This window comes from Mirounga angustirostris, unplaced genomic scaffold (assembly GCF_029215605.1).
Source record: "Mirounga angustirostris isolate CCGP_5_RB_7025 unplaced genomic scaffold, mMirAng1.0.hap1 SCAF_13, whole genome shotgun sequence".
NCBI classification, from domain to species: Eukaryota; Metazoa; Chordata; class Mammalia; order Carnivora; family Phocidae; genus Mirounga; species Mirounga angustirostris.
The window spans coordinates 10,414,405-10,481,995 of record NW_026991721.1 but is presented as its reverse complement, the minus strand read 5'-3'; the positions used below and the strand labels follow the sequence as shown (position 1 = coordinate 10,481,995).

The 67,591-nt window shown below is 53.5% G+C and overlaps 5 protein-coding genes across 8 annotated transcripts in view; 3 read left to right on the top strand and 2 right to left on the bottom strand.

Annotated features, from left to right (window-relative positions):
• Window positions 1-1,319, top strand: part of ZP1 (zona pellucida glycoprotein 1) — a 12,459-nt gene extending 11,140 nt beyond the window's left edge. Inside the window, 1 exon segment of the mRNA XM_064576359.1 lies at window positions 169-1,319. Within this exon segment, the coding sequence (XP_064432429.1) occupies window positions 169-374 (206 nt within the window). The 3' untranslated portion in view covers window positions 375-1,319.
• A 17,027-nt stretch (window positions 1,320-18,346) lies between these two features.
• On the bottom strand, window positions 18,347-28,803 carry PRPF19 (pre-mRNA processing factor 19). The gene is made up of 16 exons (XM_045893582.2): window positions 28,605-28,803; window positions 26,805-26,954; window positions 26,544-26,620; window positions 25,638-25,779; window positions 25,481-25,554; window positions 25,294-25,356; window positions 24,394-24,435; window positions 24,185-24,259; window positions 23,752-23,827; window positions 23,484-23,593; window positions 21,877-22,032; window positions 21,584-21,653; window positions 21,271-21,356; window positions 20,792-20,962; window positions 20,548-20,653; window positions 18,347-18,860 (listed from the first exon to the last, which is right to left on the bottom strand). Exons 1-16 carry the CDS (start codon window positions 28,621-28,623, stop codon window positions 18,763-18,765), a joined length of 1,515 nt encoding a protein of 504 aa, XP_045749538.1. The 5' UTR covers window positions 28,624-28,803; the 3' UTR covers window positions 18,347-18,762.
• A 4,181-nt stretch (window positions 28,804-32,984) lies between these two features.
• TMEM109 (transmembrane protein 109) lies at window positions 32,985-40,989 on the top strand. Its single transcript, XM_045893580.3, has 4 exons — window positions 32,985-33,139; window positions 37,689-37,933; window positions 38,802-38,904; window positions 39,361-40,989. The coding sequence occupies exons 2-4, from the start codon at window positions 37,697-37,699 to the stop codon at window positions 39,750-39,752; spliced, it is 732 nt and encodes a 243-aa protein (XP_045749536.1). The 5' UTR covers window positions 32,985-33,139; window positions 37,689-37,696; the 3' UTR covers window positions 39,753-40,989.
• A 1,088-nt stretch (window positions 40,990-42,077) lies between these two features.
• Window positions 42,078-55,192, top strand: TMEM132A (transmembrane protein 132A). 3 transcript variants are annotated; one of them, XM_045893578.3, is made up of 11 exons: window positions 42,078-42,341; window positions 44,776-44,990; window positions 45,232-45,450; window positions 46,212-46,543; window positions 47,856-48,005; window positions 49,283-49,478; window positions 49,568-49,711; window positions 51,712-51,914; window positions 52,659-52,938; window positions 53,298-53,489; window positions 53,910-55,192. In XM_045893578.3, exons 1-11 carry the CDS (start codon window positions 42,242-42,244, stop codon window positions 54,951-54,953), a joined length of 3,075 nt encoding a protein of 1,024 aa, XP_045749534.1. In that variant the 5' UTR covers window positions 42,078-42,241; the 3' UTR covers window positions 54,954-55,192. The 3 variants fall into 3 exon arrangements, with proteins under 3 accessions (XP_045749534.1, XP_045749533.1, XP_045749535.1); XM_045893577.3 differs by having other exon boundaries at window positions 49,280-49,478; XM_045893579.3 differs by lacking the exon at window positions 53,298-53,489 and having other exon boundaries at window positions 49,280-49,478.
• SLC15A3 (solute carrier family 15 member 3) lies at window positions 55,112-67,220 on the bottom strand. Of its 2 annotated transcripts, XM_045895234.3 has the most exons (8): window positions 66,586-67,219; window positions 63,521-63,810; window positions 61,241-61,388; window positions 59,804-59,914; window positions 58,956-59,124; window positions 57,395-57,553; window positions 55,879-56,034; window positions 55,112-55,423 (listed from the first exon to the last, which is right to left on the bottom strand). In XM_045895234.3, exons 1-8 carry the CDS (start codon window positions 67,123-67,125, stop codon window positions 55,269-55,271), a joined length of 1,728 nt encoding a protein of 575 aa, XP_045751190.1. In that variant the 5' UTR covers window positions 67,126-67,219; the 3' UTR covers window positions 55,112-55,268. The 2 variants fall into 2 exon arrangements, with proteins under 2 accessions (XP_045751190.1, XP_054367866.1); XM_054511891.2 differs by lacking the exon at window positions 58,956-59,124 and having other exon boundaries at window positions 66,586-67,220.
• Between the last annotated feature and the right edge of the window lie 371 nt (window positions 67,221-67,591).

Sequence of the window (67,591 nt, the reverse complement as noted above, 5' to 3'; positions counted from 1 at the left end):
GCAGGAGATGGTGTAACAGCAGTCAGCAGGGAACTAAGCAAAGAGAGGCAGTCCACCTTCTGTGTGGACAGGCAGCTCTGCTGGGCGTGTTCACAAAGGTCCGGGGGACGGAGACCGTTTGGAGGGGCCGCGTTCAGCCCTGCAAGGCTTCAAACCTCTTTCCGGCAGGCTCCCCCGGGAACGCCAACCCGGGGCCTCTCCTCTGGGTGGTCCTGCTGGTGGCTGTTGCCCTGGTCCTGGGGGTCGGTGTTTTCATGCGCCTGAGCCGAGCCCAGCGCAGGAGTTCCAGTGAAGGCAACGGAGGGTGACGGGGCTCAATAAACCGCCGTCTCAGGCCTACTGAGCATGGGTGGAAAGCTGTTTGTGGCGACTAGAATGATTTCATCTTCGAAGGGTTTTCCTTAGCCTCGTCCTGTCCTTTGAGAAGCGTGGCCTCTTCTACGGGTAGTACGTGCCGCACTCTGGGTAGAGTCCGGTGTCTCCCAAGACTGAACTTGGGAGACTTTGCCTCTCAGCAAGGAGAGCTGGCATTCCAGAGAAAACCAGGCAAGCTGTTCAGCTGCCCTCGTGGCTCAGGGGAGCCCAGATTTCCTGAGGCCAAAAGAGCTCTTCAGTCCTGCTCTGAGCCTCCCAGCTTCCCGCTAAAGGATGCTGGGCTACTGCTCTCAGCACCAGTCCCCCCTTCCCCTCCCTCGCACCCCAGGACTAGGCCCTGCCCTGGTGGGCAGAGCAGCCCGTTGGCCCTGATGCTGGCTGCCACAGTGGGCACGGCCACCAGACAGGTCAATTGATGGGCTGCTGACCTTCGTTTGCCCGTGTAGGACCTGGGCCTTCACCTCGGACTTGGCAGCAAAGACCTTTCCAGACTGACATGTAGATCTAGCAGTTGGAAGGGGTGAGAGGTGGGAGTAGGGTTCAGCTTCTGATGAAGAGATAGAATAATCTGGTAGGGGGGTCAAAATCTGGCCTTCGACTTTTTCTGAAGGTCTTTGGTAGGCATGAGCTGCGAGAGGAAGCAGAGGCGCTCAAGTCAGGCCAGTGGCCTTGACACTGGGCAGGGACTCCTCTGCTCTGGCCTACTCCCTCTTTTCCGTCTTTAGGATACCAGTCATCCCCTGAGAGTCCCAAGCCAGGCTGCTTCGTTACAACCCTGCTTCTGGCTCTTAACTAGCTGTGTGATGTTGAGTTACTCAACTTCCCTAGGCCTGTTTCCTCATCTGTAAAATGGGGAGAATACCCATCCCCACAGGGGTGTTAGAGAAAATTAACAGCTAAGAATCTTGGGGCCGCTGGGTGGCTCAGTCGTTAAGCGTCTGCCTTCAGCTCAGGTCATGATCCCAGGGTCCTGGATCGAGCCCCACATCAGGCTCCCTGCTCCGCGGGAAGCCTGCTTCTCCCTCTTCCACTCCCCCTGCTTGTGTTCCCTCTCTCGCTGTGTCTCTCTGTCAAATAAATAAAATCTTAAAAAAAAAAAAGATAAGAATCCTTAGAATGGTACCTAGCTAGCACTCAGTAAATGTTGACTGTTATTAGAAATTTTTTCTCCTGCCCCAAACTTAATGCTTACTTTTTTTTTTTTTTTAATATGAAGGCCAGTTTATAGCCCAGATGAGGAGGGGTAGGGGGAAACGCCACCCCTCAGGCTTTTGCAGCTGGAGGTGGCAGAAGAGAACACTCTGGCCAGAAGATCCAGACACTTGCTATGGAAGTTAGCTGCGTAGCTTCCCTTATCTGGGCCCATCTTCCCATCTGTGACTGGGGATGGCCAGTCCTGTCCACCTTCCTGGCCTGTGCAGGGGGCAACAGGATGTATTCCTCAGGGCTGGTGCGAAAGCATGAGGATTCTTAGCTTGGTGTTGGCTGGAGGAGCCAGGCTGACTTGCTCTTAAAGGGGTCAGGGAGCTGGTGGTTGTACCCGCCCCCCCACCTCTGACTTCCTCTTCTCACCACTGCCTTCAGCATCGAAGCTCATGTAAGCACTTCAAACTACGTGGAAGGGTGGTTCTGTGAATCACACCAACGCTGTGTTTAAAAGCATGATTCTGTAGATACCAAATGGAATCACATTATGTAACGGATTTATCTCTCTGGGGTATTTTTTACCACAAAGGTAGACATCTTGTATTATTTCCTATCACTTTTAATAGATGCCTTGTCTTCCATGTTGCGGTTAAACTGTGATATATTTTATTTCCTTTGATAGAAACCAAATCTATTACTCATGCTGAACACTGGTTATCCTCACTTAAGCATGTAATTCTTTGTATATTATTTTCTCAGAAGTTCTTAGATAGAAGGGGCACAGCTTTTGACCGGGCAGCCCTGTCAGGCTCTGTGGGGACACGGGGGTGCCGGTGCCCCCACAGAACAGCATCGTGCTAAAGCTTTGCCACCAGAGCATCCTCAGCCAAATAGCATTGCTGATCTAAACTGTACCTCTTTGGGAGCGCCTGGCTGGCTCAGTCGGTGGGGCATGTGACTAGATCTCAGGAGTGTGAGTTCGAACCCCACTTTGGGTGTAGAGATTAATTAAAATCTTAAAAAATATACTTTCTCAAAAAAAATGGTTTTTGTTTTGTTTTTAATTTTTTTATTGTTATGTTAATCCCCATACATTACATCATTAGTTTTAGATGTAGTGTTCCATGATTTATTGTTTGTGCATAACACCCAGTGCTCCATGCAGAATGTGCCCTCCTCAATACCCACCACCAGGCTAACCCATCCTCCCACCCCCCTCCCCTCTAGAACCCTCAGTTTGTTTTTCACAGTCCATCGTCTCTCATGGTTCGTTTACCCCCTCCAAGTTCCCCCCCTTCATTCTTCCCCTTCTGCTATCTTTTTTTTTTTTCTTAACATATATGCGTTATTTGTTTCAGAGGTACAGATCTGTGATTCAACAGTCTTGCAAAATTCACAGCGCTTACCAGAGCACATACCCTCCCCAGTGTCTATCACCCAGTCACCTCATCCCTCCCACCCCACCCCCCACTCCAGCAACCCTGTTTGTTTCCTGAGATTAAGAATTCCTCATATCAGTGAGGTCATATGATACATGTCTTTCTCTGTTTGACTTATTTCACTCAGCATAATACCCGTCATTGCAAATGGCAAGATCTCATTCCTTTTGATGGCTGCATAATATTCCATTGTATATATATATATATACCACTTCTTTATCCATTCATCTGTCGATGGATATCTTGGCTCTTTCCACAGTTTGGCTCTTGTGGACATTGCTGCTATAAACATCGGGGTGCACGTACCCTTTCGGATCCCTACTTTTGTATCTTTGGGGTAAATACCCAGTAGTGCAATTGCTGGATCATATGGTAGCTCTATTTTCAACTTTTTGAGGAACCTCCATACTGTTTTCCAGACTGGCTGCACCAGCTTATATTCCCGCCAACAGTGTAGGAGGGTTCCCCTTTCTCCGCACCCTGCCAACATCTGTCGTTTCCTGACTTGTTAATTTTAGCCATTCTGACTGGTGTGAGGTGGTATCTCATTGAGGTTTTGATTTGGATTTCCCTGATGCTGAGCGATATTGAGCACTTTTTCATGTGTCTGTTGGCCATTTGGATGTCTTCTTTGGAAAAATGTCTGTTCATTTCTTCTGCCCATTTCTTGATTGGATTCTTTGTTCTTTGGGTGTTGAGTTTGGTAAGTTCTTTATAGATTTTGGATACTAGCCCTTTATCTGATATGTCATTTGCAAATATTTTCTCCCATGCTGTGGTTGTCTTTTGGTTTTGTTGACTGTTTCCTTTGCTTTGCAAAAGCTTTTTATCTTGATGAAGTCCCAATAGTTCATTTTTGCCCTTGCTTCCCTTGCCTTTGGCGATGTTTCTAGGAAGAAGTTGCTTCAGCTGAGGTCGAAGAGGTTGCTGCCTGTGTTCTCCTTTAGGATTTTGATGGACTCCTATCTCACATTGAGGTCTTTCAACCATTTGGAGTCTATTTTTGTGTGTGGTGTAAGGAAGTGTTCCAGTTTCATTCTTCTGCATGTGGCTATCCAATTTTCCCAACACCATTTGTTGAAGAGACTGTCTTTTTTCCATTGAACATTCTTTCCTGCTTTGGCAAAGATTAGTTGACCATAGAGTTGAGGGTCCATTTCTGGGCTCTCTATTCTGTTCCATAGATCTGTGTGTCTGTTTTTTTGTGCCAGTACCATACTGTCTTGATGATGACAGCTTTGTAATAGAGCTGGAAGTCCGGAATTGTGATGCTGCCAGCTTTGCTTTTCTTTTTCAACATTCCTCTGGCTATGCAGGGTCTTTTCTAGTTCCATACAAATTTTAGGATTATTTGTTCCATTTCTTTGAAAAAACTGGATGGTATTTTGATGGGGATTGCATTGAATGTGTAGATTGCTCTAGGTAGCATTGACATCTTCACAATATTTGTTCTTCCAATCCATGAGCATGGAACGTTTTTCCATTTCTTTGTGTCTTCCTCAGTTTCTTTCATGAGTATTTTATAGTTTTCTGAGTACAGATCCTTTGCCTCTTTGGTTAGATTTATTCCTAGGTATCTTATGGTTTTGGGTGCAATTGTAAATGGGATCGACTCCTTAATTTCTCTTCTGTCTTGTTGTTGGTGTATAGGAATGCCACTGACTTCTGTGCATTGATTTTATATCCTGCCACTTTACTGAATTCCTCTATGAATTCTAGCAGTTTTGGGGTGGAGTCTTTTGGATTTTCCACATAAAGTATCATATCATCTGCAAAGAGTGAGAGTTTGACTTCTTCTTTGCCGATTTGGATGCCTTTCATTTCTTTTTGTTGTCTGATTGCTGTGGCTAGGACTTCTAATACTATGTTGAATAGCAGTGGTGATAGTGGACATCCCTGCCACGTTCCTGACCTTAGGGGGAAAGCTCTGTTTTTCCCCATTGAGAATGATAGTCGCTGTAGGTTTTTCATAGATGGCTTTTATGATATTGAGGTATGTACCCTCTATGCCTATACTCTGAAGAGTTTTGATCAAGAAACGATGCTGTACTTTGTCAAATGCTTTTTCTGCATCTATTGAGAGGATCATATGATTCTTGTTCTTTCTTTTGTTAATGTATCACGTTGATTAATTTGCGAATGTTGAACCAACCTTGCAGCCCAGGGATAAATCCCACTTGGTCATGGTGAATAATCCTTTTAATGTACTGTTGGATCTTATTGGCTAGTATTTTGGTGAGGATTTTTGCATCCGTGTTCATCAAGGATATTGGTCTGTAATTCTCCTTTTTGATGGGGTCTTTGTCTGGTTTTGGGATCAAGGTAATGCTGGCCTCATAAAATGAGTTTGGAAGTTTTCCTTCCATTTCTATTTTTTGGGACAGTTTCAGAAGAATTGGTATTAATTCTTCTTGAAATGTTTGGTAGAATTCCCCTGGGAAGCCATCTGGCCCTGGGCTTTTTGTTGGGAGATTTTTGATGACTGCTTCAATTTCCTTAGTGGTTATAGGTCTGTTCAGGTTTTCTATTTCTTCCTGGTTCAGTTTTGGTAGTGGATACATCTCTAGGAATGCATCCATTTCTTCCAGGTTATCTAATTTGCTGGCATAGAGTTGCTCATAATATGTTCTTATAATTGTTTGTATTTCTTTGGTGTTGGTTGTGATCTCTCCTCTTTCATTCATGATTTTGTTGATTTGGGTCATTTCTCTTCTCTTTTTGATAAGTCTGGCCAGGGGTTTATCAATCTTGTTAATTCTTTCAAAGAACCAGCTCCTAGTTTCGTTGATCTGTTCTACTGTTCTTTTAGTTCCTATTTCATTGATTTCTGCTCTGATCTTTATTATTTCTCTTCTCCTGCTGGGTTTAGGCTTTATTTGCTGTTCTTTCTCCCGCTCCTTTAGGTGTAGGGTTAGGTTGTGTATTTGAGACCTTTCTTGTTTCTTGATAAAGGCTTGTATTGCTATATGCTTTCCTCTTAGGACTGCCTTTGCTGCATCCCAAAGATTTTGAACAGTTGTGTTTTCATTTTCATTGGTTTCCATGTATTTTTTTAATTCTTCTTTAATTTCCTGGTTGACCCATTCATTCTTCAGTAGGATGCTCTTTAGCCTCCATGTATTTGAGTTCTTTCTGACTTTCCTCTTGTGATTGAGTTCTAGTTTCAAAGCATTGTGGTCTGAAAATAGGCAGGGAATGATCCCAAACTTTTGGTACCAGTTGAGACCTGATTTATGACCTAGGATGTGATCTATTCTGGAGAATGTTCCATGGGGACTAGAGAAGAATGTGTATTCCGTTGCTTTGGGATGGAATGTTCTGAATATGTCTGAGGTCCATTTGGTCCAGTGTGTCATTTAAAGTCTTTATTTCTTTGTTGATCTTTTGCTTAGATGATCTGTCCATTTCAGTGAGGGGGGTGTTAAAGTCCCCCACTATTATTGTATTGTTGTCGATGTGTTTCTTTGGTTTTGTTATTAATTGCCTTATATAATCGGCTGCTCCCATGTTAGGGGCATAGATACTTACAATTGTTAGATCTTCTTGTTGGATAGACCCTTTAAGTAGGATATAGTGTCCTTCCTCATCTCTTATTACAGTCTTTGGTTTAAAATCTAATTTGTCTGATATAAGGATTGCCACCCCAGCTTTCTTTTGGTGTCCATTAGCATGGTAAATGGTTTTCCACCCCCTCAATTTAAATCTGGGGGTGTCTTTGGGTCTAAAATGAGTCTCTTGCAGACAGCATATCGATGGGTCTTGTTTTTTAATCCAATCTGATAGCCTGTGTCTTTTGATTGGGGCATTTAGCCCATTTACATTCAGGGTAACTATTGAAAGATAGGAATTTAGTGCCATTGTATTGCCTGTAAGGTGACTGTTACTGTATATTGTCTGTGTTCCTTTCTGGTCTATGTTGCTTTTAGGCTCTCTCTTTGCTTAGAGGACCCCTTTCAAGATTTCTTGTAGGGCTGGTTTTGTGTTTGCAAATTCCTTTAGTTTGTCCTGGAAGCTTTTTATCTCTCCTTCAATTTTCAATGACAGCCTAGCTGGATAGAGTATTCTTGGCTGCATATTTTTCTCATTTAATGCTCTGAATATATCCTGCCAGTCCTTTCTGGCCTGCCAGGTCTCTGTGGATAGGTCTGTTGCCAATTTAATGTTTCTACCATTGTAGGTTACAGATCTCTTCTCCCGAGCTGCTTTCAGGATTTCCTCTTTGTCTCTGAGATTCGTAAGTTTTACTATTAGATGTCGGGGTGTTGACCTATTTTTATTGATTTTGAGAGGGGTTCTCTGTGCCTCCTGGATTTTGATGCCTGTTTCCTTCCCCAAATTAGGGAAGTTCTCTGCTATAATTTGCTCCATTATACCTTCTGCCCCTCTCTTTCTTCTTCTTCTGGGATCCCAATTATTCTAATGTTGTTTCGTCTTATGGTATCGCTAATCTCTTGAATTCTGCCCTCGTGATCCAGTAGTTGTTTATCTCTCTTTTTCTCAAATTCTTTATTTTCCATCATTTGGTCTTCTATATCACTGATTCTCTCTTCTGCCTCATTTATCCTAGCAGTTAGCACCCCCATATTTGATTGCACCTCATTAATAGCCTTTTTGATTTCTACTTGGTTAGATTTTAGTTCTTTTACTTCTCCAGAAAGGGTTTCTCTAATAACTTCCATGCTTTTTTCAAGCCCAGCTAGTATCTTTAAAGTGATGATTCTGAACTCTAGATCTGACATCGTACTAATGTCAGTATTGAGTAAGTCCCTGGCAGTCGGTACTACCTCTTGTTGTTTTTGTTGAGGTGATTTTTTCTGTCTTGTCATTTTATCCAGAGAATAGATTGAGAGAACAAAATGCTAACAGGGTAACAACGTTCCCAGAAAATATACTCTAAACAAATCAGAAAAGACCTGAAGCAGTGGGAAAAGAAAGGGAAAGAGAGAAAAAAGATAAAGATAAAAACAAAAACAGAACAAAACAAAAAACAGAATGTGATCAAATATGATCAGGCTGGTATATAGACCAGTGCCACACACTAGATTTGGGGTGTATTTTGGTCTGTTAGAAGAAAGTGCCTCCCAAAATTTTAAAGAAAAACTTATATTATGTACAAAAATAATGGTTGATATGATGAAGGGAAGGAATATGACTATAAAGATGGAAATTATAAAAAATTTTATAAAAGGAATTGATAAGTTGTTTGAAAAAAGAGGATTTAAAAAAAAAGAAAGAAAAAAAAAGGGAGAGAATGTGATCAGGCAGGGGAGTAGAAAAAAAACCATACACTAGAGATTTAGGGTATATTTTGATCTGTTAGAAGAAACTACCTTAAAATTTTAAAGAGAGAACAACTTATATATATATGCCAAAAGTAAGGGTAACTACTATGAAGGGATAGAATATGACTCTAAAAATGAAAAATAAAAATGTTTTTTAAAAAAGGGATTGATAAGATGTTGGTTGAAAAAGGGAAAAAGAAAAATTAAAAAAAAAAAAGACAGTTAAAAAAAAATTAACTTTGAAACACTAAAGAATCATGGTAAAAAAGCCATGAATTCTATGTGCATTATTCCCCTAGCGCTGGAGTTCCGTCGTTCTCATTGATCGGTAAACTTGGTCTTGGCTGGCTGTTCTCACTGATCTTCTGGGGGAGGGGCCTGTTGCCATGGTTTCCAAATGTCTTTGCCGGAGGCAGAATTGCCCCGCCCTTGCCCTGTCTGGGCTAAGTCATCTGCTCGGGTTTGCTCTCCGGAGCTTTTGTTCCCTGCGAGCTTTCCCTACAGCTTTGGAGGCGGAGAGTGAAAATGGCGGCCTCCCAATCTCCACCCCTGAGGAGCCAAGAACTCGGGTCCCGCTCCTCAGTGCGCCCCCAGAGAAAAGCCGTCAATCACTCCTGTCTCCCTGGTCTCCGGCCGCACTCCATGCTCACCCGGCCTGTGACCGTGCGTTTCTCTCTCTGGCCCCCGACCCCGTGTGGAGTCTCCAAGCCCAGTAGATCCCTACGGTGCGCTCCCGCGCTGTTCCTCCCGGGGAGGAACTGCCGCTTGTTGGGTCCCTGCTGGAGGAGCAGTGGCCCGACTGTGCCGCAGATCACAGTTTATGGCAACCCCGAGCTGAGACCCCGCACCTCGGCTCCGTCTCTGCAGCTGGCTTCCCCGCTCCGATACCTGGGAGCTCTGCCGCCCTCAGGCGCCCCCAGTCTTTCTGTGACCCCGAGGGTCCTGAGACCACACTGTCCCATGAGGGTTCCACCCCCCGCTTAGCCACCGGAGTGACGTCCCTCAGTGGAGCAGACTTCTAAAAGTTCCGATTTTGTGCTCCACGGTTCTATCACTTGCGAGAAGCAGCCGACGGAGGCCCCCTCCCCCGCCGTCTATCCTCCCAAATATCGCCTCGGATTCACTTCTCCGCACATCCTACCTTCCAGAAAGTGGTCGCTTTTCTGTTCAGAGAGTTGTTGCTATTCTTTTCTTCGATCTCCTGTTGAGTTTGTAGGTGTTCAGAATGGTTTGATCCCTATCCAGCTGAATTCCTGAGAGGAGACGAAATCCAGGTCTCCTACTCCTCCGCCATCTTGCTCCGCCCCCTCCAAAAAAAAGTTTTAAATGTACCTCTTTGATTAGAAGACAAACATCGTTAGAACCCCTTGTGTCTTATAACCTGCCGCTTCGCGTCTCTCATCTGCTCTCCTGAACTTCTCTCCCTGTCTGCAGAGACCTCTTCCAAGTCAGGGGGGCAGCATCTTCATCTTGCAGATTTCCCATGGAGTCTGCCTCTGACCTCTTCCTCTGTGGAGCAATTCCATCTTCTTGTCCCAGGGGATGATGTAACCGTAATTTTCCCCTCACATTTTCCTCTGTGAATATGGCAAACACCGCATTACCCTGTGTAATCATAAAAGTACCCACTGGCTTTTCTGTGATACTGACGAGGCAATTCAGGTGTTTCTCTCCTGTCAAGGGTACACAGGGACAAGATCTGGATACCTCTGGCAATCAGTCCTTGTACACAGATTGTGTCAATACTTCTGGGTCCGAGGGTTCTGTTGAGATCTCAAAATTTAGTCCAAATTTTGCCCAACGTAAAACTTCTCCCCGCCCACCCCCCACCCCTGCCCCGAGCCACTTCCTAGTGCGAGCAGGAACCTGAGCCTTGAGAACAGTTGGGTCAGGCCCGATGGGGGTGATAACAAGCCACTCGTGTTGACCTGCAGCAGGAAGCAGAGCTGCTCAGGGGCCTCTCAGGTTTGCTCTCTTCCTGCCCTTCTGAGGTGGAGGCATGGTAAAAGCTGTGGCTGCAGCAAGGTAAGGCCTGAAGGACTCCCCTACCTCTCCACCGACCCCCGGGCTCCCCCCACTTCTGCTACGACTGAGATCAAGTGCATGTGCTTTGCCTGCAAGGAAGGGGGAGAATAGTAAAATTTGACTCCCTAAAGTGTGGCCACATGCCCGGGCATCTCTGTAACAGTGCCACTTCCATCCCAGCAGTAGGAAGACCACATGCCTGGATTAACCTTCGGAAGTAAACAACTAAAATGCCAGATGATATACACACTTCAAAAACATGTTTAAATCCTTGCTGAGCAAACAAGAGGGGTTAAAAAAAAAAAAATGCACATAAGCCAAAAATAAACGCAAAAATTCTGAGAAGTAAAACCAGCTTCTATTCTGGGGCTTCTGTGGGACCCTGGTGATCTTGACATTCTGCTTTAATGAGGACAGGGGACTACAGGTCAAGCTCAGAGCCTGCCAAAGGTGGGGAGTCCAGATCCGGGCCCCCAACGGAAACGGGGGCTTCAGAGGGCCTCGTCCTCAGGATGAGAGCAAAGGAGAAACAAGCCCACCGTACAGAGAGGGGCAGCAAGGGGTCTTGCTGTGCTGGATAGATTGAAAAAAAAAGTACTCCCCTGAGAATTACAATTCCTCTCCTCTGGTGAGTGCAGCCCAAATTCTTAGACTGGGGCAGGGGTGGGAATGCTCAAAGTTTCAAATGGAAAAAGCTCCATGGCTGAGTTTAAAGTGATCCCTGGGCTTTGGAAAGGAGCAAATGCAAATCCTGTCTGAAAAAAAATATGATTTCGGCCAGTTTCCAAGAATTCTCATGGTCACAATAAAATGAGCACTTTCCAAACCAAAATCACAAGACACTATAGAGTGAAAAGGAAGGGCACACACTGGGAAGACAGTTGCAACACCTAGACAAAGGATTAGTATTAAAAAAAAAAAAGTGTGTGTCTGTATATATCTAAATGAATAAAACTACCAATCAGTAAGAATAAAACAAGCCAAATAGCTAAACGGGCAATTTGTAAAAGATAAATGGCCTAGATGTGGATGAAGATGCTCCACCTCATTAGTAATCATGGATGTGAAAATTAAACTTCAAGATAGCATTATATACCCACCAGACTAGCAAAAATTTTTTAAATGAGCAAATATTAAGGGTTGGTGAAGGGTATGAAGACAGAATGCTCATCCACGTGGTAAATCACAGTGCAAACTGATACAACTGTGTTGATAAAGAGCTTGTCATTACCTATAGTATTATCTATATAATAAATCCCCTCCTAAGTTAATATCCTAGGAAAAACCCTTGCTCCAGAATTTTCACAGAAATATTTTTTATAATAGAAAAATTAGAAACAATCCATGTGTCTGTTATCAACAGGACGTTATCAATGCATTGTGGCGTACTCCTATGATGGAATCCCACAATGAACGAGAGGGAAGGGTTAACCTGTTTGGGTTTATCACTGGCAGGCTGGCCTCCCGAAACAGGACTTGGCCTCATACAAGGCTCCATGGAGTCTGGCCACTGCCAAGGGCCTAAGGCACTGATCAATTACAAAGCTTGGGCCCCAGCCCCCTAATTAGGTCAGAAGGGGCTGGTGCTTCTCCAAGCAAGAATGCAATGCAGTAAATCCTGCCGCTGGCTAGCTATGTCAAACACCTGCGAGAGCACAATTTGGACCGTAGATCCAGGACTGTATCAAGGGGCAGAGTTGGTGCAGCCTCCCCAAAAGAACGATCTGGCAGATTAGGGCTGAAACCAAGGTTCAGCCACATGATACTGTATCCCTTCCCCTGGTGGCCATGGCGGGGCTGTGCCTCATGATCACGCAGCTCAATGCACCACAGCGCCATGGCAGGCACCCCATGGGGCATCCCATGGCGGGCACCCCAGAGGCACTGCCCTGCAATGAGGCCATACGGGACCTGCACGAGTGGGACAGCTCCCATCTCCGAGGAGCAGTGTTTCAGCAGTCTGGTGGGAGTTCCGTGCCCATTGCCTTTGTTTGCACAACAGTGAATGAACCATAACCACATGGGTCAACACAGGTACATCTCAAGAACAATATTGAGCAAATGAAGTCAAAGAAAGCAAGCTGAATGATTTCATGTATATAAAGTTCAAAAATAAGCAACCACCCCCCACACACACACACACACACATAACACAGTGGTAAAATTCAAAAGAGAAGCAAAGAACTGATCCACCCCGATCTCAGGGTAGTGGCTTCCTCTGCACTCATGGAAGAACACAGAGGGCCCCCCATACTATCCTTCTTAAGCTGGGTGCTGGATATAAGGAGGTTTATTATTCTTTAAACTGCAAAGGTATGTTTGAGACACATTTGAACCAATGTTTCACAATAAGAAATTTAAAAAATGTTGGGGCGCCTGGGTGGCTCAGTCGTTAAGCATCTGCCTTCAGCTCAGGTCATGATCTCAGGTTCCTGGGATTAAGCCCTGTGTCAGGCTCCCTGCTTGGCGGGGAGACTTTCTCCCTCTCCCATTCCTCCCTGCTTGTGTTCCCTCTCTTGCTGTCTCTCTGTCAAGTAAATAAATAAAATCTTTAAAAAAAAATTTTTTTTAAATATTAAAGACCTGTTTCTGCTGCTGAAAAGCTTCAGGTGAGATCTTCGACTTCACACTGCTGGTTGAGACCGGCAACCTCCTCCCCTAAATACAATCTGCTGGGCAGTTCTCCAATCTTCTTGCCCCCCGCCGTCCACACAGTCCGTTCTCCCTGCCCTGCCCTCCTCCTGCAGCCAGGCAGGGGCGCTGCAGCATCCCCTGCTTCCCCAGCCGCCCCTCCTCTGCTCCTCTGCTCTTGCTCCACCTGGTGAATTGCCATCTCTCCCCAGACCTACCTGATGCTGAACAGCAGCATACCCCCTTCCGCACACCCGCACCACGCAGAACTCATGCCGTGGTCCCAGCCATCTGTACCCTGCCACCTCCCTCACTGGCCCAGGTTCCAGAGCCTTCATCTTTGTAACACAGGCAGGTGTCCAGCGTCAAGGGCCACCGTGACCCCTAGAGTGCCACTGGATGCCAGTGCCGACAGAAGCAGGGACGACCGCAGCCAACGCTGTGTGCTCGCCGCATGTGTCCGCTCACTTAACCCCCAGCAACCCTATGAAGCAGGCACCAGCTGGTCAGGGTTTCGGATGCAGAAACCGAGACACTGACATGGTCATAGAGAGCTGCTGACTTGGGCTCCAAACTCGGCTTCTGACTCGAGAGCCCACACTGAGCCACAACTCTCAACTCCAGAAAACTGGAGCGGGTGGTCAGCTGCCCATTGTCTTCACCGAGGACGAGGTCGTCAGCTTGGTCTCTGAAGCCAGATGGCTTTAAGTCCCAGCTCCAGCACTCAGCTTGCTTCCCATCTGTAGAATGGGGATAACAGCACCTGCCTCCTGTCCACGGTACCCAGCCATCCTGGTGCCAGTGCTCCTGGAGAGACTAACGGAACCACAGTGCCCCCAGGTGGCCGCCCTGGTCAGTGCTCCAAGGCCAAGCAACCTTCAACAGTGGAAGGGACGAGGAGTTTGCACCCTTGGCCCCAGACACAAGCCCACGCGTGGACTGTCAAAGGGCTCAAGTTCATGTAGGATGCAAGAAGCACTGATGACACCACCAAACGATTTCCCTTCAGATACCCTAGAACCAACCGCTCCTGGACCCTAAATACAAACTCAGGAGCCAGACAATACGGGTCCAGAAAAGGTGAGCCCTCTGAGAACCCACCAAACTCCAATCTACCAGCTGAGACCTACGGCCAAAAGGTTCGCCTACAAGGCAGCTGAGCCCAGTGTGAGAGATGTGGCAGGGGTGGTGGCTCTCCATCCCATTTTGGCCAAAATAACCAAGTCTGTCATCCCCCTGCTTTTGTGTTCCGAGGAGAGTCAGAGACCAGGCTCCAGACTGAGCCCCACGGTTGAATCTCTCGGTCTGCCCCTTAGCAGCCACGTGACATAAGGTAAAAAGGGGAAAGACAGCACTGAGTACATGGCCTCGCCCTCGAAATGAAAATCTAGCTGAGAGACACAAATGCATGAACACCTCCAAGATCACAGAGCTGTGCCAGAGCCGGGAAGCATGGCCGAGCGAGGTCACTCACCCGCGGGGCCAGGGCTGGGCAGCAGAGGCTTCCTGGAGGGACCCCGAGCGTGGGGAGGGAGACTCCGGGGAGAGCAGACGGCAGGGGACAGAAGTCGCCGTCAGGGTAAAGCAATGCAGGAGAAGTGCCGGGAGAAACAGTCACGGCGCTGACGGAGCAGTGAACACAGTACCGCTGGCCTCGAACAGCGCAGAGGGTAGGTACCAACCCCCCGCAGTCGCAAATCTGTGCAGAACCTCTGACTTGCCCCCAACTTAACTACTCATAGCCCAGAAGCCTGTTGACCAGAAGCCTCACCGATAACATCAACAGGTGATCCAGATCTACCTGTGCATGTCCTGTCTACTACGTTCCGACCATCAAGTCACCTCCGGGCAAGAACGTGTCAGAGCAGAAAATACACGGTACGTACCGGGTTTATTGAAAAAGCCCGTGTGTAAGCGGACCCGCACTGTTCCAACCTGAGTCGTTCAAGGGTCAGCTGCAGTGGTAGGAAAGTCATAGTAGGAGCAGCGGGAGGAGGAGGGGCAGTGGGAGGAGCTGCTCACAGACACGCAGCAGCATCAGTGGTAGGAGTAGGAATGGGGGCAGGAGGTGGTCAGAGTGGGCCTGGGAGGACTGGTAAAAGTGGTAGCAGCAGGCAGAGTAGCAGTGGTGGGGGGCGGCAGTGATGGGGCGGCAGGAGCAGCAGTGAGAGGAGGGGTAGCAGTGGTGGGGCGGCGGCAGTGGGGGGGTGGCAGGAGTAGCAGCAGGAGAAGGAGTAGCAGTGGTGGGGGGCGGCAGTGATGGGGCGGCAGGAGCAGCAGCAGGAGGAGGAGTAGCAGTGGTGGGGGGCGGCAGTGGTGGGGCGGCAGGAGCAGCAGCAGGAGGAGGAGTAGCAGTGGTGGGGGGCGGCAGTGGTGGGGCGGCAGGAGCAGCAGCAGGAGGAGGAGTAGCAGTGGTGGGGGGCGGCAGTGGTGGGGGCGGCAGGAGCAGCAGTGAGAGGAGGAGCAGCAGTGGCGGGGGGCGGCAGTGGTGGGGCGGCAGGAGCAGCAGCAGGAGGAGGAGTAGCAGTGGTGGGGGGCGGCAGTGGTGGGGCGGCAGGAGCAGCAGCAGGAGGAGGAGTAGCAGTGGCGGGGGGCGGCAGTGATGGGGCGGCAGGAGCAGCAGCAGGAGGAGGAGTAGCAGTGGCGGGGGGCGGCAGTGGTGGGGCGGCAGGAGCAGCAGCAGGAGGAGGAGTAGCAGTGGCGGGGGGCGGCAGTGGTGGGGCGGCAGGAGCAGCAGCAGGAGGAGGAGTAGCAGTGGCGGGGGGCGGCAGTGGTGGGGCGGCAGGAGCAGCAGCAGGAGGAGGAGTAGCAGTGGTGGGGGGCGGCAGTGGTGGGGCGGCAGGAGCAGCAGCAGGAGGAGGAGTAGCAGTGGTGGGGGGCGGCAGTGATGGGGCGGCAGGAGCAGCAGCAGGAGGAGGAGTAGCAGTGGTGGGGGGCGGCAGTGGTGGGGCGGCAGGAGCAGCAGCAGGAGGAGGAGTAGCAGTGGTGGGGGGCGGCAGTGGTGGGGCGGCAGGAGCAGCAGCAGGAGGAGGAGTAGCAGTGGTGGGGGGCGGCAGTGATGGGGCGGCAGGAGCAGCAGCAGGAGGAGGAGTAGCAGTGGCGGGGGGCGGCAGTGGTGGGGCGGCAGGAGCAGCAGCAGGAGGAGGAGTAGCAGTGGCGGGGGGCGGCAGTGGTGGGGCGGCAGGAGCAGCAGCAGGAGGAGGAGTAGCAGTGGTGGGGGGCGGCAGTGGTGGGGCGGCAGGAGCAGCAGCAGGAGGAGGAGTAGCAGTGGTGGGGGGCGGCAGTGGTGGGGCGGCAGGAGCAGCAGCAGGAGGAGGAGCAGCAGTGGTGGGGCGGCGGCAGTGGGGGGTGGCAGGAGTAGCAGCAGGAGAAGGAGTAGCACTGATGGGGGGCGGCAGTAACGGGGGGATGGCAGCTGGACTGACAGCAGCAGGCATAATATACACAGCATGTATCCCGTGCACCGACCATTCTACAAACTTCTCTACGCTCTAATTCACTTAAGTTTTACAATATCCCTACTAAATACAATATCCCCAACTTCTGAAGAAACCGGAACCGAAAGAAGTCATATAATCTGGAGGAGGCCCCCTCCCCAAGTGCCAGAGCTGGGATCCTGCGCTCCTACCTCATACCCTGGACTGCAGAGGAGGAGGCCTGAGGCTCCACGGGGTGCAGGGAAGCTGCTCGGTTGGACAGCTAAACACCAGGTAGTTTCAAGAACAAAATGAGGGAATGTGTGTAGTGTCCAGAACACAGCTTATGTAAGGGGACAGACGGCAGGATGGAGTCGAAAGCATTTTAGGACTTCTAACCCAAACACGCGGCTCCCAAGGCCAGGAGAGCAGAGCCAGGCCCCAGTTCTAGAGCGGTGGTTTGGAAAAGGGTGGGGGTGGGACTAGAGTCCCTTTGAGATCCTCTGAGATGTATTCCAAGCCCCTCCCCTGCCAAAAAATGCATGTAAGCATGGACACAACACATGCTTCACACCACAGCGCCCCTCCTAACCCCGGAGTCCCCTGAGAACCTCCCTTTATCTCTTAAATGGTTTTCCTGGAAACAAAGCTGACCCAACGACGCATAGTCACATCCAGCCAGGAACCAACCCATGGCTTAGTGCTGGGCTGGCGGAGGTCCGGCTCCGCCCTTCCCCACCTTGACTGGTGCTACCCGACCACCTGCAAAGAGCAGCTCCATCCCGTCCTCCTTTCAAAGTGTGTCCAGCCTCAGAAGAACCACGTGACAGCTCTTTTCTGAAAAAGGGACAACCCCACACTTTTCAAACCAGGATACCCAAAACTGGCCTTTGATTGGCAAATGTTGGAAAACCTCCAGGTGTTCAAACGCCGCCTCGTCACTCCCCTCTCGGGAGTCTCCTGTGAGAACTGAACTAACAAGAGGCTGGCGCTCGGAGATGCCCACTGCAGCGCCATCTGCCAACAGCTACAACTCTGGTGTGTGTTCCAAAGGCAGGGTCCACGGACCATTACAGATACACACACACAAAGGCCGTCCTAGTCAAACATCTGTGAAAACTGGGTCAAACAGTTAAAAGGTTTTGTTGCAGTTTTCAAAGGCCTTACTAGCTAGTAAGCATTGTGAGCCTCCGAGGGGGAGAGCAGCGGGCCCGAACTTTCTGGACCATGGGACGCTGACCCAGCAGAACACGCACGAAGCTGTTGCGTGGCACGAGTGGGGACCGCCGTGCTTGGCCGCACTGCCCCCCACCCCAGCATAGTACCTCAGTCACGGCCCCCCCAAGTCTCACCTCACATTCCCTTACGGGCTCCAGCAAGCTTCCAGCCCAACACGCTGCGGGACTGCTCTTGTCCAGGGTCCTGAAGACCTCCCTGGGCCACCACCCCCACCCCTCGGCCCACCTCTGTCATTCCCCCTTAGAAACTCCCCCTGCCAGCAACACCCCTCCTCCCTTTTAGCAAATAAGCACTAAGACTTCAACTTCGTTATCACGTGCAAGAGGCCACCCCACCTTCAGTAGCCAAGGAGCCCTACTTCCACCCCCAGAAGAGGCGCTGGCGATCTCACCTTCTGTTGCTTTACTGTGCTGGCAGTCTCCCCAGGAACCAGCTCTACTTCCAATGTTCAAAAGCCAGAGTCTGGAAAATCTTCTGGATTTAAGCTGACCTGGGACAGGTTCTGCAGCACCCACAGCAGAAGACTCCTTCCTGACAGGTTCACACTTCCTCACCAGCAAAAAAAAGGCTATTTTTCCCTCACGTCCCCCTCCCTTGGCTGCTGTGGAAGGCAACCCCACAAGAAAGTGGCGGCACGCGAGCGACATCTGGCGACACAGATGAATGACTCTGGAACACAAGGTCGAGGCCTGCAGAGCCCTGAAGGGCCATGAAAGTCTTTCTGGCCAATGTGCTCCCTCCCCGACCTTCCCAGCTTGGGCTTCCTTTTATAGACACACACAGGGAGGTGCTGTTTATTGTTTTCTTTTTTTAATGAAACTAAATCACTGCTTACAAAAACCTGCAAGAACCCTCACGCCCATCCCCTTCACACTTCCCTTGGCTCAGCCTCTCCCCATCTCCCAGGAACTGAAACTCAATGAGTGCCATGAGGGGAGAGGCCCTGGGCTCCGACCCGAGCCTTCACAGGGTGACAGTTCTACCTCCCATGATCCTTCCTGTCAGGCTGGAGGTGGCATGGATGAGGGTGGTCCCCGCCGCCGTGGCTCTCAGGTCACCACCCAGACCAGAGTGAAATGATGTGAATGCCCCACCCCAGAGACCCCCCCTCCCCCAGTAGTCTCTCCCTTTCCTCCCCCCCACCCCCCTACCCTAATTCTACCCCGCTACTGAGATGAGGCCCAGCTCCCAGATCCAAAGGGCCAGGGCCTACAGACTGTAGAACTTGAGGCTCCTGTCCATGCCCGTTGAAGCGATGAACTTGGCGTGGTGCCCAAAGGCCACCCCTGTGGTCAGGCCGCTATGCTCTGAGGAGAGAGACAAGAGGCAGTGGTGAGGCTTCTTCCCCTGAGGGCTGAGCGCTGATCCAGAGGACACACTCCCAAATCCATCCAGTGCTCCCCGGGTCAGTGCTCACGTACTCTTTCCCCAGTCGCCTCTACACTCCCGAGGGCAGGGTGCTAGTCCGGCCTGCACACCACCTGTCCCTAGGGCCTTACTTGACGCCTGGCATACAGCAAGCACTTGAGTTTTTCTTGTGGGCTGAATTAACAGATGAACGTCAGCGCCCCCACCTGAGCTTTCGGAGCAACTGCAATTCTGCTCAGTTCAAGTGCTAGAAGTGACTGGGAGCCGGCGGAGGGCACAACAGACCAAGCTGACAGGGTCTCGTTCTTCCCCTTCTCACAAACTTAGTTTTACAGATTTAGCTGAGTTTTCACTTCGGTTTAAAATTTCACTGCTCAGCTGGCTGGTATATGTTTATCCTTTGTAGTTAGTTCTAACTCCTTGCTTATCACTGAGACAGTTCCTTAGCGTGTTCTAGTTCAGGGGGTTCCCATTTAGGGAACCTGGGCCCCCAAAACAGGGCAGGGCTGGGCCAAGTGCAGAAGAGGCTAGGTGACACGCCACCCTGGATTCAGGTAGTTCACGAGCAGCAAAGCAAACTCCTTCTAGGTTTAGGGTAACACCTGGCACCCCGACTAGAGAGCCCAAGCTGGGCTGCCAGCCCGCTGCTCTACCTCACTCGTCTCCAAAACCCCGGAGCCCAGTGAAGGGTCACAGCTAGGCCTGCACACCCCTGTAGCACACACACTGAGCAGGGCTCAGCGGGACGTGGGGGGCAGGAGGAGCATCCTGGGGCCCACCCACACCCTGCTGATCAGGGGGAGAATTTCATCAACAAGGACAGCAAGCAGCTGCCGTTCGCTCAGCTCCCCGGCGTGCAGCGGGCACCCTGCCACCGTGCGGGCCACTTCTGTGGCTCCAGCTGGGACATCTGCGAAGCAGTGCCAGTGTGACCTTTAAAAAAGGAAGAAGCTGCAGCTCTGAGAGAGCAAGTCATGTACCCAGAGCCACACAACTATTAGAGGAGGTTTGCAGCCCCCACTATCCACTGTGCCCGCACTACTTTTCTTCTCCAGCATCCACAACTGCAATCAAGTGATTGTGAACTCGCTCCACTTCCGCTTTCCTAAGCGGACTGGGAATTCCATTAGTGCAAGGCCTGGATCTCAGTCCCGGCTCCATCCCACAGCAGACAAAGACGCGATGGTGAGCAACGGCAAATCCTTACTATGTGCCAGACACTGTTCTATGTACGCACGTATGTGTCATACATACGGCTACTTCCTCTGTTTATACGCATGTGTACACACATACACAGATAACTTCATATACATACAGGCTCACCTAAACCTCACGACCACCCAGTGGAGTATGCACTGTTAGCATTCCCCAGAGAGACCGGGCAACTTGTCCAATGTCGCACAGCTTGAAGTGGACTTGAAGTGCTAGGGCTGGCATTTAAAGCCCAGCAGTCTGACTCCTGAGTTCATTTTCTTAGCCACTCAACTCTGTTGTCTCAGGTAGTGATGAAAAGCTGCCTAGGCAAACTCACGCCCGCCCCTAGAAATTCCTAGCCTGGTGGTATCTGCCCTCTTCATTCTGGGCCAGGGCACCCTGGGGCCTTGGGGTCCCACAGTCAGACCCTACCTGTGAAATGAAGAATCTCTGTCCACTGCTTGCAGATGTAGATCTGGACATCAGTGCCCCCGAGGGCCAGGTAGGTACCGCTCTGGTCAAAGATCAGTGACTTCACCTGCCAGAACCAGGAGAGAGGTCGCACGAGAACAGAAACTACAGGGCAGTCAGGGATAAACAGAAGTTAGATCAATTCGGTGAATAACCGACAACTGAGGAACCACAACTGACAGAGCAGGGGAGGGAGGGGGCACACCTCAAAGTTGTTATCCAGCTGCAGCGTCTTGAAGTTTTTAAGCTTGCGCAGATCCCAGAGCTTGACAGAGGAGTCATCGGCCGCCGTAGCCAGGTAGTAGCCATTCTCCGAGAAGGCAATGCTAGTGATGGGGCCCGAGTGGCCGGGGAAGTTGGCCACGTTGGTGCGCTCCTACGGTTGGAGGATGGGTAGCACAACATCACCCACTGGTCATGAGAGGGAGAAGATGGAGTTCACCAAATGCCTACCTCTGAGCCGTCCTCCTCCATCCTTCAGGGAAGGACCACTAGCAGGAACGGCAGAAGCAGATGGCCCACCCCAGGAACCCCGGACCACACCTATCACATCACACACACACACACGGCCACAGTCTCTCCACCCTTGGGACACCCCCAGGGCCAGGTGCCATCAGCACTTAATCACACCTCGTAGTCAAGAGCTCAGAACCTGGGCCTTAGATGGAGGCTGCCATGTCCCACCTTCAAGTCCCAGATCTTGATCTGCGAGTCCATGGTGCCTGTCCCAAAAATGAGCCCATCAGGGTGGAACTGCGCACAGGTGAGAGCTGTGGGAAAGGGAGATGGAGCTGTGGTCAGAGCCCACGGGAGAGACAAACACAGTGAAAGGTTCCTCGCTCTTCACACTGCTCACTATGCCCAGCACAATGCCTAGCACCTGGCAGGTGCTGGCAGCAAATGTATTTTAAGAAGAAACAAGCAAATGACTAAATAAAACATAAAAATAAAGGATAAGCAGCAAAAGACAGAGCCCAGCAACTGTGAAGTGACTTACAGCAGCCAGAGGTCTCATCTGTCACCTTGGTGAGCACACGCCCTGTCTGGATGTCAGAGAAGGCCCAGTACTGATAAAACAGAGACAATGGAGCTAGTAAGAAAGTGGGTGCCCTTCAGGAAGGCAGGGACCCTATTTCGGCAAACCCTGGCAAAGCTAGCCCCTCTGAACAGAGGAACATTCTCCTCTGGGGTTCTGGGGAACCAGCTGGTATTGGCAAGATGTTCCCTCCTCCCAGGATGTTCAAGCTCGGAAACCAGCAGGCCTCTGCAGCGTCCAGGCTGGGACCACACCTGGTCATCAGAGGAGCTCAGGAGGTAGTCCCCAGTGGCATGCAGGCTGAGGCCTGTCACAGCGCTCTCATGGGCCCGAACAACCTGCACACAGGAGGCATTCGGGACCGACCAAATCCTGATAGTAGCATCTGGAGAGGCAGAAAACACCAGCTCCTGAAAGGAAAGCGGAAGAGATGGACCATAACAATCTTACAAAAGGGGGCTGGGGACGGCCATAACCCCAACAACTGCTACTCTTTCAGCCCTGTCCTGCCTAGAGCCATCCATCCACCCAATGATGCCTAAGAGAGCCAACAGTAAATGCTATTTAAAACAGTAAATCAAACAGCAGTGGCCTAGATGAGGAAGCCTAACTATCTAGAGGTAAGAAGGACAGCTGTACCAGAGAACAATTTCCCACACCCTGTTTCTAGGACCAGAGAGAGCAACGTGGCTGGTGTGACTGAGGAACTGAGGTTTTTTTGGTTTTTTCTTTTAGTTTTATTTTACTTTGTTTAAATAGACACATGTAGCTAATGGCTACTGGCAGGGATAGCGCAGGTCTGAGCAGCACTGGGTCTAGGAGGGGCTGCAAGGGCATGTTCCACGTTCCAGTACCTCCCACGCTTCACCTCTGCAGGGGCAAGTTAATCCTCAGAAAAATTGGGGGCAGACAGAACTTACATAGTGTCAGCCACCAATTATTTAGATTAGGACATTAAAAACTGTAAGAACCAACTACACTAGTTCGTCAACACGATTTTATAAGAGACATAACATATTAACACCCAGTCAGCAAGAAAGGAGTGCTTTCCATCTGAAATACATTTAGTTTTAGGGCTCCTGGCTGGCTCAGTCAGGGGAACATGTGACCCTTGATCTCAGGGTCAGGAATTCAAGCCCCATGTTGGGCACAGAGATTACATAAATAAATAAAACTTAAAAAGAATAAATGAAAAACCAACAAATAAATACATTTAGTTCCATGAAAACTTCATGTTATTCATCTACTTCTAATTTCCTTAAGGGACAGGGAAAAGGCTGACTGTCTGGGAAGCACAGACTCAGCCACTCTCCTACAGTCTCAGGCCCAAACTGTCCCAGACCTCAAGACTCAAAACCTATAAGGTCAGTAACCTGGTCTAATGAGCTGCCTTTGCCCCCTACGCCAGCACCCATCTATTTAAGCCCACACCACTTTCAATAGTCAACATCAAGTTCCCCACCCCCAACCCCATAGGACCATGGGAATGTGGACAAACCTGTCCTTCCCAGATATGCTGAGTCAAGATTTTGCTGAGCTTTGTTCTCCATAGTTTGTATTATAGATACTGTAGGGTTTTTCCTCTTCCTAACATAACGTATGTCTATGAATATGCTTATTCAAGCTGTTTCCTCTCTTACCCTGCTCTGAAGGCCACTGCTCTAGGAGGTTCTACAGAGAACAGGGCAACCCCATTACTGCAAACAAAGGCCTAGTGCCCACTCTGGAGGCTCAGCGCTTCGTCGGGCCCGATTCACTTCAACAAGGACACAGTAGGGCACTGGATGACTGGGCCGCGACCCTAAGCCACTGCAGCAGGGCTCAGGAATGAGGAACCCGGGTGACTGGCAGAACCCTTTACCTGGGAAGGATGAAACACCACACTGGTGACTTTCTTGGTATGGCCTTTGAGGGTGGCCAGGATTTGCTCAGAACTCTTGTCGAAGACGACAACATTTTTATCTGCCCCACCTAGAAAGGACCCAGATGAGATCCAAAAATGAGTCACGCCCACCTGGGTCCCTCTGCTGAAGAAGGTACTTTTGTCCCCAGGCCATGCAGAGGACAGGAGCATGCACCTTCCCCACCAGCCTCCCCGCCTTGGCCTGCTGGGCTTGGCTGGCTCTCACCAGTAAGAATCTTGTTGGTGTCGGCAGGACAGAGGTCCAGGGCAAGGATCCCAGGAATGCTGGCACTGTGCAAACCCTGAGCAGAGGGCACAACATCAAACCCAGTCGTGGCTGAATGCAGGCCGGCCATAAAGCCACACAACTCCCCCATTCCATCCCCAGCCCCAGGGAACAAGAGCGACCTCTGTTCCTCATCCACTGCACTTGGCCTTCTGCCCGGACACAGCGCCACCCTTGCGGCATTACTGGGAAAGCCAGCACCAGGCAAGAAGAGAAGCCCTGAGAGCTCTGCAGCCGGGGCAAGAAGCCAGGGCCGGGGCCGGTGCACAGCTCTACAGCCACCGCTCCCGATGCTGGCCGCCCGGCCCAGATATCGGCCCAGACGCCACGGGGGGCACCCTGACTCCCAGTTAGCGGGGACCTGGCCACTCACCACGTGGGATGCCACCTGCCGGTATTTGCTCAGCTCCTCCGGCTTCACCAGCTCCTCCGGCACCGTCTTCCCTCTCTGAGAAAAAGCAAAAGCCCCCCAACAAGAGCGGCAGTGAGTGCAGGATGCAGCGACCTCCCCTTCTCCCGAAGGCGGCAGCTGCCTCCACTGGCCAGCTCTCCCCTGGCTCCTCTGGCTCCGGGAGGACTCACCTTCTTACGCTCCGTGGTGAGCACAGTGGCCTTGTCTTGAAGCTGGGTGAGAGAGAGGAACAGGCACAATGTGAGACAAGTTACTTTGCCAGGGCAGCGGCATGCTAGACACTGGTCACATCTGCAAGTGTCACCTGCACTCGTGATCTGCCAGGTTCTGTGCTAAGGGCTTACGGGCATTCCCTCTTCTTACTCTCACCCCAACCTGATGAGATGGTGCTGACCTTACTTCACAGAGGAGGACACTGAGCCTCAGAGGAGTAAGGTCCCTTCCCCAAGGCCTCAGCGGTGACAAACGGCAGAGTGAGCACCTGAACCAACTCCCACACCAAGTCTACACCATCAAGAGAGCAGAGATGCAAGGTCAGCACAGACAAGACACAAACGATTAACTCCTACAAAAGGTGAGTTCTGTGCGTACAAGAGGGCACTGGCCCTGGAATCTGGCCCGCTCTGCCTTTGAATCTTAGGCTCCGGTTCTTTATCTGTAAACTAAAAATGGCAATTCCCCTTCTGTCTCCCTCAGAGAAAACACATGAAAACGTGTAACAAAGTGTTTTACAATCTGCAAAGAACCCCGTGAACAGTAAAAGCTACAAGTTGCACTTATCAGTAATTACAATCTTTTAAATTCTCACAAGTCTACAAAGTAGACACTGTTATTCTCAGTTTAGAAACAAGGAAAATGAGATACACTGTTAGTTAAGTCAGCCCAAGGTCATAAGGCTTCTAATAGGTGATAACAAAGCATGAACATGGGCAGTGCAGCCTGAGTCTGTGCTCTGCACCCCTCTGCTTCAGTCCCACATGGATGGGACTTCTATTCATACTGGACTCAAGGCAGAGGGTGAGAAGTGAGGGCCCACGAGCATTCCCACTGAGTGACTTCCTACAACTTACCTTCTGGATAATCTCGGGAGTCATTCCCACCAGCTCACCCAAATCCATCGGCTCGCCTGCACCCTGAAGACAAGAAAGTTAAAGGTTAGGGAGGCACAGAAAGCCAAAGACACGTGCAGAAGAACCACGTGCAACACCGCACACAGGGGCTATGGACTGGCGGGGGGTGGGGGCTGGCCATACTCACCGCAACACTCGGCTGTGAGCTCGGCACGGCCTGCGGCACGATGAGACCAGCCTGTGGTTTCAGGGTGGCCAGAGCTGAGAGAGAAGAATACATTAGAAATGGGGTATTACAAAGCAGGACCAGCCCAGAGTGGGGGATGGCGGGGCCGAGGCTGCACCTTCTCGGGCAGCTGTAACTTCCTTGGTGAGACGGGCAATGACACGGCAGGCGGCATCGTGCTGGTACAGAGCGTGGGACAGCTCTTGGCGGGTCGTCTGCAGCTGCTGGCGCAGAGTGAAGCTGTGCAGCATGACTGCATCCTGGGGAAGGGAAACGCCACTGTGAGGGGTTGGGGAGGAGCAGGGAGCACCCAGCAGAAGAGTCAGCCCTTGATCAAGAGGACACTGCCCCGTATTCCCACAGCCTGGACCAGTATAAGTAACTCAAGCGATACGTGAGGGACCAGGAATGTGCTGGCAGCCACTCGAGCTGCCACCCCACACCAAATACTGGGCACAGAGAGGAGTGGGAGCCCGCTCTTCCGCACCCCCATTTCCTGTAATTTACTGGCAAATCTCAACGTCATAGCGTCACCTCCCCACGAGGGAAGAATAATGCTGCTGCTGCCATTTATGGACTGCCCTCATTGTGTCAGGTACTGTGCAAGACAGTCGCTCAAGATGTATTCACTCATCCATCTTTTAGAGAGCCTATTACATACGGTGCAGCTCTTGGCGCAGGGGATATAGTGATGAATAAAACAAATCCCTGATGTCACAGGGTTTATACTCTAACCTTATTCTAATTCTCCCCCAAACCCCGAGAGATTGGCACAAATCCTTGTCCTATAGTCAGGGAAACCAGGACTCACATATGAGCAATTTGCCCAAGGTCATATGGCAAATGAGCAAGGGAGCTAAGTGTGAAACCCAGATCTGTGTGAGCTCAACAACCAGGCTCCTCCTCCACTATCATCCTGCCCCTCAAAAAAAAAAAAAAAAAGCTCCATCTTTCCCAACCCAAGTCTTAGAGCAGTGGTCCCCTCTCTTCAAGTAGAGACATCAGTTCTCTTCCACAGACTCACCCACTCATCCTGCAAGGCTTTCAGAATGGCTGGGATGCTGGTAGCAGAGGGAGGCTTGGGTCGGATTGGGTGAGCAACTGCCAAGAGAGGGAAAGCGGGTATGAAGAACCATAACCCGGGGACTCTTCCTCTCCCCCACCTCTTTCCTCTTTAGCCTGCATTAACAGAACACCATCTCCTCGTCCAGTGCGCTGGCACCACCTCCCAACTTCTCAAGCTCTGAGCTAAAACAGCCCTGGACGGAGGCCAGCCACCAGGCACCTTTGATGTCAATGAGCTGCTCCTCGGACAGAGGCTGGTTGTTGATGGGGTCTGTGCCATTCTCTGCAATATACTTCTCAATGAGCCGCCGCTCGTAAACATGATTAGAGACAGGGGACACGCACGGGTGCTCTGGCACTTCATTGGAGACTGTGGAGAAAAGGCAGGCAGTGAGCTTGGAGTGGTGAAAGGGACCCTGGGACAAAGGGATGCCTCACAGGCAACTGGCCCCAACAAAACCACACGTCCCCACATTCAACTAACAGAAAGCAGGACATGACACTAGTTTTGTAGTGTCCCCAGCATCTTTTCAGCTACATAACTAGCTTCTGCATCACTCTCCTGACAGGTAGTCAATCAACAATTACTGCATGACTACTATGTGCCACGTACCTACAGAGCAGTCAATGATCCCCGCCCATCTCCGTCTGGAACAAAGATGCCCAGGCACCCATTATACTCCAGGACACAGAAATACACATGGCCACTCAAATCTCAGTCTAAAGCCAAAATGGATTATCAAAGAAATTACAAATGTTACGTTAAGAAGAAACACTTACAAGGCATTCATCAGGTGCCAAGCATGATTGTAAACATTTTCCATAGATTGACTCATCCTCACAACAACCCCCAACAGAGGTATCATTGACACGCCTGCCTCAGTAGACTATGCACCCTTGAGGACAGGGATTACAGCTGGTCTGACTTCCAGTACGATGTAGATGCCCAGCAGGCATCCAGTAAACATCTAACAAAAACATCTAAACACAATCAAATGAAAGGAAGGATGGTGTTGGGAATATGGAAAAAACCTTCCTCAACACTGAAAGAAAACAATGAATGTGAAAATATTCTGCAAACTTTAATTTCTTCACTATGAAAGATTCCTTTATCTGACCCTCATTTCCCTTCCTTCCTTCCTCCCTCCTTTTGGATTCATGGAGAGGTTCTGAGAAGAGCACAGGGCTTCCGAGTTGGAAGCAAATAGAGAAAGGGATGTTCTAGTAACCTGATGACACAGTGAGAATGGAAAACATCTGCGTGCTGCATTAAAATACCAGAAGGAAAGACCATGCAAGGCAGGAAAAAAAAGCATGGATCTGGGGTCGGAGAAACGACCTCCGCCACAGTCTCCTCCAGCCTTACATCCTCATCTGTAAAACCCCGATCTTCCTTTCTGCTTTGGAGAACTCTTGTGAGGATAAAATGAGATCACGGACTTGGAAGCGCCGAGTCAACCAAAGGCTTTATAAATGTGCGCTGTGTTTGTTTGGTAGTCGTACAGGGTGAGGCTGGGAGCCAGGGACCTGGATTCCAGCCCTGTCACTGCCTCTAACTCGCTATGTGACCTTCGCAAATTGCAGAATCTCTGACTACCCGAGCGGGACCTCAGACGTCATGCAGCGCAATGCCCTCTTTTTGCAGCTGTGGAAACTGAGGCCCAGAGCCTGCGCCAGATCACAAAGCCAATCGGAAGGGAGATCCTGCACAAGCTCGATTCCTACACCACAGCTGTTTCCCTGCACCAGCTCCCTCCATCCAGGCCTCAGTTCACTGCGTAAACAAGGTGCTTGGCCTCAGTGACGTCTGCGACAATAAACTTGAGGCGTTATGTAAACTGTGAAGCGCTGCGCAAATGCACCCCACGCCGAGGAGGAGGACCCCCGCGCTGACAGGCCGCCGCCCTGCCCCCAGGGAGCCCTGTTTTCGCCTCCGCCCCGACCCCTGCGGCCCGCAGCTCCAGTCCCGCTCCGCGCTCCGGCCCCCTGCGACCCGCGATCGGCCGCAGCCGACACTCACTCGAGCAGATCAGGGACATGGCGCCGTCGCTGCGCTCCGAGGCGCCTCACACCGGGCTCCGGGATTCGCTTCTGCGCCCCCCCGGGCCGCTTCCGGTTCCCCGCTGCTTCCGGGACGCTCCGCGGCTAGCGGGGAGCGACCCCGCCGAGCGATGCACGCGTAGCGCTTCACGTGGGGCTGCGGCCGGTCGCGCGCCTCAGCCTCCAGCACCTAACGGAAATTGCCCTTTCCCAGAATGCAACCGGGCAGGAAAGGGCCCGCCTGGGAACCTTCGGCCATTTCCGGACCGACTCGGCGCCTTCCGTAAAGCGCTCCCGGAGCCTGGGGCAGAGGAGGTTCCAAACTACATTTCCCACAATGCAGTGGGATTTTTAAAGCCAAAGTATTGAGCAACACTTTCTTGAGACCGTCGTCTTACAAACTTTGGAGTGTATGAGAATTTCCTAATGAACTTTTTAAAATACATCTTCCTGGGGTCCGCCTTAGAGAGTCTGCATTTTTCGTGTGTGCCCCACGTGATTCTGAGGCGGGTGTTATCTCCGACCACGCTTTGAGAGACAGGGCTCGGTGACCGCGAAGAAAGCGCAGGTGCAGATGGGTAGAGAAACTAGCACTGAGGAAAAAACTGTTCTGGTTCTGCCTCTACTCCCAATTTGCGCTGTGATCGTGGGCAAGTCATCTCCTTCTACGCCCCTCTCCTACATGACTTCCAGGCCCCTTCCAGCTCAGATCTGTCAGGTTCTAAGTGGCTCTCTGTAAGACGCTCTAAGGAGTCATGTACAGAACACGTGGTGTGGGCTATAAGGGATCCAGACAAAGCAGGACAGACAAGTGTAATGAGGGAAATCTTCGTGGCTGAAGAGGGGTGAATGAGCTGGATTTTGACAGGTAGGCAATATTCAGATAGAAGGGGAGAACAGAGGGCATCCCAAGAAGAAGAGCATGAGCAAAGGCTTGGAGAGAATAAAATTTACAGGTATGAGGGGCAGAATGGCATAGGAGCCTGAAGTCTGAAGTCAGATTGCGGGTGCTCTAATCCCAGCCCAGCCAGCTAGTAAACTGTGTGAACTTCTCTGCCTTCCTTTCTTCATCTGTAAAAAAGGGGAATGATAACAAAGGTTGAACTAGCTCATAGGGTTGTTGTGAGGAGTTAATATTTAAAAAGTGCTTTGGGGGCCGCTGGAGTGGCTCAGTCAGTTAAGCGTCCTTCTCGATCTCAGCTCAGGTCTTGATCTCAGGGTTGTGAGTTCAAGCCCCGCTTCTAGCCTACTTAAAAATAAATAAAATAAATAAAAAGCGCTTTGGACTTTGCCTGGCACATAATAAGTACGATATACATATTCGGGTTTGTTATCATTATCCCTGAATCCAAGCAAGATTGTCCAAACTACTATCATGTCTCCCCTGCAGCAGTAAAATAGCATCCTAATTGGTCTTGCTTCCAGCCTAGCCTTCTAATTCACTCTTTACAGAACAGCCAGTGATCCACTTTCCATGAAAAATCTATTCCTGCTACTCCCCAGGCTTTCCATTCATCCAACAAATATTGATTGGGTGCCTCCTAAGTGCCAGACTCCACTCTGATAACTAGAGATACAAATGGTGAACAAGGTTTCTGCTCTCTTGGAGCTTACATTCTTTTTTTTTGGAGGGGGGGGGGTGGCAGGGTGGCAGAGACAATCAACACATCAGAAGAAAATTCCAGAGTGGTAAGTGCTAAGAATAAAACAAATCAGAGAAAGATGGATAGGAGGTGGTGTGGCTGGGAGAGATGGGCTGCTTTAAGCAGGGTATTCAGGGAGGGCATCTCTGAGGAGGTGACATTTTTGCTGAGACCTGAATGAGGGAGAGTGTTTCTGGCAGAGAAAACTTGCCCCCAAGTCCTGCACCATCTAGCCCCTACTGAGCTCCACCACCACACCTCATCTTCCCTCCAGCCACACTGGCCTTTCAAGTCCTCAAACTTAGCCCCTCTGGCTGGTTCCACTACTTGTGCCTGGCTCACCTTCCTCCTCTCTCCTCCCCTCCTATTCCCGCCAAAGTAAACTTTCAATCTCATCTTAAATGGCACTTCCTCTGGGGCTTTTTTCTTGACCCCTGTCTGAAGTTTAGACCCCAAAGCACCCTGTAATTCTCCTTCAAGCCATTCTGGTAGCTATAATCATTTGATTTTTTAATTGCTTACAAGTGTCTGTTTGATATCTGTGTTCTCCACTAGACTTAAACTCTGTGACATCAGGAACCATCATTGTTCTGGTCACTGTTGTTCCTCAGAGTCTAACACAGCACCTGACACACAGTGGGAACTTCATAACTGTTGTTGTTTGAATGACAGGCTGCCCGACACCAAGTATCTTGAATATTTGGATTGATAGGGAATAAAATGGATGCATTTAGTCAGGGTCTTGAACCAGAGGCTAATTAGACTTGATAGGGCTGGCAGTAGAACAGCAGCTGAGCTGTGGAGTGATAGCTACACTTCCAAAAGATTCCTCTGGAACATACTTATTGAATGGGTTGGAGGAGAACAGACTGGAAGAAGAGAGCCAGAAATTCATTTGTTGAACAAATCCTTATTGAGTACCCACTGTGTGCCAGTCAAGCACTATCCTGGGCATTAGGGATACCACTGTGAGCAAAAGCAGAGGTGTCCCTATCCTGGGGAGCTTAGGGCTGTGACTGAAGAATGGAGAAAACAGGCAGTCCTTTCAAGGCTTGTGAATTTCAAAAGCCAGCCCCTCATGGATAGAAAGGATATAGGGTTAACAATAGAAGTAAATATTACAGGTAAGAACTTGATCTCAGAGTCCTCCCCACTCCCCCCAATCTCAAACTCCCACAGGGGAGCTAAAGATCCCCTAGGCAGGGAAGGAAGACATAGTAAAAAAGGGATATATGTGTACCTATAAGTCGCACCTTGAGGAAGGAGCTCTCTGCCTTGCTCCCTTGGCCAAGGCTGCTGCTACTCAGGAACTAAGGGGACATGTTGGTCAGTAACCCAGACGAAGCTCCATTTCTCAGGTGGATTTAGTGGCAACCTGTGTGGGCAAGTGATGGAAGAGTAGGCAAGACAGTGCAGCTCAACTGACAGGATTAGTGACACTTTGGCCCCATGTTAATTTTCCAAACACTGTGTACACTCTGAAAACCAAGGTGGGAAGAACCCCCAACTGAGATTGTTTCTACTACTCAGATGGAAAAGAGCTAAAAAGAAAGTGACTTGTCATAGCGGGGGTGGGAGTGGGGAGTTACATTTCTTGCACAGGAATCTGTGACCTGAGATTGGTAGTCCTACAAATCAGAAACCTCTCACAAACAAATGTACATTTGTAACTGTTAGAAAAGCTGCAAGGTGAGGCCCAGGATGCTACCAGAGCCTGTTCTGGAAGAAAGAGAACCTTAGCTTAGGCAGGTAGATGGATGCGGCTGAGAAACATCTCAAGGAAAGAAACAACTGGAGGAGGTGACAGGCTGGTTACTGCTGAGTTGTGTAGTCTGGGAAGAAGGCACAATTAGAAGGCTGATCCAGGGAGGATGGGGAAAAAAAAGAGTTCTGTTTTAGAATGTTGAGCTTCAGGAACTGTTTTAACATCTAAGGGGGAGATTTCCTAAGGCAGGCAATGTGAGAGAGGTATTCAGACAGCAACTTGGATTTTTTTTTTTTTTTAATATTCACTCTCGTTACTTGATTGAATCTCCACACACTACTGTGAAGTGAAGTGATATTTTTAGGACTGTATAGGAAAGTCGAAAAGCTGAGGTCAAGAGGGATGAAGCAATGTGCCTAGAATCACAAAGCAGGCAAGGGATTGCCTCATCCCAAACCCCTGGTTGTTCACCTTCACGATCTTGCCTTTTTTTTTTTTTTTTTTTTTTTTTTTGTAGAAAGGGGTCTGGAAGTTGGTTCCTTTCCTTCTCTAAAATTGAGTGAACAATTGGGAGCTATCTGCAGGGCTCCGGGTGTGTAACTGCTCTCGGAGGGGGCGGATGCAACTTCCCAGCGCTAGCGCCTCTTACAGCTCCTCTAACACCTTTTTCCTTTGTGCCTTTTTAGCGCGAAAGTTCCTCAAAAGACCAGGTGCCTCTTGATTAGAACTACATTTCCCACAAGGCCCCAGGAGGCACTGACTAGCCCGAAACTACATTGCCCGGAATGCTGAGGTATTGAAGAGAGGGGTGGGCTTCGACTCCGAATTTCAAAGATCAGTTTACTTACTTCACAGGCCAGATATAGTCACTCCTTCCCCCTTTCCTGCCAGAAACTTCCGTTCCCAGCTCAAACTTCCGATCCCACTCTTTTTCGGTGGGAAAGCTTGGTTGGGAAAGGAGGGGGTGGGGTGGCAACCGTGATTAGGAGGGTAGGGCGCATGCGCCCACGGCGCAGGGTTTGGGCTGGGAGGGGGACTGGTCGGTCCCCGGGCTCATCCCGCCTTGCGCGTGCGCAGACGATAAACCAACGCCCCGGAGTTGAAGCGCGGGTTTGGTGGCGCGTTTTAGCGAAGTCGCACGTGAAGGGCAGTAGTGGCCGGAGCCGGGTGAGTGCCAGTGGAGACCGGGCCTCAGGGGCAGAACGCGGGATGGGCAGGCGGCAGCCGCCGCAGGTGGGAGCGGGGCGGGGCCTCGAGGCCTGGCGAACACGCGTGGGGTCCGACGGCGCCCGGCGGAGGGAAACAAACTGGGGACCGGGATCCTGGTTGCTATGCAACAGGGGGCGTCGTTACTAGGTAACAGGGAGGCACGCGTTTCCGGGGTGAAGAGGGTTCGGAGCTCTGCTCAGAGGTTCGACTGAGGCGGGGCGGCTGCCCGGCTGGGGTACGAGGCTAGCGCTGCGCCCCTCGACCCCGCCTCACGGCCCAGCTTCCCGCGGCCTCGCTTTGAGCACCTCCGGGTACCCTGAGCCCCTTGGGGTATCCCGAACCCATGGGCCGCGCCTCGTCCCTTGCCACCGACGCCACCCAGCAAGGCTTGGCAGGGGACTTGCTGTTCGAAATAGCACATGCCACTGACACCCTGTCTGGGGGAGGCTGGGCCCTGGGGAGGAAGCTGCCCCTTTGCCCGTCGCCCTGCCCCCAAACAGTTGCTGGGCAGCAGCTGTCAGGGGTTTAGCGGGGGCTGCCCCCACCTGCCGGGACGCTGACTTCATTTTCCTCAGTGGCAGCTTCGCCCCACCAAGGAGCTTCCTTTCAACGCAGCTGTGCTTCTCCGGTGGCCGCTGCCTATTTGGATCAACTTTAAAATAAGCCTTTTCTCCCCACCTCTCCCTTGCTACTCTCACAGCTTCTTGGCGGTCTTCTAATATTCCTTTCACAAGCATCTATTAGTCATTGTTCTGTGCTAGGCAATGAGGATTCCAAAAAAAGTTGTCAAGTCTAACCGGAGGCGGTCAAAGTCTAATGGGGGAGGCTCGCCTATAAACTGCTAAATTATGCTACAGTGTAATGAGTGGTGTATTGGCTGTCTGTGTACTTGACCCTTAAGGTCTACAAAGCTCTTGCAGAAACGTAGTAGTAGTTCTTAACCCTGCTTAACCCCATTTTGCATTGAGGAGACTGAAACTCAGATTAAGGAATAGGCATAAGGTAGTGGCTTCTAATTTGTGGCAGAACTGAGTCTGGGATGCAAGTCTCGGTTCCTTTGTCTCCTGCCACACTTTGGAGGCTTTGCCTAAAATAGACTTCCTGCGCTGCTGATCGCTTGTGGCAGCTGTCTGGTTATGCATATCAGAAATCCTCGAGGGGCTCTAAAAACAAAATGCTGAGCCCTTCTTTGGGAGAGTCTAAGGTGGCCGCTCTTGGGGCAGACATCCTTGCTTGAACAGGCTCTACAGACAGACCTTTCTGATGGGCGGCCAGAGCTGAGAACCACTCTTCTACCGGGGCAGCTCTGAGCAATGATAGGAAAAATCAGGGCCGGCAGAGGGCACTAAATCAGCTGCCCCTCCTGCCACGTAGTGATTCATGGTGTGAAAGGAAGCTAACCAGAGGAAGGAGCCTTGGCAGGGGGTGTGTGGACTGCCCCGCCCTGCCCTCTTGGCAAACCACAGCTAAACATATAGTGCCTCCTTACTACCTTAGTTAAGTGAAGCACTTTCCCAGCTGAGCCGGGTTCTCCTGGCCCTGCCTGAGCCATCTTACAGAAACCTGGACAGAAGTGGCAGGTCTTGCCCCAATCTTTTGCCGTCTTCATACCTCTTGGTACAAAACCATGACCTCTAAGTCCAGCAGGTGGGCCATCTCCCGGTGGGAATCTGGATGTCCTCTCCCTTTGAGCTTGTTGCTAGTTGGTGGAACTTTCAGTGCCTTGAGGGCAGGGACCGTGTCTTTCTGAGGCAGCAGAGGGGTGTGGAACAAGCAGAGAGGCAGGATTTAGATCCTGGGTTCTGGAGGCAAGGCCCGGTTCTGTTGTGTGAGCTTGAACAAGTCACTTGACCTCTCTGAGCCATAGTTTTCTGAGTAAAATGTGGAATCACAGAACCTTATCAGGTTGTTGTAAGAGTTAAATGAGATGGTGAGGAGACAAGCACTTTGTAAATTATAAAGCACCACACTCATACACAAATAAACATATGCTTAACAAGATACAGACACACTCAACTGGGGCAGGTGGCCGCTTGTGTACATAAATATAAATACACACACATACAATTTGTTGTTGTTGAATGCCTACCATTTGAGGCCAGGTATTGGAGGAGATGATGTTTAAGACGTATTTCCTCTCAGAGCTCGAGACTGCGTGGCTCTTGACTGCCATGGCTTCTCTTTATTAAAAGTATTTGATTGGGCTGCAGTGAGGAGATGAACAACAGTGAGGCTGATCCTTGCTGCCTAGAAAGGACCTAGAAGAAACAAGAAGGAATCCTGTTAAATAAAACAATTGGAAGAAACGGACCAGCCAGTGAGCTGCACCCTTATCTGCAAAGGGTACACTGTAGAATCCTGCTAGATTTGGTTTCTGGTGCACTTCAAAAAGTCAGCTGGCAAGGCAATGATGGCTTCACGGGGGAGGGTTTATTCCAGGTCCCCTGGCTCCTGTTGACTGGGGCAAATGGCTGCCTGAAAGTTGAGGATCACACAGAATGCCAGAGGCTCCATGGGGGGAGCAGCTCATGTCACCCTGACCTTCTAAAACAGAGGAGATGACATCTGATCCCTCCTGGTAGAGGTCCTTGGATATAGGACCCAACCCAAGATAGCAACCCTGCTCTTTAAGTTCCCAGGGTGGTTATGACCCAGATAGCTCAGGAACTGACCTGTGCTTTCCTCACGTCTGACCACTGACTGGCAGGCAGGAACCATCTGGTTCTTGATTTACGCCAAAGAGAGTAGAATAAAAGGCTTCCCAGCCTGAGGTCTCTCCCCATGAACGCGTGTTTTGCAGCCCTGCTTGATTCCACAGACCTCAAGAGGAACTTAGGGCAGCTGTTTCTGGGCCAGAAAGTGCACGGATATGAAATTTTTATAACTCTTTCTTGGACTCTTCTCCACTGCACTAAGTAAGAATGGGAACCTCTTCCCTCTCCTCTATCCTGGTGGCTCCCATTTCTGGCCAACTCCCTGAGTGATCTGCTAACTGCAAACACTTCAGATACCTGGCTGCTCCTGTACCCGGGGCCTGGCTTAGCCTCTGATCGTCGGGTCTCAATCATGGAAACTCCCTGGAGCTACAGGTTCATTTCTGAGCCTGGAAGAGAACAGGGGATTTGCTGGTGCTGTTTGACATTTCTCAAGCACTGTGGCAAATGGAAGGTAGACTTGGCAAACATTTTTTTTTGGCTGATCCACACCTGCTTCAGTGAATCGGTACTTATTGGGCCTTAACTTGCCTGTAGCATCACGTTAGGCGAGCTCAGAGCACAAAGCACAAAGTGGTTAAGTGAATTGTCACCAGTCATTCACGGAGATGACTGGTAGATGCCAGGTTTATTTTAGCTCATGAATAATCTATTGCGTGACTTTCTAAATCACTTTTGAGACTGACTTTGGAGATGACCCAGCTGGGCGGTGTGTGCGAGGGGTCTGACATCAGGTGCACCTGGGTTCAAATCCTGGTTTCCCCACTTACTGCTTCTCCCACCTCCGTTTCTTCACATCAGTAAAATGGACTAAAGTAACAATGCCTACCTGATGGCAGCGATTGTATGAGATCGGTGGTGCGTGGTTCGCTTTTTATTAATAATAGTATCTTTCCCTAAAGGTTGTGCTTTAATCCTTTGTCTGCCTTGGAGGCTGGGGAGTTGAGATCATTCTGTGTCAGCGCATCTCATCTTGGCGCAGTGGAATCACCAGGGGAGATTTGCAGGTCTAAACCTAAGTCACAGCCAGTGACACCAGGACCTCTGGGCTCTGGACAGAGGCATCAGTAGTTTGGAAGCTCCCAGGTGATTCCAGTGAGCAGCCAGTTGAGATCCACTGTGTTACCTTCACTCCCAGGGAGTGTGCAGTTCGAAGCAGAAGCTCAGGTTCAAGTCCTGATCTTTCTGCTTAGCCCAGTGACCTTGGGCAAATGCCTAAGTCCTAAGTCTCAGTTTCTTCTCATTTGTTACCGGGAGGGCGAGGAGGTTCATACCCACCTCGTACGACGGTCCTGCAGAGCAGATGGCATGTGTGCCATTCTTTCTTGCTCGAGCACGTACCTGAGCGCTGCCCTTTACATCATTACACAGCAATAATCGTATTTGTGTGCTATTTTTTAAGTTGTTTTTTTATATCAGCTTTACCTTAAGTAGATTATAACCTCCCTGGGGACAAAGCCTTATAGTCTTACACTTTTTTTTTTTTTTTTAATACTCATAGCACCTAAGGCCCAGAGATAGGATTTTTAGAACTGGAATAATCTAGCTCTTCTCATCCACCCGAAGGCATTGAAGAATACTTGCTGGTTAATTAATATGCAAGTGGTAAAGAATGTGAAGGAGGCACCCATGAGTCAGATGGTCGTGCCCAGCTTCAGTTGAAAGACCCAGTTCTGCCTTTCTCAGCTAACAGGGTAGGGGTGGAGGAGGGTGTTGGGGCAAGTCATAGCTGGGCCAGTGGGTGTCCATGCCAGTTCTGGCTCCCTGCTCACCCTGTGCTTCTCTCCTGGCAGACCCCGCCATGGCAGGCCCAGACAGCAGTTCACCGTGGGGCAAGCATGTGCTCAAAGTCATCCTGATGGTCCTAGTGGCCCTCGTCCTCCTCCACTCAGCATCATCCCAGTCCCATGCAGACTTTGTGCCACCAGGCCAGCAGAAGAAGGAGGCCCCAGTTGATCTCTTGAGCCAGATAGGTCGCTCTATGTGGGGAACACTGGATGCCTGGCTTGGGCCAGAGACCATGCACCTGGTTTCCGAGGTAAGGACAGTGGTCCCTGCTGTGACCACACATATCGAAGAGAGATAAAGGGGGAGACGTTCATAGTCACCCTGTCTTGGCTCCACATCTTCTGTGTGTCATAATCCCTGGTGCAGAGAGCCCCACATTCCCCAAAATGAAGCCAGACAGTACCTGCTTTTTGCAATCCCATTGTTTGATTCCTGCCCTGGGACCTTTAGCTCTTTCCCTTCTTCCTGCCCTTTCTTGTCAGAAAGACTGAGAAATGAACCAGTCTTTATAAACCCATGTCACTGGATGACGATAGAGTCTGACTTTGGTCTAAATCTGACCTAAAGTCTTACATTGGCAAAATATCAAGACCTGAACCCTGTAGAGGTAGAGGTAGGTCTGACTCAGGGCGTAAGGCAGGGCTGTCTCTTCTCCCTAAGGGCATCCCAGGCGTGGCATCACAGACTTTGCATAGGTCATTCTAAACAGTCCAGCCGCTCATTTATAACATCCATCACCCAGTAGAGTTGATTGACCCCTTTTTCACTGAAACATCCTAACCCTTCACAGATGTTGCTTCACACAACTTCGTGATTCCCTGGGAAGACCCCAATTTCACAAGGTGACTACCATAGAGATTTGTTGATTTCCCACACACACATTCATCTACTACCATCACCAAAATATTCTGGCAAGTCAGTTGAATGAGGGCCCAGATGTCCCAAGTTCCAGTTCAGGAAGGACACACGGCCTGCTGTCCCTGCTTGGTGGGCTAACCTTTGGCTGAGAAGGAGGTGGGACCCGTTCGTCCCGGGCTTTGCCGGGCGGGGGTCAGAGGCCTAAAGGAGAAGGAGCGTGATTGATTGTGGACTCATCTCCTGCCCTGCTCTTTCCACAGACCTTGTCCCAGGTGATGTGGGTCATCTCTTCAGCCATCTCGGTGGCCTTCTTCGCGCTGTCTGGGATCGCTGCACAGCTGCTGAATGCCTTGGGAGTGGATGGTGAGCACCAGAGAACTGGTCAGGTCTCCCGGAGCTTAGCCTGTCACTTCCTGTTGGTGGGACTTTATCTTTTCAGGGCCCAGACTTTTTCCCAGCTGCTTGACGCCTGCCGGGTTTCCCCAGAGGCAAGCATAAAAGTGGGCTAATGACTGCAGCCTCCCAGGTGTTTGCTTCATGTTAGGCAGAGCATGGTGCTAAGCCATAGTATCTCATTTAACTCTTACCCGCAGCCCAGAGAATCACCCGCATTTTGCAGAGGAACCCGTTCAACCAAGGGCAGTAATCTACGCCCGACCAGCAGGAGCGGGAGCTGAGATTCAAGCTCCTATCTTTGTGACCCTGTGGGAAAGGGTTTTTCCTTTGTAAGGGGGTTTAGCTCCTCCCCCTTCTTTGGTTCTTGACCCCTGTGCCCTGACCACTCCAGGTTGGCTGATTCTGTAACTCTTCCTCTTCCAGGAGACCACCTCACCCAGGGCCTGAAGCTCAGCCCCAGCCAGGTCCAGACATTCCTGCTGTGGGGTGCAGGGGCCCTAGTCGTCTACTGGCTTCTGTCTCTGCTCCTTGGCTTGGTCTTGGCCTTGCTGGGGCGGATCCTGTGGGGCCTGAAGCTTGTCCTCTTCCTGGCCGGCTTTGTGGCCCTGGTGAGGTCAGTGCCCGACCCCTCCACCCGGGCCTTGCTCCTCCTGGCCCTGCTGACCCTCTACGCCTTGCTGAGCCGGCTCACTGGCAGCCGTGCCTCGGGGGCCCAACTGGAGGCCAAGGTCCGGGGGCTGGAGCGCCAGGTGGAGGAGCTACGCTGGCGGCAGAGGCGGGCAGCCAAGGGGCCCCGGAGCGTGGAGGAGGAGTGAGAAGGCCGCCAGACAAGGCCACCTTCGCCGTACCAAAGAGCTGCACTGCTTCTGGATCGCACAGCCCTCCTTCCGGCCCCCGGCCCCTTTCTTGCCCTGTTTCTGAACTGTCAGAGCCTTCATCCCTGCACCAGACCCCCTAGCTGAGAAAGAGGAAGACCATGACCCATGATGGACCCCAGGAGCCCATCTTCTGAGGTTCTCTGTCTGGAATTGGTTGTCCTAACCCTTTCTCTGCTCCCAGCCTGCCTCAGTCAGGCTGGGTTGGCAGGGTCTCCCCTGTGGCTTGTGCATCTGTTCTCAGTGGACATCCCTGCCATTGGTCCTCCGTGACTCAGCCGGCTCCCCCCTCTCCTCCTGCCTTGCCTTCCTCCTGATGCTCTCACTCTCCTGTCCTTCTGGAGCTCCTCCTCTGCCAAGTCCCCAGCTTCCTTCCTGTTTGTCTCCTTCTAGCCCTGCACTCCACCCAAACCACAGTCCCTCGAGGCATGTTCCTGTCCTCTTCATTGCGTAGCCAGGGGGAAGAGGCAGGGCATATGGGACCTGAGGGGAAGGGCTGGGGGGAGTTCCCAAAGGGTTTGGGAATTAGAATGTACATTGAGTCTGTTACAAGTGCCTTAATCCGAGCCAGCAGGGCCCTCTGCTTGCCCGCCGCTGTACTGTATGTAGGAAAGTGCACTGTGGCTGCTTTGTGTCAAGAAGAGAGTTTTCCCTCTCAGAATCTTGATTCCCCTTCAGCCAGAGCAAAAGGTGACTGACTGCTTCATAGGCTTGTGCCTGCAAGTAGGACCCTGCGGTGGCCATCAGATCCCCTGTGGGGATTTCAGAGACACTGAAGGAGAAAGGAGGACTCCTCTCGTCCGCACAGCTCCAGACGGTTCTCCACCCCTCTCCCTCCACTCACTGCCACTAAGGAGTTGCTCATCAGGGTCCACCCCAGTGGCCTAGGGGGAGTGCAGAGCAGACACACCAGAGCTGCACACCATGGCCCCTTCCTCTCCCAAGCTCCAAGAGGGGCAGGGTGCCTGCCACCTGAGCCCTCTCCACCAGGGGTCTCATTCTTCCTCTGAGGCTCTGGTGGCGGTGGGCGTCCTCTGCCAGGGCCAGCACAGGATGTGAAGAATGAGTTCAGTGCTCAGTTCTTACTGTTAAGGTCTGATGTGGAATCACAGCAGCAGTGATATATATTTTTATCAGCGCTTGGTTGGTTTTAAATAAAATGCACGCTATTTTATTATCTCGTTCATATAAAATGTATTTACTCAAAGTCTTGGATGGCTTTCATTTGTCCCTCCAGCTAACTCCATTTCTGCGGATCGGCTCGGTTTTCTTGACTTCTCCCTGCAGGGGCAGCGTGAAGCTGGTAGAAAGGGAGGGAGAAGGGGGAGCAAAAAAGAAGGCTGGTACCAGGCACCCTTCCCTCCTGGAGTGTGAGGGATGAGGAAGTCATGCCCCCTTTACAAAACTTCCAGGAACTGGCCCACACTCTTGGAATAGTGTGTATGGGGGGAGAGCAAGGAAGGGCACCCCTTCCCCCATGGTGGGCAAGAGTATGAAAGGCTGGCCCGCAGGCAGCCAGGAAATTTGCCTGCCCTCCCTCCTTCCCTCACCAGATGGGAGTTTCTGGCACTATGGTTCTCAACTTGGCCCATAGGTTAAATCAGTTGTTTTGTAGAGCGGCCCAGGTGTGGGTTTTTTTTTTTGTTTCTTTTTAAGCTGCCACAGAGATGCTAATGTGCAGCCAGGTGCCCTGGTCTGGACCTCTCCTAATTGTCTGGTAGGCAAGGCTGGGCCAGGAGGCCAGGACCTGGGTGGCAGGACTTCCCTCAGGAGCAGAGAGGCCCCCACCTTTCCTAGGCCCATGGGCCTCTCCCAGGGATGGGGCTGGGCCAGCCGTGTGCACCTGAGACCTTCCTCCACAGGAGTGGCCCAGGACTCTGTCAGGGCAGGCCCAGGTGATCCTCACCTGGCCCATTTTGGCCCCTTTCTTCCCCTTTTCCGCCCCTGCAGTTCGGTTCCCCATAGCCCCAAATCCCAGTTCTGATTCAGGTGTCAGATACCTTCACAGGTGAGTTGCTTGTGGGCGGGCATGAGGCAGAGGAAGTGGCTGTTTGCTCCAGGGGCAGGAGCTTCCGAGAGGGAGCCAGCAGAACGCCTCGAGGCCCTCTTAGTAAGGCAGATCAGTCCCCAGGGAAGCGGCCTTCTCCCCGACCTCAAGCACGGGGCGCTCGGGGCTTGGGGATCCGTAGGGCACTAGGACCCGGCGGGGCGGAGGGGCAGCCCGTGTGCCGCGCTCGCTCCCTCCCACCCTCCTGCTCCGGCTCCCGCTCCATTGTCTGGGAGCTGCGGCCGCGCACAAGCGGCCGGGCGGGCGGCGGCGGCGGGGACCCAGCCGGCGGGGTCGGAGCGGCGCGGAGCGGGCGCGGGAGATGCCGGGCGGGCGGGGGCCACCTGAGCCGCCCGCCTAGTCCCCGCCCTCCGCGGAAAGGATGTGCGGCGGTATGGCGGGGCGCGCAGCAGCGGTTCCCCGGGGGCCCTGCGGCCCCTGGCTCTGCCTCCTGGTGGCCCTGGCCCTGGACGTCGTGAGAGGTCAGCGGGAGGGGAGGGGATGGGCGGGGCGAGGGGCGGCTGGGGCCCGGCCGGGCTGGAGGGATGCGGCGAGCCGGGAGCTGCGGGTTCCCGGACTGAGCCCGGAGCGGGGTCGCCCCGCAGCGCGCCCTGAGGGCTGGAGGTCTCACCCCTCGGATCTTCCCTCCAGCCGCGCTCCTCTGTTGCTTCCCTCACTTCCAGAACCCGGCAACTCTTCTGATCCAGGACCAGCCGGGTCCCGGGCTCTCCCCGCCAGCCCCCGCACCTTCCGAGAGCTCCCCCTCCCGCCCGGGCATTTAACCCGGCTGCCCCTGGCCCAGGCGCACCAGCTCCCTAATCTGCGGTCCACAGAGCTGCACCCAAGTGGCTCCTAGTCTCCCCCCTCCGCACCAACGACTCACCCACCGTCGACCCAGCCCCCACGGGCATGGGAAGCAGCCCCTTTGCCTGGGACCTGCGAGGTGTGCAGCCGCCGCCCCCCCCACCCCCCCCCCCCCGGCCCCAAGGAGCATTCTGACCTTGGAGTCTGCGGGGATTGCCCCATCCGTGCCTTCCTGAATTCTATGGGGATCCCCATCACTGGAGGAAGGGGGAGCGATTCCTCTGTGCCCAGGGTGGGGGTCAGACTTGGCAGGGCTTGGCTGCTAGGTGGATGACACCACAGTACGGGGCGGGGAGAGGGGATGCGGTAGGGGGGGTGGCGGATAGTGAGGCATTCTCTAGCCCCCTCACCCTCACCGTGAGAGCTGAGCTCTGGGTGCTGGGAGCCCGTGGGAGTCAGGCCACAGAGCATCTTGTAATATCCAGGCAGTAGAACAGGAGGAGGGCTGGAGGTCAGGGACTGCCCCCAGGAAGCCATAGTCACTCACCTGTTACACTTGGGGGCAGGATGTGTGGAGCGTCTCAGACACAAGTTCCTTGGTGGGAGAGTCTTGAAGGAGGTTGAGAAACCATCAAGTCCCCCAGCCCAGGATGGGGCAGAGAGGGACCTGGTTCTAGGGCTGCTTTCAGCCACCTGCTCCCCTCCCCAGGGGACCAGCAGGAGCCCTAATAACCTCTTATACAGAGAGATGAAGGAAGCCTTGTCACATCCATTATTCAACAGCAATAACCCCTCCTCCAGACAGCTCACCGCACTTTACAAAGCCCTCCCCTATTCACAGTTGTTACTAAATGCTCATTCTACAGGTGAGGACTCAGGCTCCGAGATGTTAAATGACTGACCCAAGCTTTATTGAGGCAGAATTAAGACGTAAACGCAGTCTTCCAGGCTCCCAGAACATCCTCTCCAGGGAGAGCTGCCCAGCTTGGGGGATTCAGGAATGAGTAGAACAAGTCCCCCTGTCGATAGACAGGAAGACAACCAATTCAGATGAGGCAACTAGGGGGCTGGTGGGAGGGCAAGCAATCAAGAAGGGCTTCCTTAAGGAAAGTCCCTTAAGGACTTTAAGGGCCGGGGGAGGGACCCACAGTCTAGGGAGTGAGGCTGGAAGTGCTCACCCTTGCAAACAGCGCAGGGAGAGAGGGAGGGTATCCCTCTGGGTGTGATGCCTGAGCTCTGACTCCCAGCTTCACCGCTCTCCAGCTGTGGGATCCCAGGCAAGTCCCTTAACCTCAGCCTCATCTTTCACATCCATAAAATGGAATTAATAGCAATAGAACCTAGTTCTCAGAGTTATACAAATTGAAGAATTAATCTCAAATAGTCGTCTGTGTATAGTGTTCGAAAGTGTTTATTATTACTAGGTCTAACTAATAGTTGGTACAAACCAAGTATGGTCTTAGGGGTCCTTTGCCCTTCTACTCATTGAATATTTTGGCTCTCTCCCCAGGCTCATAGTCCCCCCCCCAACACCAATGCCAATCCCACTTTTGCACTCCGGTACCCAGTTGGGACAGGGAAGAAGGGAGCAAGCTTAGGAAACCAGTGCAGGGTTGCCATGGTGATGATGGAAGGGGAGGGAGGTGGGTGCCCCAGCAAGTCTGGCCAAGGACCCGGGGACAGAGAAAGGGTCTCTCTTCTACAAAGCTCACCTCATTGCCATCTTACTGCACAGACCCTGTCTGGGGAGAACTGTGCCCCACAGATGCCTTGACACCAGAGGCGAGTAGGTAGAGGGCAGGAATGGGGAGGAGATGTTGAGAAGGTTCTCCTCAAGGGAGGAAGGCCTGAGTCTATGGTAGGCAGGAGAAGGAAAGGTTTGGAAGCTGGCATCCAGTCCGAGATGTACGTTCAAATCCTGGTCCCGCCACATGCTACCTCCTGTTTCCCCATCTGTGAAATGGGACAACTTCCCCTATATCCTGGGGGGATGGGACATTTCTAACCTTTTCTTCCTCCGCTGCCCACCACCACTGTGCCCCAGGCTGGAGCTCAGTTCAGCCCCAGCCAGCTCTGGAGCTGTCCTCATCTCTACCCCTTCTCCTTCTTCAGTGGGCTGTGACCAGGACCCCCTGGACCCCGTCTACCTGCCCGCAGCCCTGGAGCTCCTTGACGCCCCTGAGCACTTCCGCGTGCAGCAAGTGGGCCGTTATCCCCCGGCCAACTCCTCTCTGGGCTCCCGATCTGAGACCTTTCTGCTCCTGCAGCCGTGGCCCAGGGCCCAGCCACTTCTCCGGGCCTCCTACCCACCCTTTGCCACTCAGCAGGTAAGGAGAGGGCACCAGGGACTGACTCCTAGGCTCACAGGATGCAGAGCTGAGGTCTGCTTGTGCGTAGCTCAAGGGTCCTCCCCAGCCCCAGCTGTGCTCCACATTTTCCAGAGGGGGAAATTGCAGTCTGTAAATGCTCTGTCCTGCTACACCAGGTCTGGAAGCCTGGTGTCCCATCTTTCCGGATCTTGCTTCCCTGCACCCCCTGCTTTGTTGAGCACCCCCATTCTCCCTCCAGGTGGTCCCGCCACGGGTCACTGAACCCCACCAGCGGCCAGTGCCCTGGGATGTGCGGGCTGTGTCAGTGGAAGGGGCCGTAACTCCGGCGGAGCCCCATGCCCGAGTCCTCTTCCACCTCAAAGGGCAGGATTGGCCTCCAGGGCCTGGCAGCCTGCCCTGCGCCCGGCTCCATGCCACACACCCTGCAGGCACTGCTCACCGAGCCTGCCACTTCCAGGTGAGTGGGCGGGCCCTACCTAGGCCGGCCCTACCTGCTGTGCCAGCCAGAGGGTAGTCCTGGGTAGGGAAGAAAGGGCTTACCACTTCTGGGTGGTTTGGGAGTCCCAGACAAGCTGACTCCATTCCTGTTCTGCTAGCTTTCATGGGGACCCTTTGAAAGGGTTATTTAGGGCGCCTTAAGGAAGTCAGTCCATTGTATATGACTTTGGGCAAGTAACTTAATTTTTGTGGGACTCAGCTTCCCCATCTATGAAATGGAGTAGTAATAATTCCTACCACATATGGAGCTGGGATAAAGAACAAATGAAATGAATGCAATAGCTTTTAGCACGATGCCAATGCCTGGCCCAGAGTAATCACTCAGCAAGTATTTGCATTATTGTTAGTATTACTTTTATAATTGCAACTTACACTGTTTTGGAGTCGAGCACGGGAATCCACCAGGGAGAGGTATTTTGCTTGCTTTGGGATTCTTCGAAGCCTGAGGTATAGTCAGGGTGGTCCTGGGGCATCATTAGGGGGAGGCATTGGCATTGGCTCACTTTGGAATGAGACTGTTCCCCAAAGTCGAAGTGTGGCTTTTGGACGTGTCCAGAGACCCAGCCCCAGTCACGTCACTCATTGACTGTGTCACCTGGAACGTGTCTCTGGCCCGGGCTGGTCCTGCCTTTCATGGACCCCTCCAGCTCTGCGTTTCCTGCCGTGGGTGCTGGAACCCCCTCCCCTGCCGGGCCAACCGTGGCCATTGTGTGTTTGCAGCCCTCCCTAGGTGCCTGTGTGGTGGAGCTGGAGTTTCCCTCCCACTGGTTCTCCCAGGGCTCCACCACGCGGGCCGAGCTGGCCTACACGCTGGAGCCCGCAGCTGAGGGCCCTGGGGGCTGCGGCCCTGGCAGGGAGGAGGACCCCAGGGAACAGGCCCTTCCGGTGGGTGGTGTGGAGCTGCGCCCAGCGGACCCCCCACAGTACCAGGAGGTGCCCCTGGACGAGGCTGTGACCCTGCGGGTGCCTGATGTGCCCGTGAGGCCTGGCCAGCTCTTCAGTGCCACCCTCCTGCTTCGGCACAACTTCACAGCCAGTGTCCTGACCCTGCGGTGAGTGCTGGGCTCCTGGGGAGGTGGAAGGGACGGGTTGGAGGCAGGAACCTCTGCAGGAAGACTGGGCAGGTGCCTTCTCCTTTTGGGGTCCTTACTGGTATCCTTGATTGCTGCAAACACGGGCCCACCACACTCCCTCCAGGCCAGGCAAGACCCGGCCATGGGCACAGTCCTGAACTTGGAGTCGGAAGCAGGAAGCTCTCCTTCCCCTGGCACCTCCCTGAGACTCCTTGTCCAGTGGGAGGACAGGTTGCCTGCTTCTCAGGGCAGCTGTGAGGCTCCAGGGAGGGAAAATAGGAGAGGACTTGGAAACTGGAGAGTGCAGTGCCTGGGGGATCGTTAATGCTCTAATACCCCAGGACAGGTGTTCGCTCCAGTCGTGTTATCTGCATGTTCTCCTGCCTGCCTCCTTGCTGCATGTCCCTCACCTTTGGACAGGAAGGCCCTCCTTTTGTGTCTCTCTCTGCAGGAAGTTCTCCCAAAGTAGCCTCCCATCCCAATTCCACTGACAAGGATTTGCGGAGTATGACTCCCCTCTCCCATGTTTGGGTTTGTGTGTGTCCTGTCCCTATGTGTTTCTCAGGTGCCTGTCGCGTCCCCCTGTCTCTCACACCCTCCTATGCCCACTCGCACACTCATTAGATCTTTCGCAGACACTTAAAACATGTCCAGGCCTGTGTCTCCACTCTGGAGCTACAGAGGAGCAAGGCCAGGTCCCCACCTGGTGTTAAGGGGCCCCGGCGGTAGGGAAAGGAGCTGTGTGGCCTGCACTGGATTATGTGCTCTGGGAGGTATGAGGTGTGATGGGGGCCTGGGTGAGGGCTGGAGGAAGGAGAAAATTCATCCTGCCACAGGAAAAGCTTTCTAAAGGAAACAGTAATTTGAGTTGCTGGAAGCTTGAAGAACAAGCAAACAAAAAAAAGAGGGGCAGGCCGGGCTGAAGGCACAGGCTGAGCAGACTCAGAGGCATAAAAATGAGCTGGGGTTGGGGGGGAGGAACTTTCGGTGTAACTGAAGCAGAATGACAGAGGGATGTCACAGCCAAAGATGAAACTAGACCAGATCCTGGAGGGCTTTGATGCCGGTATTAGACTTGACCCTGTGGGCAGTGGGTCTTTGAGTCGGGGAGAGCTGTGTGACCTGACCTGCGCTGAGATGGGGTCCTTCTGGACCAGAGGATGGTGAGCAGAAGATTCAGACCAGAGCTGGGGAGGCCAGACAGGAGGCTGATTGCCTTTCGCCCCTTGTGTCTCTCCTCATTCTAGTTCAGCGCCCACCTTGACACACTGGGCCTATGTCCTCTCCCCAGGATCAAGGTGAAGAAGGGGCTGCACGTGACGGCTGCCCGCCCAGCCCAGCCCAGCCTCTGGACTGCCAAGCTGGACCGCTTCAAGGGCTCCAAGCACCACACAACCCTCATCACCTGTCACCGTGCCGGGTCCTCAGGGCCAGACTCCAGGTGGGCAACTCCCTCCCCAGGGGGCGGAGGAAGGCGTGAGCAGATTATTTCTGCGGCCTGAGGGAAGGGGGCTGCCAGGCTGCTTCCCTATTCCCACGTGAGCAGGCACAGAACACTCCTTCAAGGAAGCTGCACAAAGCAGATAGTGATTCATTCAGCTACTATTTATCCATCCCCAGGTACAGCGAGTGTCTGTGATCTCATTCCAGGTGATACCAACCTATCCTGGCTACTCAGTGACAGCCCTCACAGCCACCACCCTGCCTCCCTCAACCACCAAATGGGTCCCTTTTTCTGGACCGTTAATATTTCAGGAACAGCTCAGCTGTGGTTAACCTTTATGAACTCTCATTCATGTTCTGAACCTGGGCCAAGGTCAGGAGCGTGGTAGCTCCAGTTTGAATCCTGGTTCTGACACTTTTGGATAACCATGGGCAAGCCGGTTAACCTCCCGCGATACCCCCTGCCCCCGACCAGAGCCTCAGTTTCCTTACCTGTAAAGTGGGGATAATAATACACCCCTTAGGGTCCATGAAAATAAAATACTGTAGAGCAAGCAGCCAGCCAGTGCTTGATCAGAGGAACCCGCGAGAGTTATGATTCAGGGGGTCAAGTGCCAGTCCTGGGGCTTTGAAGTGACTCTTCCTCCCAGGGAGAAATTGACCCCAGCTGCTTTATGCCCTCCCCTCCCCCCATGGCTATGGAAGACAGAAGTCTGTCTGGTGGGAGGGCAAGTGGAGGGGGACTAGGGAGGCAGGAGGGCAAGCAGGCTTTCCAAGGGGGGTGGCGAAGTGGCTACATGGATCTTCTAGAGGCCAAGGGCGTATAAGAGCTGGGGCTCTGAGCCGGGATGCTTGAGTTTAATCCCAGCCCTGCCACTTTTCACTCTGACTTTGGGCCGGTTATATGACTTCTTTTGTTTTGTTTTGTTTTGTTTTTGAAGATTTTATTTATTTATTTTGACAGAGAGAGAGAGACAGCGAGAGGGAACACAAGCAGTGGGAGTGGGAGAGGGAGAAGCAGGCCTCCCGCGGAGCAGGGAGCCCAATGCGGGGCTCGATCCCAGGACCTGGGGATCATGACCTGAGCCAAAAGCAGACGCTTAATGACTGAGCCACCCAGGCGCCCCTGGGCCGGTTATATGACTTCTGTCCCTCTGTTTTTTCCCCTGCAAATTGAGGGTTATCATAGGACCCAGCTCACGAATCTAGGAAGTGCTGACAACAGCGCCTGGCCACTAGCAAGCACTCAGTCTCTCTCTCTCTTCTGGCCAGCAGCCCCCTCGAACAATCCGAGTTCCTGTGGGTGGACTTTTTGGCGGAGAATGGCACAAGTGGGGGCGTGGCAGTCACTCGCCCTGTCACATGGCAGCTGGAGTACGCAGGCCAGGCCCCCGAAGCAGAGAAGGACAAAATGGTGTGGGAGATCCTGGTGTCGGAGAGGGACGTAAGAGCCCTTGTCCCACTGGCCAAGGTAAGGAGTCCCCACCTGTGCCTGGCCAGGCCCAGGGCCAAGGGAGGCAAAGAGCTGGGGGCTGAGCCCCTCCTGAACAACCCCCCCAGGCCGAGGAGCTGGTGAACACGGCTCCGTTGACTGGAGAGGCACGGCGTGTGCCCGTGCGCCTGGTCACTGTGGACAGCGGCGGGGCTCTGGTGGAGGTGACAGAGCAGATCGGCTGTGAGTCGGCCAACACACAGGTCCTGCAGGTGAGTGGCATGTGCCAACCCCGTGTGAGTATGCGCTCGTGTGCACAGTGATGCACAGACGCCCTCCCCACTCGGGTCCCCAAGAGAACAGCTTCTTCTTCACACCAGAAACCTCGTGGGGGGCACCACAGATTCAACTTTGTTTCCACCACCCCTCTCCACAGTCACGTGGGAGCTGTGTCACCCCAGCAGCCACAGCTTAGGCATTTCCATGTTCATTACTGTATTGACAAATGAACTGATGTGGGAGAGTTAACGGCACATACTTTGGGGGCACGTGACTGGCTCAGTCAGTAGGGCATGTGACTCTTGATCTCAGGGTCCTGAGTTCAAGCCGCGCATTGGACATAGAGCTAGAGCCTTTTTTTTTTTTTAAAAGATTTTATTTATTTATTTGAGAGAGAGTACATGGGGGGGGAGGGTCAGAGGGAGAAGCAGACTCCCTGCCGAGCAGGGAGCCCGATGCGGGACTCGATCGCTGGACTCCAGGATCATGACCTGAGCCGAAGGCAGTCGCTTAACCAACTGAGCCACCCAGGACCCGAGCTAGAGCTTATTTAAAAAAAAAAAAAAAAAAAAGAGTATGTTATGTTGGGACCCACAAATTTTGGTTTGAAACCCATCTTTGGAGGCACCTGAGTGGCTCAGTTGGTTAACTGTCTGCCTTCAGCTCAGGTCATGATCCCAGGATCCTGGGATGGAGCCCCGCCTCAGGGAGGGGGGGGGGTCCCTGCTCAGCGGGGAGCCTGCTTCTCCCTCTCCCTCTGCTGTTCCCCCTGTGCTTATGCACTCTCTCTCTCTGTCAAATAAATAAATCTTAAAAAAAATAATCTTTTTTATCAATTAGCTGTGTGATCATGGACTAGTCTCTTCACCTCTTGGAGCCTTGGTTTTCTAAACTTTAAAATGGGAAAATATAAAATGGGAATATATTGTAAGAATTTAAAGCATCCAGGGGCGCCTGGGTGGCTCAGTCGGTTAAGCATCTGCCTCTTGATTTCGGCTCATGTCATGATCTCAGGGTCACAAGACTGAGCCCCACGTCCAGCTCGTCGCTAGACATGGAGCCTTCTTAAGATTCTCACTCTCCGTCTGCCCCTCCCCCACTTCCTCCCTCTCTTAAAAAAAAAAAAATTAAAAGCACCTACGACACTATACCAGCAGAGAGCAGGAGCTGAAGCAATGGCAGCTTTTAATACAATGTAATACTTATAGGATGTTAAAAATGATAATTATTAGAGCCTTGTAATGATCCACGAGATTAGGGAAAAAAAGGGGGGCAGGGTAACTTTCTCCATTTTGAAGTTCTAAGAGGGGAAGCCCAGAGCTTGCATTTCCTAAATCCTGGCTGCCTGACCAGAAGAGGTGTCTTTTCACTTACGATGGCACTTTGCCCCTGTGTGAGTGGTTCCCTCCTGAGGGCTCTCGGATGGGTAGGTCTGTCTTGCCTCTGCCCACCTTCCTGTAGTTGGTTGCCAGGTGGCTCCAGCACAAAAGTCGGAGGCCAGCACTAATGAGCCAAATGTGTGGGTTCGAACTCTCCACTACCAGGAGAAAGATTTTGTTTTTACGCAAATAGTTTCCCCAGCTGAGCCCCAGGTGAACTTGGGGAATGGCTGGTTCCTCTAGAATGGATCTCAAATGCATAGTGAAGCCCTTTTTTTTTTTTTTTTTTTTTTTAAGATTTTATTTATTTGAGAGAGAGCAGGAGCAGGGGAGAGGGGCAAAGGGAGAGGGAGAAGCAGGCTCCCCACTGAGCAGGGAGCCATGCGGGGCTCAATCCCAGGACCCTGAAACCATGACCTGAGCCAAAGGCAGACGCTTAACCAACTGAGCCACCCAGGCGCCCCTTGGTGAAATCTTCATACTCTTAAGACATGCCAGTAAAATGCAGAATGAATTTCAGCCCTGCCCCATATGGCAGGGGCTCAGGGCAGCCCTCTCTGCCCTGAGCTCCACACCTGTCTTCCGAAGCTTAGCCCAGCTCCTACCTCCCATAGGTGTCGGAGACCTGTGATGCTGTGTTTGTGTCTGGCAAGGAGAGCCAGGGCGCCCGCGGGGTGCGGGTGGACTTCTGGTGGCGCCGGCTGAGGACCTCGCTGCGACTGACAGTGTGGGCCCCGCTGCTGCCCCTGCGCATTGAGCTGACCGACACCACCCTGGAGCAGGTCCGAGGCTGGAGGGTGCCCGGCCCAGCTGAAGGGTGAGTGGGGGCCTTGGCGAAGTCGCTCTGGGACCCGAGAGATGGTGCAGGGAACACAGCCATGGGCTCAAGCTGGGATCTAAAAACTGCCCTGTTGCTTCCGTCCCTCCTGCCCACCTGCCTGTCCCCACCCAGCCTCTGGCCATTTTGTGATCGCCAACCTCCACACTCTCCCCCTCCCATGCCACACTTCTCCGAAGTACAGATCACTTCCTAATTACTGGACCGCCTGATTCATCTTGTTTGTGGTCTGCCCACCGCCTTCACTCTCCTCCCTGAGACTTTAAGACCTGGAAGGCGAGGGGTTTTGTCTATTCTGTTCACTGCTGCGTCCTCAAAGCCTAAGATGGCACCTAGCTCAATAAATATCGAGAGGGTCCCACCGGAGCCCAAGGGCGAGGTGGCCTCAGGAATCTGAGCCAGGCCCCCCAGACACTGAGCACTGCAAGGTCTCCCCCTCGGAGAGGGTCTCCCCGCCTCCCCAAGAGCCAAGAATTCAGATTAAGAGCAAGAGGAGGGCGAGAGCGGCTTGATGGACAGGCATAGGCACCAATTAGGAACGGCGGCGCCGCGCGGACACGCAGAGGGGCAGCTATGCCAATTTGAAGAATGCGCGTCCCTTAGGAGCTGGGGCGGGGGGGGGGGGGGTCTCCAGAGGGCGGGGCCCTCAACGGCTGGGGGCGGAGCCCGAGCTGACGCCCCGCCCCCGGGCCTGTCCGTCCTGCCCCACCCCCACCTCCCCAGAGTGCTGGAACCCGAGGCTGCTGCGGTGGCGGAGGAGGCCGAACGGCGCGCCCGGGGCTGCCGCCTGCAGTACCAGCGGGCCGGCGTGCGCTTCCTTGTCCCCTTCGCGGCCCACCCACTGGACGGTGGCCGCCGCCTCACCCACCTGCTCGGCCCCGACTGGCTGCTGGACGTGTCCCACCTTGTGGCGCCGCACGCACGCGTGCAGGACCCGCGCGTAGCCTCGCTGGAGGGCGGCCGCATCCTGGTGGGCCGGGAGCCCGGTGTCACCTCCATTGAGGTGAGCAGACCCTCATGAGAAGGGCATAGATGGCCCCCAGAATGTTCATGGGCAGGTATGAAGAGTGTCAGAACAGGCCCAGGGTGTACCTGGGCAGGTATGAGCCCAGCGGGATTGGAGATTGGGTGAGAATAGGATGGGGGACACCCTCAAAGCATGAAGGGCTGGGGTTGGGTATGGAGGGACCAGGCCTTGAGAGAGGAGGGAACTGTTCCCTAGGCATGGGGGTCCCAGTATGTATAGGTCGTATGGAGTGCAAAGGGTGGGGAAAAGCAGCATGTGCAGATGATGAGGCTCAGACCGGAGAGGCTCTCTGTGTACTTGCCCCCCCACAACTTGCAGCTCCCTCTCACCCTCAGGTGCGTTCCCCACTGTCTGACTCCATTCTCGGGGAGCAGGCATTGGCTGTGACGGATGACAAGGTCTCGGTGCTGGAGCTGCGGGTGCAGCCGGTGATGGGCATCTCACTGGCCCTGAGCCGGGGCACTGCTCACCCCGGGGAGGTCACAGCCACATGCTGGGCACAGTCAGCCTTTCCCGCCCCAAAGCAGGTGACAGCCAGGGGTTCAGGGGGATGAGCTCAACATCGCCAGGTGGGGGCTAATGACAGGGGGATGGGAGGCACCTGGACCCCTCACCTTAGGGTTTTCAGAATGAGGACTGACTGCCCTGTGAGGTAGTGAGCTCTCTGCGGCTGGAGGTGATCAAGCAGTGGCTGGCTGGAGTGTGGCAGTGGGAGGTTGGTTAGATGGCTCTGAGGACCCTCCCGATGACTCAGACCCCAGGGCTGAGTGGCAGACAGGTGATTGACGCATGTCCCCTCTCTCCCTGTGTTTTGTCCATCTGCCCATGTCTGTTTTCTCTCTGATCTCTCCTCCTTCGTTCCATGTGGCCTGTCTCTGTGGGAGTGGTCTCTGTGTGCATGCGTGCGTGCCCTCGCATGTCTCTGCCTGTGTCCGTGTGCCCCACAGGAGGTGGCCCTCTCCCTCTGGCTGTCCTTCTCTGACCACACCCTGGCCCCCGCTGAGCTCTACGACCACCATGACCTGGGACTATCTGTCTCAGCCGAGGAGCCCGGTGCCGTCCTGCCAGCCGAGGAGCGGGGTGCCCAGCTCGGGGTGGTGGTGAGTGGGGCAGGTGCCGAGGGGCTGCCCCTGCATGTGGCTCTGCACCCGCCTGAGCCCTGCCGCCGGGGCCGCCACCGTGTGCCCCTGGCCTCTGGCACCGCCTGGCTAGGGCTGCCCCCTGCTCCCACCCCAGCCCCTGCCCTCCCATCCAGCCCTGCCCGGAGCTCACTGGCCACCGAGGCCAGCATGGGTGGTAAACGATGGGAGGCAGGTGGTGTTGGGGGCAGCGGGGGTGTGAGAGGCAAGTTTGAGCGGGCAGAGGAGGAGGCTGGGAAGGGGGCAGAGGCTGGAGAGGAGGAGGAGGAGGAAGAAGAGGAGGAGATGGTCCCCGCCCCACAGCGGGTCACCGACCTAGAGCTGGGCATGTATGCTCTGCTGGGCATCTTCTGTCTGGCCATCCTCATCTTCCTGGTCAATGGTGTGGTCTTCGTGCTGCGCTACCAGCGCAAGGAGCCTCCCGACAGTGCCACCAACCCTGCCTCCCCCCAGCCCCACAACTGGGTCTGGCTGGGCACTGACCAGGAGGAACTGAGCCGCCAGCTGGACCGGCAGTCCCCCGGCCTGCCCAAGGGGGAGGGGGGCTGCCCCTGCGAGACTGGGGGCGGAGGGGAGGCCTTGCCCGTGGCCCAGGCACCTGCTGGGGGCACCACCAGCTCCTCGAGCACCCTGGCCCGGAAGGAAGCCGGGGGGCGGCGGAAGCGGGTAGAGTTTGTGACGTTTGCGCCAGCCCCCCCAGCCCAGCTGTCTGAGGAGCCCGTAGGGGCCCCTGCCGTGCAGTCCATCCTGGTGGCGGGTGAGGAGGACATCCGCTGGGTATGTGAGGACATGGGACTGAAGGACCCCGAGGAGCTACGCAGTTACATGGAGAGGATCCGGGGCAGCTCCTGACCCTCCCCAGCCCGCCTGGCCCGGCACTGTCGGCCGCCAGCCCGGGCAGCTTCCTGCTCACCCTCTGGTGCTTGCGGATCCAAGTCCCCTGCCTGGCCTCTCAAAAGGATGCCCACCCAGGCCCCCTCTGCCCTGCCCGCCCCCGTCATGGACCATGCTCGTGAGGAAGGGCTTACGCCCCTTATTTATGAGAACCATTTCATCCTAATGTTGGGTACAGAATAAACTCAAGGAACCCCCACTGGGACTGTGGCTGTCTGTGTCCTGGGGAGAGAAGGGAAGGCGGGGGGGAGGAGGCAGGTGGGGGGAGGGTGTTCAGCCCCTATCCCTGCTGGGACAGCTCTGGGAGGTTGGGCCCTGAGCTACCCTCTTGTAGCGGCCAGCGATCCAGATAAACAGGAGGGCCGTGGCGGCCTGAATGCAGGCCAGCAGGAAGAAGTAGAGGTCCATCCGGCAATTGTTGATGTTCCCTGGGGAAAGGAGGGGTTGGCATGAGGGTCGGGCAGGGCTTCCCCGAGACTGGCAGCGTGGGCAGTGGGTGGGCAGACAGCCCTCTCACACCTGCCGGTCGCCAGGGTTTCCTGTGCTGCCGGCAAGTCCCTGTGGGCTATTCTTTCAGGGGTTTAAAACACAAAGACCCCAGAGAAAGGTGACCCTTCAGCCAGAATGACAGACTTCCAGAAGCAGGAAGGAGACTTGGAGGTCTGCCAAGTTCACAGATTCCTTTTTGACAGTTAGGGAAACTGAGGCCCAAAGCGGGGAGGCCACGTTGTGGGCGACTGGCCAAGTTCAGGCTAGAACCCAGTTCTCCTGAGTCCAGCCTGCCACTTCGCTCTGCCTGGGGTCAAAGCACTTAGTAGTTGCCACCGCCTTTCCAAGCCTCCCACCACCCACATCCCGCTCCCAGGGAGGGCCCCACACTCACCAAAGTCCTCGGGGCAGTAGAGCCAGCCCCCGGGCAGGGACAGCAGTGCCACAAGGCTGGAGCCCAACAGCGAGCCCACTCCCGACAGGCAGAAGAAGATGCCCATGATGGCACCCTGCATGGAGCGCGGAGCCTCGGAATATGCAAACTCCAGGCCTGCAGAGGGAGGGGGGAGAGCCAAGCGGACGGTGGAGGAGTAGAGATGAGGCCCACCCAGCCTCCATCCTGGCCTCCCCTGCATGACTGCCCACCACGTGGCTAGGACGACACCTGTGCCCCCGAGACCCCTTGCTCTGCCCTGCTCATTTATTCCCCTGGTTGAACACCTCCACCTGGATGCCCCCACATTGCTCTGTCTCCCCTCCTCCTCCTGGGTCTCCCATTTCAGGGATAGCACCTCTCTCTCCCCTACCCTGTCTGCCCGCCTTCAACATCATCACCAAATCCTTTTGATTTAGCCTCAGAAATATCATGTCTGCCCTCCCTGTTCCCTCTGCCCTGGGCCAAAGGGTGGCCCTGGTCTTTTAGTGCCCAGCCCCTGCAAATGCCTTTTAATCACCCCCCTGCTTCCTGTCTTCCTCCTCACACAGCTAGATGGGTCTGTCTAAAAAAATCTCTAATGGGATCCTTTCCTGCCAAAATCCCCATGGTCGTTGGGGGTGAGGGGCGGGGGGCCCTGTTGCCCTCAGGAGAGACTTCAACATCCATCCAGGTTTGGCCCCGTACCTCCCCAGCCTTCCGCACACTCCCTACAAGGCTTAGCTCTCCGCGTCTGCTGCTCCCCCTACCTAGGACATCCTGCTACCTGCTGAGTTCTGCCTTCTCTGCCCACCTGCCCCTCCCCCACCTCGTCCCAGGGACTTTCCCTACACCCTAGAGCCACCACTATAGCCCTCCCCTGGGTTTGCTGTCTGCGTGACTGTCCCCCCAGCTCTGAGTGAGTCCCACCAGAACCTAGCCCCGGGCCTGCGGCTGACTAGCTGCTGCTTGGCTGAATGAAGAGCCCACCCCCACCCCACAGCTCTGGCTCACAGCCCGGCAGCGGGGCACACAAACGTGCTGCATTCTTACAGCACAGCGACCCGGGTGCCGCGATGGAGATGAGCGAAAGGAGGCTAGAAGGACTCCCTCTGCCCAGGGGCCTCGGAGAGGGCTTTATGGAGGAGTTGACATTCAGGCTCAGCAGTGAAGGGGAAAGAGGAGTTCACTTTGAATCTGAGGCACGGGGAACTGCAACCACGCAGACACAGGGGATGAAGGACAGGGCACCAGGGACGATGTGGGAAGTCGGTAGGGAGTGCCTTAATCACCTGCAAATCTCCAGGGCCGATCACAGTGCCTGGCACAAAGCGGGTGCTAACAAGTCTCCACTGGGTGAATGCGGCCCCACTCAGAAAACCTGGCCTTCCTCCACACCCACGAACTCCGGAAGCTGTGCCCGTGAGACCTCTGACTTCGAGGCAGCACCAGGCAGAGCCCATCACTGGTGCGAGAGCAGGGGAGGGGTCCAGGGTACCTGGGATACTGGCAAAAATCTCACTGATCCCGATGAGCAGGTACTGAGGGATCTGCCACCAGATGGACAGTGGAGCTGCGTAGTACACATCCTTCCCGATCTGCTGGGACACCGTCTGGTTGCGATGGATGTACTGTAAACGCTCCATCTCCAGGCCTCCTGGTGGGGGACAGGGGGGGACTATAAATAGCCAGGCCCACCATCCGCAGCTTAGCCCAGGGCAGAGCTTGGCACATGGAAGGTATTCCCTAGGTAGCCTGTGACAGAGCAGCAGGAAAGGAGAAGGACACTGGCCTGGGGGCACGGTGGAGGTCCAAGATACGAGTTTCAACTCTGACTTTTGCCTTGGCTGCTAGGAAGCTCAGAATGAGGTTTTCACTCATGAACAGGACCAGCTTGCATTAATTGAGAGCCTGTTATGTGCTGGGCATTTAATATGCATTCTTGTAAATGAAGAAAGACAAATTTAGGTTAAGCAACCAACCCAGGGTCACCCAAGTTGATGAGCATAGTTGGGGTCTGATTTTACAACTGACCCTATTTCCCTAATATCACGAGACTTCTCTACTATAGCATCCAGAAGGGTTTCTAACCTGGCTTTCAAGCTTACTTTTATCTCCTTCCCCTTCGTTGCTTAGAAGACACTGGATGTGGTGGGAGGAGACGCAGGTTCCAATCCTGAGCCCTGGCACTGGTTAGCTGTGTGACCTTGAGCAAATCACTTAACCTCTCTGAGACCCAGTGCTGTTACGCAAGAAGTAGGAATAAAAATCCTCGGATTGTTGTGGGGATGAACTAGGACAAAATGCATTAAAGCGTGGAGCTGAAAAAGAGGCTAGTTTGGTTTTCGTCCTTGCAACACAATACTGGTTTTTGAGCTTTGAGTCCCCTGGGTCCTCCTCGTGATCCAGACACAGTGCTGGGTGTCTCACAGACTTCACCTTTTTTAATCCTCACAACGCTCCTGCTAGACCACATTCCATGAGGGCAGAACTCGGGTCCTGCACCGGGGCTGAACGAATTACTATCCCCATTGCAGAGTCGGGGCTCAAAAACACTAAGTCACTTCAGGATCACTAAGTTACCGAGCGTAAGGGACGGAGGTTTGTGCAGTAGCATGAAAGGCTTCTTTACCAGAGCCCCTTTGTCATAAATGGGCTTCAAAGCCTTTTGAACTAGAAGAAGGAAGAGAATAAATGATAAACTCTTTAAAAAAAAAAGTGGCTGAGTGTCTGAAAAATTCTTCAGCACATTGATTGGGTGCCCATGTGCATTATTCATAGCAGTGAATGAAAAAGAAAAAAAAAAAAAAAACCTGCCTTCAGGGAGCTTACATCCCACAGGAGAAAATCTTTTTCCCTCTCGTGGCCTGAGTTCCCTCATCTGTCAAGACGAGGGAAGGCGGGACTAGAGGAGGAGGGTCCCCTTCAGCTCACAGTCCCTGGGAAGCCAAGACGGATGCCCATGGCGGGAGGGTGTGCGCGGCGGGGGCCAAGGTTCCAGCATCAGCTCCAAGTGGAGCCGGCCTCCCTCCCGCGTCCCTCCACTCGGGCCCACACACCTGCCACAAGGACGGAGGCAAAGCCGAAGAACATCCCCAGGGCCATCTTCTGCAAGGCCGAGGGAAGCAGCTTGCACTGCTGCAGTAAAGGGTCGAGCAAGTGGTCCTTCACAGGCACCAGGATCAGCACCACCACGACGTTGGCCAGGAGGAGCCAGGCTTCTGGGATCTGGGCAAGAGGAGGCCAAGCAAGGCAGGCTAGCAGAGCAGAAGGCGCTCTGGGCGGGAGCTGGGGGTGCTGGCCTCCGGACTGTCCCTGGTGACCCAGGGTAAGCTCTTTCCCCTCTCTGGAATGCACCTTCCTCAGCAGGGTGAGTCGGGGATGGGATTAAATCAGAAATGGCAAATCGGTTCCTCTGGCTTCTGTCGGTGGGTGGTAGCTGCCTGGAACATTCTCAGGCTCAGCATGAAAACGTGTCAAGATGGATTAGTGATGTCTGCCCTGGGCAAGGAATGGAGGTATAGGGGCAAAGGTCATTGCTCTGCCAGCTCTGAGGATCTTTGATGTTATGAGTCTTGGAAATGCCAAGGACCTGATTTGGAAAGTTCTGGTGAAAGACAGACATCTGGGCATCCAGGGTTCCCAGAGAGTGAGGGAAGTCAGGGTAGAATTGAGGGACCCGAGTGCACCTTGCAGGCCCTGAGGCCTGCCTCAGAACAGCAGTGGGTGGGAGCGAAGCTGGCCTGAATTCTTGGGCTGGGGCCCAAGTGTACCCATCTTCCTGGGGCTTTTCATGTTCCCTGAGGAACCCCTGCACCTGGGCATGGAAACTTCATTTCCTTCTGTTTGCAGAGGAGGCTCCCAGCACCGCCTGCTGTGGGGGCTGAACACACGCCTGGTCTCTTACCTTGTAGCTGCTGCGCTGGGCTCTCAGAGCCATGGAGCTGTTGGCAGGGTGGTCTGGGAAAATGTTCGGGATGCGGAGATGAAGACCCTGCAGGACATATGTGGACTGCATCTGCCAAGAGAGATGGAGCCGTGGCTGGAACAGAGCTGGCCACCTCACCTCCAGCCCAGGAGACCGCCAGCTCCTAGATGGGCATTCTTCGGAAGGAGCACAGGATAGCTGGGCAGCTGTCCTCTCTGGGACGTGACACCCCTACTCTCCTTCCTCCTCAGGAGCCAGGCTCGGTCGGGGAGCTTCCTTCGCCCTGCTCCCAGGCCCGTGAGCTCTGTGTGCAACCTGATCCCAGAGCCTGGGCACAGCTGGTCTGACTCACATTTGGTGTCTCCAGGGTCTGGCACAGAGGAGGCGTGGAGAAATGTTTGTTGACATGGGGAAGATAATGACATGGCTGTCCCCACAGAGAGCTCTCATTTGATACTGAGGCCAAGCTGCGTCCCACGGGCTGACAGCATAGGCCCTGCATAGGCATCCGCCCACCAGAATGGCTCTGGGCAGAGCTGAAGGGTCAGGCTCAATGCAGGGGGATCCGGGAGAATCCCCCAGGAGGGTTTGGGGTGGGGGAGGACACTCGGGTTGCTCAGGACAGCAGCTATGGACCAGCAGCTGGTGTGTAAGAATGTCAGTATTCTGAGAATCGGCCGTGGACACACACACACACACACACACACACACACACACCCATGTCCCTGTCCCCTTGCCTCTGTGTCACCCCCAAGTAGCAGGCTGGCCCTGCATAACCCCCATCTTCTATAAACGCAAAACAAGCTTCCTAGGAAGGGGGTATGGAAGGCAAAGACCTTGTCGTCTGGGGATTAGAAGTTGGGGTTAGGCACCCTCAGGAGGTGGTGGGAAGCAGCGGGTCTCAGACCTGGCTGAGTACCAGTCTCCCCTGAGAAGTTTATCACTCTAGAGACTTCCCCAGCAATTCTTTCAGTAGTCTGGGGTGGGACATGGAATCAATTTTAAAGGCTCTGCAGGTGGTTCTGAAACACAGCCCGGGTGGGGGATCACCACTGTGAAGTATAGGACGCTCTGAGCTTACCCTTAACTGGCTGTGGGGCATTGGGCAACTCTGGGCCTCAGTTGCCACGCCAACGAATCTGACTGTTCTAGAGCTCTGAGAGCCTCCAAGCCACCCGACACATGAGGCCCAGACAGACGGGGTGACATTCGAGGCACTGGGCCTCAGACCCGTCTCCAGAGTTCCTCATGCTATTCATTATCGGGATGGCTTTGTGCCAGGCCCCACATAGCCCCAAGTCACACTGTGAACCCCTGCCTCCCTTTCCACATGCTCTGGGCTTCTATGGTGAGAGCTGAGGCCCGTCAGGGGACCGGGGAGCCCGTGCCCCCAGAGTGAAAGGGCCGGGTGCTCACCTGGAAATATACCATCCAGTAGGGCACCAGAGTCACCATGACGGGCAAGATCTTCACCAGCACCTGGAAGTTGGCCATGTCCTCTTGGGGGGAAGGGCCAGGCTGGGGAGACCTCTGGTCAGGCAGTGGTTGGGTGCCTTGAGGGTCTCTGTGGGGCCAAGGGGGGGACGGCAGATAAATAGCAGCCCCACTGCCATCATTATCCCCTAATTTAATCTTGCTCCCCTATCACCAGTGACTTTAGCCATCACCTCCGAAATCACTCATCTCCTCCCTCCACCATGAGCATCACCTTCTCCATCATCATCATCATCATCATCACCCTCCTCGCCATCATTGTTGTTAGTGAGGCGATCGCCCCCCAAAGCCAGCCTCCCGCCGACTGTTCATTACACTCCTTGTCACTGTCCTCACTCTCCCCTCCTTTCTCACACAGGTGGCTGATCAAGACCCCTCCCACCCTGGAGCTGAGGCCCAGTGGTCTGGGGGAAAGTAGACTAGGGCCTGTGGCAAGTGGAGTGTTGGGGGATTTTTGGCCTCACAGCATCCGCATGCTGTGGGAAGCAGGGAAGTCCCAGTCGAAGCCTGACTCAGAGAGAGAGGTCAGCCTGGGTCTGATATACGCCAGAGCTCCCCCACTTGCTGTCTCCAAGTCCACCCTCTTCAACAGGGCAACATTATAGTCCTCTCCCTACCTGACAGACGAGGAGGGAGGCAGCCGAGAGGTAGGGGTGCAGGGGAAATGATCAGGAAACAGGATAGATCAACCACTGCTGTGACCTTCCCCCTTTGCCCTTTGTCCTGAACGGTTTCTAATCTCTTCTTGCTCTAGAGCCTTGCTTCATCCTTTGAGATGCCGAAAGGGGTAACATCAGTGCAGTCCTTTCCAAAGATGGGCCGCTATCAGCTTCTCCTCTCCCAGGATGCCACTCCTCCACCCATGGGCGATCCGCCCCCCTGCCCTGGAATCTGGGCCGGCCTTGTGGCTGACCCACAGAATGAGAGGAAGTGATGGCTCTGGGACTTCAAGCCCCGTAAAGGACTGATAGCTTCCGCCTCCTTCCCTTTGGAACCTTCACTCTTGGAAAGCTCCCTCCTCTTGCAACCCAGACACCTTGCCGCGAGGAGCTCCAGCCACAGGCGTGAGGCCACATGACGGGAGGGGGACCTGACGTGGACTGCCAGCCACATAAGTGAGCCATCTTGGATGTTCTAACCCCTTCAGGTCCCCAGATGACTGCAGCCCCCTCCTCCCTCCCAGTGACATCACAAGAAGGAGAAGAACTGCCCGGCTGAGCCCAGTCACCCACAGAATTGTGACAGGTAAGAAAACATGGTTGCTTAAGCCACTGAGTTCCAGGACAGTTTGTCGGCCTGCACTGGGTCGTTAAAACAAAACCCCACAGCAATGCACCAGCTTGGACAAACATGTCCTGCCCCTTTTCCATCTAGAGCCTACTGACAGGCTCTGTAACCGGCTCCAAGGTCCGGACACAGGTTTGCTTAGCATAAGTCGTCAATTCACTTCAGGAAGGTCAGGGGCCATAGGAAGCCGGTGTGTATGTGTGTGTGAAGCTGTTCAGAACCTTCCGCCCTGGGATGCAGGCTAATGGAGGGGGGGCAAGTTTGGCTGATTTCTTAGACTTTCTTTTTCTTCTTTTTAAAAGATTTTGTTTATTTATTCGAGACAGAGAGTGGGAGAGGGAGAGAGCCCAGGCAGGGGGGCGGGGCAGAGGGGGAGGGAGAAGCAGGCTTCCCGCTGAGCAGGAAGCCCCACTCGGGGCTCGACCCCAGGACCCTGAGATCATGACCTGGGCCGAAGGCAGATGCTTAACCAACTGAGCCACCCAGGCGCCCTCTTAGACTTTTTATACTTAACACCAGCGTGGCATTGGATTACTTATATTATATCCCAACGGCCTTGGCTGGTACCATTGCCTCCATCATCATCCCCACTGCCGTTGTCGGTCACCACCGACTTATCTTCGCTGCAGCTGCTAACGAACACCTCCACCTCGACCTCGACCATCATTGTCAAGACCACGAACAGCCTCCCACTTTCTACAGTTAGTCCATCAGTACCGCCGCCACCACCACCTTGACCTCCGTCACCATCCTCAGTCACAGCGGTCCGCTGTGGCCCGGGCACAGCAGGTCGTCATAAAGGGCCACCACGGGAGCTGACCCAGAACGTTCTTCCACCTGCACCGTGCCTCCCCGGGAGGAGCATGGCACGCCTCCAGGCTCCGTGGCCCCCTTCCCCGGGAGCCCCTTTCTTACCTGGCAGAGTGTCGGTGCGACAGCCGGGGACAGCAGTTTTGGAGAGCGAGTTTAAGCATAGAGGACACTTGGCTGCCTGTGGGGGGCTTGGTGATGAAGATGGGGGTGGCAAAGAGGAAGATGAAGAAGGCCAGGCCCAGGCAGCCCACGATGATGCTATAACCCAGCAGGAAGTCGATGTTCTGTTGGATAAAGGCCACCACCAGCAGCGACAGCACGGCGCCCACGTTGATACTCCAATAAAGCCAGTTGAAGAAGCGACGGCTGGCATGGCGGCCAAGATCCATCACCTGCAGGGCAGGGATGAGAGTAAGGGAGGTCCAGGGGCACCCTGCCACGATGTCCCTGCACCCCTTTTCCCACAGAGGCACTTCCTGGGTCGGAACTTTCCTGGCCCCTGGTCACTAAATAGACACTCAGTACATATTGGTTGATTGAATGAATAAACCTTTCCCTTGGGAGTCACTTGTTAATGATCAGGACAGTTTGGCAGAGCTGTTTTTTCATGCCCATGGCACACAGTGCTTTTTTATTTTCACCAAGAGTGCATACAACAGATGTCTCTGATGCCACTTTGTTCATTTCTGGTTGATTTATTCTTTTGTCTTTGACTGAACAACCTACAGTATGTATCACCTTTATAATCAGAAGAAAGCCAGTAAAGATCAGGTCTGTTTCACATTACTAAATATGATGTATGTGTATTACTGAAAGAACAGTTTAAAGTTTAATTGAGAATTTCCTCTGCAACTTGGAGATGCAGAGTTTTCTACTGTGGCCCATTGGCCCATCCCTTCCTCTCCTTTTGCTCCCTCTGTTATATGCCCAGTCAAATAAGGTTGGCATATCAGGGAAAGCAGGGGCGATCTCGGACACAGCCCCAAGAGCGGGTTCTGGCCTGATGAAAAAAAAAAAAAGGCCCCCCAGCAAGGGCAGAAAGACTGAAAATCTTTACCCAGGATTTAGATCAATCTGCAACAGTCAGGCCCCAGGCCCCCTTCCGGTCTGCTGGCTCGGGGCAGCTGCACTGGCTGATCCCACCTCTCACAGACCCTGGTCCCAGATTCTGACCCAGCAGGTCTGGGGCAGGGCCCAGGTGCCTGCATTTCTAAAAAGCAGTGAAGACTAGAGGTCAATTTTCAAGGTGATTCTGTATGCTGTTACACCCGTCACCCTTTCAACAAACCAACGCATCTCAAAATCCACTTTTCTCCTTTTTGTCAAGCTTTACGTTCTGTAATTGCATTGGGGAAAAGATAAGTATTTATTTTTCCTTTTCCAAAGGTAAAATTATAGTCCATACAGATGCATGCCCTTAGAGACTCTGAGGGGTCCTCTAGGCATTGCCCGGAGAGGACCATGTCCACACGATGAAAATGTTTGCTGTAGACTTTCGAGCAGAAAATTGAATAAGTCCCATTATGTGCAGGCACTTCCATTTATTAATTGGATGTAAATGAATATGACAATCGCAACTCTAAGGGGAAGACCAGGCAGCCCATTCAGGATATAAATGAGCTCTCCCAAAATGAGCACTTTGTCAAGAATGATGGATGGCCCTTTTTGAAATCAGCAAGTGTGTTAAAAACGCGGCTCCTGGGTATGGCTGTCTGCCAGATGGTGCCAACCCTTCCCACCCACACACCCTCCATCTGACTGTGCCCCTGAATTCTGCAACAGCCCCTCACTGCTTTGGTGTACCTGCTCCGGTTACCCACCCACTCTCCACTGTAGCCAGAGACATTTTTTAAAGAACTCAAATCCAGTGATGTCCACCCCTGCCTGAAATCATTTCAGGGTTTCCAACCTGTCCTATGGGTCAGGTTCAGACCCCCTAGGGCAGCCTAGGGCACCTGTAGGTGTAGTGGACGTCAATGAAAGAGTAGAATGAAGGGAAGAAGAGAGATTCCTATTGGCAGATGTTGGGGGTCTCCTAATCCAAAGGAAGGTCAACAGTAGCTGAGGAATGGACAGGCCTCCCTGTGGGCACCAAGTCCCCCATCATCAAAGGAACCCAAATAGGCTGGATGAGTCAGTCCTTGGTAAGGACACTGGAAAACATGTAAGATGTTGAACTGTGGGTGGCAGCTGGATGCAATGATTCTTTGAAAATGTTCCCTTTATGATGGTGAATACATACAATTAAAGAACATTTGAAGAACAGAGGCGAAAGGGAGAAGTACAGTAAGTCCTGTGATCTGATCACACTGTTATTACAGTCTTTTCCGGTTTCTCCTTTTAGCTGACTCCTACTCTTTCATAGGGCTGTAATCATATTCTGTACTCAGTTCTGCCTTGCTTTTGCTCACTAACACCACATGTGGTTGTTTTAATCCTATTACATATTACTTAAACGTATTGTCTAATATCCCACTGAGTAAAGCTATCAAAATATAGCCATATCGTTAGGCCTTCGCTCTTTCATTCGGTAAACACTCACTGAATTTCTCCTGTGTGCCACGCCCACTGTCCAAAAGCATACAGAGAAAGGCTCAGAAGTTGAGATATTTGCCCAAGAGCTCCTGGCTAGTGAGTGGCAGAGCTAGGATCTGAACAAGTCTGCGGGACCCCCACCTCTGGCGCTGCTGGTTAGGAAGGGGCTTACTCCTTCCTTAGCCCCCAGATCCCTAGGGCACGTAAAGCTGGGGCTTGTGGTGGGGCCTGAAGTCCAGCTACCCTTCCTACTCCTTGACCTGCTCTCTCTGTGACCTTGGACAGGTTGATTCATATCCTGAAACCTCAGTGTCCTCGTCTGTAAAGTGGACATAATAATACCACCTACCTCCTGGGTAGTTAAGAGGATGAAAGGAGTGAAAACCTCGAAAGCAGCGCAGAGTCCAAGAAAACCAACTACGGTTATCACCATGGTGGCCATCGATATTGTTTGAGTCAGCGCCCCCTCTTCTTTCCAGTAAGGAAACCGGGAGCAGCGAGGGGAAGCGGTTTGTCTGAGGTCGCTCCTGGCTCTCGGCCTCGGCCCCCACGAGCCTCGCGGGCCCTGCGAGCCTCCCCGGGCCTCGCGGGGCGCGGGGCGCGGGGCGCGGGGCGGCCCGCCCGCCACTCACCTGGTCCGCCCCGAAGGAGGTGAGGTTGCTCCTGATGGAGCTGGCGGCCAGGGCGAGCAGGAGCAGCCCGGAGTAGAGGGTGGGCGCGCAGTACGGGGTGGGCGACACGCGCGTGCAGCCGGGCGACGGGCAGGCGGGCCCCAGCGGCGACGCGGGCACCTCCCCGCAGAAGGAGCGGCGGCCGTCCCCGAAGGCGGTGGCGGGCAGCAGGCTGGAGGCGACCAGGTAGAGCAGCAGGCTGAGCGTGACGGCGCGGTAGCGGCCCAGGTACGCGTCGGCCAGCCAGCCGCCCACGGGCGCCAGCAGGTAGGAGGCGCCCAGGAAGACGAGCGCGGCGCGGGACGCCTGCTGGCCGTCCCAGTGGAAGCTGGCGCTGTTGAGGTAGAGCACCAGGTTGGCCGAGATGCCGAAGAAGGCGGCGCGCTCCAGCGTCTCCACCAGCAGCACCGCGGCCGCCGCCGTCCGCCGCCACCGTCGGGGCGCCCGCGGCCTGCGCCCCAGCAGCGGCCGCCGCTCCTCCGCGGCGCCCGGCGCGGGCATCGTCCGCCTGCCGCCCTGCCCTGCGGCCCCGCGCGCTCAAACGGGGCGCCCTCCTTTCTCACCCCTTGCGGCTCCCCCGCCTTCCTGTCCCCTCTGCCTGTCTTTCTCCCCCCCACCCCCACCCTGGCCGCAGGGGCTGCCCAGTCTCTACCCCCGCCCCGTCCCTAACCCTCAACTCTGCCCTCTCTCCTCCATCCACCCCTGACGCTGCCGGCCCCCACTCTTTCTCCCCCTCCTCTCAACCCCACTGCCCCCGCTGCCGACCCTTCTTCGCCCCGTTTCTCTGCCCCTCCCCCTCCTTTCCTGTTGATCTCCCCGGTTGGTCGCCCCGGCTTGCTCAAGTGTCGTCCCTCCCACCCGGGACACCTGGCGTACACTCTGGGGAGGGGGCCCTCCCACGGGGCCCGCTCTGCCCCCAGCGGCCTGGCTGCCTGCTCCACCGCCTCCTTGCCCACCCCCCACGGCC

Coding starts and splice junctions, on each gene's coding strand:
- PRPF19 (XM_045893582.2), bottom strand. Junction 24,436..25,293: donor CTCCCGAGATTATCCAGAAG/GTAAGTTGTAGG, acceptor TCTCTCACCCAG/CTTCAAGACAAGGCCACTGT. Junction 23,828..24,184: donor GGCAGGTGGCATCCCACGTG/GTGAGTGGCCAG, acceptor CCCTCTGCTCAG/GGTTTGCACAGTGCCAGCAT.
- TMEM109 (XM_045893580.3), top strand. CDS start 37,697: ATGGCAGGCCCAGACAGCAGTTCACCGTGGGGCAAGCATGTGCTCAAA. Junction 37,934..38,801: donor CCATGCACCTGGTTTCCGAG/GTAAGGACAGTG, acceptor CTCTTTCCACAG/ACCTTGTCCCAGGTGATGTG. Junction 38,905..39,360: donor GAATGCCTTGGGAGTGGATG/GTGAGCACCAGA, acceptor TTCCTCTTCCAG/GAGACCACCTCACCCAGGGC.
- SLC15A3 (XM_045895234.3), bottom strand. CDS start 67,125: ATGCCCGCGCCGGGCGCCGCGGAGGAGCGGCGGCCGCTGCTGGGGCGC. Junction 61,389..63,520: donor TCGCACCGACACTCTGCCAG/GTAAGAAAGGGG, acceptor TTGGCCCCACAG/AGACCCTCAAGGCACCCAAC. Junction 56,035..57,394: donor GATTTTTGCCAGTATCCCAG/GTACCCTGGACC, acceptor CTCCCTCTGCAG/GCCTGGAGTTTGCATATTCC.
- TMEM132A (XM_045893577.3), top strand. CDS start 42,242: ATGTGCGGCGGTATGGCGGGGCGCGCAGCAGCGGTTCCCCGGGGGCCC. Junction 42,342..44,775: donor GGCCCTGGACGTCGTGAGAG/GTCAGCGGGAGG, acceptor CTCCTTCTTCAG/TGGGCTGTGACCAGGACCCC. Junction 44,991..45,231: donor CACCCTTTGCCACTCAGCAG/GTAAGGAGAGGG, acceptor TTCTCCCTCCAG/GTGGTCCCGCCACGGGTCAC.